General features: G+C 41.5%; 1 protein-coding gene across 1 annotated transcript; it reads right to left on the bottom strand.

The window, feature by feature from the left end:
• Positions 1-33,811: 33,811 nt before the first annotated feature.
• On the bottom strand, positions 33,812-35,344 carry LOC308298260 (uncharacterized protein). Its single transcript, XM_080741820.1, has 5 exons — positions 35,212-35,344; positions 34,947-35,018; positions 34,529-34,615; positions 34,344-34,422; positions 33,812-34,115 (listed from the first exon to the last, which is right to left on the bottom strand). Exons 1-4 carry the CDS (start codon positions 35,318-35,320, stop codon positions 34,388-34,390), a joined length of 303 nt encoding a protein of 100 aa, XP_080597946.1. The 5' UTR covers positions 35,321-35,344; the 3' UTR covers positions 33,812-34,115; positions 34,344-34,387.
• Positions 35,345-72,089: the final 36,745 nt, after the last annotated feature.

Here is a 72,089-nt window from a genome sequence, read left to right as displayed (position 1 = left end):
CTCAACATGCTCTCCCACCACAACGGTGTCAAATAACTCCTCAGATCTTGGACCTGAGTTGCCTCACCAGGCTATCTCAGGTGATAGATTGAGTTGCTCCAGGAGCACTCACTGGCTAAGGAGGATGAAGAAAGAACTGCCCGCATTTTCTCAAATGTTATATTCCCAGTGGCCTACTCGCATCTTGTCTTTGGTTTTGCTATCAGTGGGATCAAACATCTCACAAAGAAGCTTCTCTTTGAACTTATTTGTCACAAATTTGACTGGTGGTGTCATTACTCGTCACAGCCAAGAGTGGCCTTCCAGGTTCACTGGTCTTTAGTAATGCTACTCCACCTGTACATGCTGCATCAGTGAGTGTGTTGTCTGTTGTCCAAATCAAACAATATCACCTTCAAATGTTTGGAATCCATTCTTTCTTCAGCTTCTTGAAACATTTTAGAATGCTTTATTTTTTTAATGGAAACAATTTCAAACAAATCAGCTCTGATGGAGCCCTACATCATATCATACATGTAATAGATGAAGACTTCACAGACTGTACACATGAAGTCTGAGATTGACACATACCATGTTGAGCCTGAGATCCATAATGATTCGATTCTTGTATGAACTACAGTCAACAGCAATTCTACAGAAAAGGGGTGTTAATGCAGCCCAACATCACATTGTATTACCTGAATGAGTAGCCTCCAGTAAGTGTGTCATATTATACAGGGGGATTAAGCTAGAGAGTGTACAGTAGCACACTGTGCAACGGCATCATCATGAGTGGAGTGTGGGTGGAGAGCGGTGGAGGTGACATGCTGTCTTTGCATTTCATGTCACCTCGGGGAATTTCACTGGTGGTGACATGGCCTGAATGTTATGCTGGGTTGATCACGAAAAGCACTCTTTTTTAACCTCCATTTTGCCACTGCTCATACTGTAGGTGTAGGGCAAACGTTAAATATGCAATGTGTCATATACGGTATATCACTAATGTTTCATTTGGCAGTCACACTACAGACCATTTTTATTTTCTTCATGCCGGAATCTAAACTTTGATAACGCCTGCTAGTTAAAGGGGAATACCACTCATTTTCAACATTCAACTATGTTAGGTTTCTTGGAGAGAGCTTGAGGAGAGTTTAGTGCAGCCTGTTGAATTGAGAGATCTTATCTATTCAAACATAACTACACATCAATGCAAAGTTCGCTTTGGACCTATCATTTCTCATTTAGTGGCAGTATGGAGAGCAGCTGAAAAGATGTGTAAGATTGATTGTAAATGGAACTTATTTTCCCCAGTGTTCAATAATCAAAGACTTTTAATCGAGGATCGCCCCATTCGCTTTCCAAGGTGGAGGGCTAAGGGGATTCGTACATTAGGGGACTTATTTGATAGAAATGGTTTACGACCTTTTCGAGATTTGTGTGACATCTTCAATCTGCCTGGAAATACCCTTTTTTTCTACTTCCAACTGAGATTGTCCATGAGGACCTATGGGGTCCCATGGCAAGCTCCCCTTAGATTGCACCCCTTCCATGAGTTTATCTGTGATGGTAACAGAACAAGAGGTTTGGTTTCCACCCTCTATGGTTTTTTATTAGACTGTAGTTATGGGCCCCTATCTGTTGATACTGTTTGGAGGAATGATGTACCAAATTTGGACCCTGACTTTTGTTGGGACACAGTGTGGTCTAACATTAGGCTATCTTCTAGAAATCCAGACCATCAACAAATTCATTTAAATTTTGTTCATCGGACTTATTTAACTCCCCGCAGACTATGTGCTATGAGGATTTTGAATAATCCCAACTGCACTCTCTGCGCCTCAAATAGTATTGGTACCTTCCTTCACATGGTTTGGGAATGCCCAAATGTGTCGTCATTCTGGAATATGGTTGCCTCAAAACTTTCAACTATTTTTAGTATTAATATCATATCTTCTCCTTCTTTATTTTTATTAAATGACGTCTCACAGTTGCAACTAAACAATATACGCAAGCGCATCTTCTTTGCTGGATTAACGGCGGCGAAGAAGATGGTAGCTACGCGGTGGAAACCTCCTCATACGTTAACGTTTCGCCAGTGGGCCTTAACCTTTCTAGATATAGTATATTTAGAGCAGTCGATAGCAAGGTTACACGGAGCAAAAGAAGAAAACATTAATATGTGGTCGGACATTGCAGATAAGCTTAAGGCTATGATTCAAGAAATCACTATATAGTGGTAACAGCCTAGCACAGGCATGCACTATTGTACATTCCGTGTTGGTCCGGGGAAAGGGGGTGGGTGGGTTTTCTTTTCCTTTTCTTGTTTTGCTATTGTTTGTGTTTGTCTGTTAATTGCATTTTTCTTTTGATTAATGTTTTACTTTTTCTTGTTCTATTCATATGTATGTCTCTAATTTTATGTTATGGAAAATAAAAATAATTGATAACAAAAAAAAAACATTCAACTATGTTGTTTATCTACCTTAGAGCTGTTGTGTGGAAATTGCCTAGTTGCCTAGAACTGGAGAATTGATTGTTTGGGTCATGTGATCAGTGACATACTACTCTGACTTATTCACTAGACTGGGGAATCTCACTTGTATCACTGTGACAGTGTGACTTAATAGTTTATAAAGGCCGCTGGCGTCTAACTTTGTCCTCATTAGGGGGAGCACATACTTGGGTGATATCTCGAAAAATCTGGTATTTTTGGTTATAAAGTCGGCTAAAATCAGCATTTTTTTCCTTTCACAATATTATTTCGGGTGACTTTGGGGCTTCACATTGTGATTTTGGGGTTTGTATTGCAAATCACAACGTGATGACATCACACCGTTGTACTTTACAATACAAACCCCCAAATCAATCCTCCAGTTCTAGGCAACACAGAAGAGGGGGAGCTTTTTTTTTATTTCCACACAACTCCTCTAAGGTATATTAATGACATAGTTCAATATTGAAAATGGGTGGTCTTCCCCTTTAAGGACAGTTAGTTAGGAAGTTAGGAACAGGAAAGAGGATGTAAAGACAACCGCCTGAACCGCAAAAGGAAACCGAACAATGGGCCTTCCATACGGCATGTGGAGAGGAAGCCCATCTTCACATTGTTCACTACAAACTCTACATTTCACTCGTTTTATTCTCTGTCACGGCAGCTTTCCTGGAAGCTGGTCCGACGTGAGGGAACAGTTTAGAATCAAACTGCCAGGAGTCGACAGCTCTGGTGTGAGGGGGGAGTGCAGAGGAAGAGAAAGAGAAAGAGAAAGGAGGAGAGAGAGAGAGAGAGAGAGAGAGAGAGAGAGAGAGAGAGAGAGAGAGAGAGAGCTGTGGAGGCACACGACAGGCAGCTCTGTCAAACTCCGGGGGCCTGCCTTGCTGATCCCTGCTTCTCATTAGAACAGAAGGATGACACACACAGCAGAGAGAGAGAGAGAGAGAGAGAGAGAGGAGAGGAGAGATGTAGGCAAAGCGAGCTCACTTTCCACAGGAGCTCGTCCGCTGACAACCCAGGCAAATCGTAGTGTTAATTCGACACTGATGAGCGGTCCATTTGTACTCTCTCAGAGTTAAATTAACACTTAGAATTGTGCTGTGAAGTTGTGTGTATATGGAGCTCTCTTCTGGGCAGTGGTGCTACACTAAAATACATCTTTGTGTGTGTGTGTGTGTGTGTGAGAGAGAGAGAGAGAGAGAAAGGGGCTCGGGGGTGGGGACAAGTAATTGGAAACTGTGCCAGGACTGGCTGGTGAGTGTACTCCAGTCCCACTGACACACCAGTCGAGCTCGCTGGAGCTCCAGTGTGCCAGAGCTCGGAGATGCACTGCACCCACACGCTGAATACAAAGTCACACGGCAGGGGGTGGAGGGAATACAGTGGATTCAAATACACAGATAACGCCCCCTAAGGTGTGCTCAGAGCAATTGCTTTCAATAAATATTTAGAATAGCACTCTGCATCGTGCTTGTTTATGCTACGACTCCAGTTTAAAGGACTATACCACCGTCAATTATACATGTCCTTCTTTTTTCACAGTTTTAGCCAAATGTTGTGTTCCTAAACACTGTTCATTTTCCTGATGATGCCTTTCATTTTAGATTTAGCTTTTTGTTTACATTTTCTTCAAAGTCATTAAAACCCCCTGAATAATTGAGTCAATGTTGGCTAAACATCATTGAGTGTTTAATAAGTCATGGATATTCAATCAATATTTTCTCCAGGGGCTATTTTCTTCTGGACTTTTCAAATCAGTCCACGCTTTAAAATGAACTCTCCCTCCACTGCTGCACTTAAATAAGGCCCACACACACTCGGAGCACATTCTCACTTGAATAGGCCTTTTCATACTTGACAACATAAACATTCTAGATGGGTCCAAGTTTATTTCTTGTGGCAGTGTTTGTGAATATCGGTAGTCTAGAGGACATAAACTTAGGCCCAAGCTGTTCCCTGGCAACACAATTCCACTGACAAGGTCTATTGAGAAGTGCCCTTCTAAGCATTAAAATCGTCTTCTCATTTGGTTTACCTATGGCAGGCTTCATTGATCTACCAATACCTTCCAGACCTGGTTAATTGCTCCTAAGAAAACAGGAGACTAAGTCCGCGCGGACACACAGATTTGTGTGTTTCATTCCATAATTTCATACATCCTTCAAGTCATCATGGGTTCAGTTTAAACTAAGTTAAATGAATAATTGAGTCACTGTTGGCTAAACCTCATTGTTAATCATGGCTGAGCTTTTAAAGCTGCGCTTTAAGATGCATTAAAAAATAACAACATACTGTAACTTTGGCAAATAATAATATTTAGTTGGGTTTCCTATCCTATGTCAAGATGGTTCCAAGGCTCTGCAAGTGAAATGAACGGAAAGCAATGGCTTTATGTCAAAAGCCAAGCAAACTAAGTAATGTCAAGTGTACCATAGGCTTCTTTCGTGTAACGTTCAGAGGTCCAACTCGGTGTCGCGTAGCCATGCCATACCATAGGCTGTAGTCAATTATGGTCTATGCCAGGCCCACATGTTCCCCCGAAACAGTGCAACTAAACATTTACATTTCAATTGGTCGCACAGGTGCACCGGACATTCAGCAGGTCTATGCATGTCTGTTTTGTTGTTATTGACAATTGACTGCAGAACAGCCTCCTCCCTGCAGAATTTCAGCAGTGGCGAAGCAAAGCTGTGAAGATAGATTTAACAAAATTTAAAAAACAAGTTACGGTATGTTGCTGAAATGGGTACAGTTGAGTCTTTTTGGTTTCCATGACCTAACACTGTGGACAGGCTAGCGCTGTGTTAATGTTACATGCTACAGCAATGGGACCATGCTGTGCTTCCGCTGCTGATGCCTGGGGAACTCCATATTTGACAGTATGCACTTGTGGGGGGGTTTTACTGAGAGGTACAGACTCCCAAAATATCTATGCCTATTGAAATACACAAAAAGAAAAAGAAAAATGGTGGCCGGTGCGAAAGCACAGTCATCAGAAGCTGCATGGCACAATGTGCACGGCTGTCAAATGCCAGGTATACTGTACTGTGCCACAGTCCTGTTGTCTGCAACGACAGAATCTTATGCTCTGGTGAACATGCAACGACCGCCATGTCAACCTCCCAGACACAGAGAAACCACAAGGCAGAAAAACAGAGGAACTTGACAGATACCAAGAGGAACAAAATGGCCTCCTGTCAACATGGGTCAGTGGGGAACGGCTGACAAGATATCCATCATTTACTGCAGTGGTTCTCAAACATTTTCTATGTGAAGGACTACCAAATTGATATGTATCTGGCCACGGACCCCTATCTGAAAAGACTGCGTGCCATGCACCTGCTATAAGAGAAGTTTTGCGTTAATACTGTAATTCAAAATTACACCATCATTCCAAAATGTTCAGAATTCACAATTTTCTGAAATCTTCAACAGCAGCACATCTCAGCTGTTTTGCTGTATACTGTATGCCAAAAACAAAACAAAAACAGGAGGGAATTTAATCATGTGAAAACAAACAATTTAACAAACCGCACATGTTCAACATTGTAGTGTTCTACTAGTCTCTTTGCTAAATATTGCTTTCTGAAACACCAGACCTGCGAAGTTTGTCAACTGTAGTGCGAATGCACCGGTTGTTCAATTTAATGTAATTTTAATTTATTTGAGTCTGTAAAATAAGTGAGTTAGTCACGGGCTGTTTGTTTGCTTTACGCAGCGAGGCATTTCCACTCCAAAACCCTGCAAGACAAAAGAACCGTAAAAAGAAAGTATATAAATAATTGAAAGACGTACCAAACAAAAGATCAAAATGCTCTGTCTAGACACAACATTACATTATTTACGCTTGACTCGGTTGATGTTCTTTAGAGCACTTATAAGTATTTGCATAAGTCGTTTTATGCAGAGGGTCACATTTTGATTAAAGTAGTTCTCTATTTCAAATGTTTCTGTTATTTTCAGCTAACGGCTTGAACATGCCACTTTGACCTGGAGATATCACATGTAATGACGACTCTGTTTCACAGTCAGTGATTGTCTGAGTACATGATAGGTGGCCTTCACATACAATGTTCTTCCCCCTGCAACAGGACGAAGAATCACTGATGACAAGTGTAAATGTTACATATCATCAACAGCTTTACGAGCACTGGATAAATATCCCATTTTCCAGAACAACAACATTAATCACCTGTTAGCATGGCAAGTGTCTCAGATGAAAGCACTGTGCAGTGACACCCAGTAAATAAAGTGAATTATATATTAAATCTAAGTATTTCACTGAAGAGCTAATGTTTACAAAGAGAATTATATATGAAATCTATAAGTGAAGAGCTAATAGCTAAGAAACCTCACACATAATGGAATTAAATTAACAACAGAGCTATGTCCATGATAATACATACATATACAGTACTGTTTTTAATCTATATATTCTGTGACTTAATCAATAGTGGACAGTAAAAAAACAAAACAATACATTTACTTGAATACTTAAGTACGTTGTTTGAATTAACCTTTTTTATATTGTACTTTTGATTCCAGTACATTTAAGAGACCCCAGAGACCCAAAATTACCTCATGAATTAACTACTTTAAGCTCTATTATTTTCTTTAAAAAGCTGTAGTGCACAGCATAGGTTCCGTGAACTCGGTACCATATTTCCAGGGTCTTTCACCTTAGAGAAAAACACAACAGATACCAACCGATATGCCCACATTATGTTCTTCCTGCTGTGGATTATAGGAGTAATTTTCAATCTTTTCTGGATCGGCCCACTTGAAAATCATGAAAGTGGCCCACCCCTCCATCTGACCACTTAAAGGACGACTTCACCCATTTTCAACCCATATCTTCACGTCATTGGTCCTCACTAAGGCTCGATATAATATGGTACCATTTTTGTCCACTTGGTCTGTGTCTCAGAAGAGGGCTGTGGACAGTTCAGAAACCCACCTACCAGCGACATCATTGTTAGGCAAGATTTTCCTTTCCTTCTATTTTTTTCTCCCCGATTTGTATTAATCCAAGAACAACGGCTTCCATTAGCCTGCTAACTTTCCAGGAATAATCCCCATCGATGATGTCACTGGTGGTAGGCCCAAAAATGGCACCATATTATAATGAACATTAGTGAGGAGGACCAATGATATAAAGATAGGCTGAGAATTGGTTGAAGGTGTCCTTTAACAGGGCTGCCCTGTTAAGTGGGCCCCGGGCCACAGGTTGATAACCAACCGGATCACGTTAGATCAGACTGTGTAATGGCACATGATGTCACCGGCGGGCCAGTGGCAATATCCACAGCATGTCAGGAACACAATCCCCGCCTCCCCCCGCCGTCACCCCAGAGACGTCTCCATATCACACCACTTCCTGTTGGAGAGGGAGAGAGACATTGCCCAGGGGAAAGGGAAACTGCAGGGGTGTCGCACCAAATTCTGGGCCCTGGGTACTTTAACTATTGAAAAATAGCAGATATACAAGCTCACAGCGCGGCACTTGGTGCCGCGCTGCAAGCTTGTACATCTGCTATTTTTGAAAAATCGTGAACATTTGTGCAAGTCTTTGAATATTTCAAATGCTGTTTCTATGTCAATGGTGGTCAAAATGTTTCATGTGAGGGACCCCCAAAATGATACACATTTGGCCAAGGACCCCCATCTCAAAATATTTAGTTCCAAGGACCCCCCAAAATTTTAGCTACAAATGTTCGCTTAAAAAATACATTTGATAGATTTGCACACATTTTGACCAATTTTCAAAAATAGCAGATCTACAAGCTCGCAGCGTGGCGCTCGCTGCCGCGCTGTGAGCTTGTATATCTGCTATAACCCTAACCCTAACCCTAACCCTAACCCAATAGCTAAAGTATAAAATAATTCCAGGCCCCTCCACCTTGGGCTCTATAACTCAGTCCCACTTCCCCCCCCTTGTGACGCCCTTGGGCGGGGTCGGGGTGGGGAGCTTCCGTAATGACAAGCCATAAAATTTTTAGCACCCCTGCACCCCAACCCCCTCAGTGAGCCACTCAATTATTGATGCACTTATGATGTGGCCAAGATGTTGCAAAAAAAAAAAAAAAGAAGTCAGGCCAGTAGGACAACGGGGTTTTATGGCTAAAACAACAACAATAACAAGGCAAAAAAAAAACACCCAAACCTGCCCAATATTCAAAAGAACAAGGCAGAGGGAGCAAAGTAGCAAAAAACGCACACATTGAAGGATGCAATAACATTTGAATGTCAAAAAAGAATTCTTGCAGTAATATTTTCTAATATCAGAGTTGCTGAAAAGGCCATGGATGGCCACGGGGGGAAAGGAAAATGACTTACTACTCTGTCCGTGACAGTCCATAATTCCATTCCCAATATCTTTCCTTTTAAAAGTTTAAGGTCGCTCTTGATAGCTCTACTTGCCATATCTAATATACGTCTTTTGAAATGTTTTTTTTTTCCTTTTATCTTATTCTCTCCCTTTTCTTTCTTCTTTTCATTCAGTTGGCTTGACATGTGACAGCCAAAGTGAAATCTCCTTCATTATTGCCCGCCATCTTCTGCTCCTGCATAATCTTCCATCGGCGTGTCAGGATGCTCTGATTTATTACAGCTCCTCTCAAAAGGGTATGGTACTTTATGGAGAACGATGAACATGGACTTAAACAACAGGCCTTGCCTCCTGCATTGTGAAGGAGGGGGCAACAGATTTCACAATATTTTCTGGGAGCAGCGTCCCAGATTCTCTGCCACAGAGTTTGAACCCAAATTGACAAGACTCGTTGTCATACACACGGTGAAACAACTTGCAGTCAGAACAGAATGTTGTGCTGTGGCTCCTTTGTAGGTCATGACTGGATACGGTAATTCAACTGAAAGCGGGTACTTATTAGCCCACACCACTGGTTCCCAAACACTGGGTCGGGAGTCGGGACCCATTTGTGGGCCGTGGACACATTTATATGGGTCCCTTGGTTTTTGGTTTCCTATATTTTGTTTAGATTTTTTTATTATTATTTCAAAACATTTAAAAAAAAGCAACAACTTTCATGAATAAAAAGAAAATATGCAATGACTAATTTTGTGAATAAATAAAATACTTTTTTAAGAAATTACATAAATTAGAAAACGAATATTTAAGAAGGAGCGAAAATAGCCGATCTACAGCAGATCTACAAGCTCAGAACGCTTTGTGCTGCCTTGTGAGCTTGTAGATCTGCTGTTTTCACTGGTTTGGGTCCCGGGCAAACGTCTCATTTCTCTTTTGGGTCTTGAGCTAAAAGGTTTAGGAACCACTGCTGTAATTCAACTGAAAGCGGGTACTTATTAGCCTACACTATTTGGTAAAAATTTGATAAGAAGCTAATCCATGCATACATAATTCACAAATCATTTAAAAAGTGCCTCCGAGCTAAGCAGTCATATACAACTTCCACTAGAGAACGCATACTTTTAACTGCTTGTTCCTGTGTGAGTGAGCGAAAAATAAACCCCTCTTGATATTGATGTTGAGATGTATTTAAGTCTCCCTTTCATGTCGTGAATAAGGCTGTGAAATTGCGTGGCACCCGCCAAAAGGCTCCATGTGGAAACCAAACAAAAACCAGTCTAAATATCAGAATTTACAATGTCATGCAATTTTTGCAGCTTTTGATACATGTGATGAATTCTACCTCTGAGGGAAATTTATATTTTTAGGAGGTGCATGTATACCAACACACCACTTTCATAAGATGACAGAGGGAACATAAATGAACAGATACAATAAACACAAGCACTTCTCGCTAACATGGTGCCATGTCACTGCTGGCAATGGCATACTATTGTTGAATTCTAATTGGGAACAGAGGGCTTCCATTTCTGGCTGGCTCCAGTCAGCAGACGTGCCATTTAGAGTTTGTGGTGTCCCGCCCACTTCCTTGAGGTCCATTTTGTGATCCCAGGTTGACTTTATCTTCTAGTTTACTTGGTCTTGCTGGGTGTCTAATAATGCACAGTTGTCACAAGCTCAAGCAAATTGTAGCGCTTCTGTATTTCATAGTTTGGCCAAAGATGAAAGTGTCTGTAGGTTATAGTTTTGCAAAATACAAAGGGTATGTAACAGAAATACAGAATCATTATTTGATATATAGACTATATACGGTATATATATATATATATATATATATATATATATATATATATATATATCCACCTGTTTCCGCGGGAGTTTACTGGAGATTATTTGGACCATACTTCCGGTTTAACAGCAGACATACAAGCTCACGTCGCGTCGCAGATGCAACCCGTTGTGAACTTGTAAATCACACTCGGCTGCGGCGCTGGAAGCTCGGTACAACATCTGCGCAATGCACTAGGGGCGTTGGAAACCCGTGGATATATATATACAGTAAATATATGGGAAGCACACATAGGTCTCCACAGCATAACAACCTGGTAATAGACGATGTGAAAGGAACAGGCATGTGAATGCGAATGCCCTAAAGGCTGGCAATCTCCGATTGGACACTGACAGATTGTAAGCCCAAACCTCACTTGCCATTTTTTTCTTATTATATTAAGAACAATTAATCAGGGCCCCGTGAGTAATCCAGCAAGGTCTTGGGGAGGTGAGGGAAGCCTGCCATAGGCCAACCAGATGAGAGGAAGGTTCGAAAGCTTCGAGGGGCTCTTCTCGACGCAGCTATCTGTGCTCAGACTCAGAGAGTGTGTGGGCTGTATTTAAGTGCAGTAGGAGAGTGAGAGTTCAGCACACTCCACTTCCTCCCTGAGGTCAGACATAATCATCATCATACAGGAAGAAAAAAAAAAGAAAAAAAAAAATACTGATAGATAGTTGGGAGGGTTGTTTTCCAGTCCCGCCGTGATGTTATCACACTGCAGGTTTGACAGACTCCCTATGGCTGTGTGTGGAGGACACGGGGTGGCGGTGCATCTAATTTTGGTACACAGTCAAAACTAGGTTCAGAAGATAACTTTTGGTTCTGCTTGCATAATACATAGGGAATATTTCTAACACTTTTTAATAGGAGGGAACACTTGGTCCTAGACCATCTGGCTTTCTGCTGATGAGTGCAAAAGTGGGATTTCTCTCTCTTCTCTTTCTCTCTCTCTCTGTCTCTCTCCCCCCATGATAACCTTCCCAGGTGTTTGACGTAGTGAAACAGTTACCACTGGCGAAAATGAGCTATGGGGGTGAGACGAGACCACAGCCCGGGAAAGTGTGAAACCGGCCGTAAAGCAGCGGTCTTGAACGACAACGTCTCTAGGCTTTTTACAACATGTCAAATTCCGTTTCAGGGAGCCTCTGACAATCGCAACACCTCATTTTAACAGACATGCCACATCAAATGAAAGCACTGACACAGCGATGCGTGTGTGGGAATGAACACGTCCAAAGACCAACAGTATCAACACTCCCCCCGGAAAGAAAGAAAAAACCCTAACATTTAAACTGTCCATACCCAAGGACTTACACAAGTCGATTGCATTGCAGTCATCAATCACAAACAACTCGTGAAGGCTACATCTGTAAATAGCCCAACTTCAGAGCAATTTCTCCACACATTTCTGCTTAGGACGCAGGGCCATAAAAGCAAATAAAAAAATAAAAAAACAGCTGTGATCTTGGCCCCAGAGGCCTGACAATAAATACAGAGGCAGTAACAATGGTCATGGGACTTGCTTGTGACCCCCTTGTCGCGGGATGATAAATACCTGGCAGCATACATGGTCGCCCAGAGCCAAAGTGTGAGATTGTGGGACATTGGTGGGCCTCTTTGTTTCAGTTTTCACTGCCCACCCACCACTACAAACACACACACACGCACACACACGCACACACATCCCCCTCACCCCCACTCGTCCCCGTTGCCCTCCATTCAACATATTTACTGGCTTTAAACACAGCAGATGGCGAGGTTGCACATGTACAGAACAGGTCATAAAGAGGGGGAGAGGGGGGTGGGGGGGCATAGGGAGCCAAATAACTATTTCACGTCCTGGAGGTGTCATTATGTTTCCCTGCTTGTGGGCAGGAGTGCGAAGGGAAAGGTATACTGCACATAGGTGGCAGGAGTGGGACTCTGTCGCCGTGTACGAGCCTGAACTTATATTCCCCATGTCTGTGGCCCTGTGTTGTGATCATAATGCTCTCTTCAAGGTTGTGACTCCTGTGCTGAGGCACTTAAGTGGCTGGTTCTGTGTCAACATGACAGAGAGAGAGAGAGAGAGAGAGAGAGAGAGAGAGAGAGAGAGAGAGAGAGAGAGAGAGAGATGGACAGACAGACAGACAGACAGACAGACAGACAGACAGACAGACAGACAGACAGACAGACAGACAGACAGACAGAGAGAAAGTGTGAGAGAGAAACGATGTCCATGTTGTTCGCAATTTCCAGATGGCCATCAAAAGAGCACTATGCCCAGTAATTGTTGTTTAATTGTCAGTGAAATGTCGCATTCTGGTTTGACAAGTGGAAAATAGGCACAGGGAGGGGGGCAAAGTCACCCGGTTCACAATATGCAGCCCACGTTGGCTTTTGACAAAGTCAGTTGAATAATTGCGCCTTTATAACTATGAAAACTTTTGATTTATATCAACACACCCCTCAGCAGATTAATGTGTGTGACGAAAAAATCTGACTTACCCTGCGCGTTCACCATCTATCATGGTTAAATGTGACCTTTTTATAATTGCACCTAACGGTACACTGTGAAAACAAAAGGAAATGGATATTTTATGAAAATACAAGCCATTAGCTTTTCAACATGAACTGTGACTGCTGGTGGGGAGAATGTGCTGAGGACAGTGTAAACCACTTTCTCTCCATCTTCTCGGCATAACAATGAGAGAATCCTTTCATACACTCTGCTGCGAAAAGCCTCATTTATACTCAGCTGTACGACGGTGGCGCGCAGCCAAAACAGCCAATCCACAATCTCACGAGGTGTCGCAGTGCCATTTCCGGCATGCAACACCGTCGTACGACAGAGCACCTAAATGAAGCAAAAGTGTTGCTCTTGCATCAGTCTTTCTGCTCAAGGCTATACGGAAATCACTGAGCAGGCATCAACATTGGAATTGGTCATCACACGGCAAGGATCTCTCTCACTCTTTCTTTCCCAGCAGGAAGCTTCAACAACAGCACTGTATCTCTCTCTCTCTCTCTCTCTCTCTCTCTCTGTCTCTCTCTCTTTCTTTCCTTCCATCCCACTCCATCCCTCTTTCCTCTCCTGCTTTATCAAGGCAGTGAGACCCCCCTGGGAGGCTCCGATCTCTAGTGCACATCCTGAAGAATTAATGACTTCTAATGTACCAGTTAATGCAGAAAAGGCAGAACATCCATCATAACTGACAATTTAATGGCGCTTTCATAGATGGGCCACTCACAGCTTTCCTATTCTCCCCACTGCTCCCCTTCAACAGAGAGACGCACGCACGCACGCGCACACACGCACAGATGCGGTGCACTTTCAAAGCACACACAGATGAGTATCATTAGACCCCTCTGTTTCCGACTTTATGGTAAATGTTTCCAGAATGCTCTGGGAGGTTCGTTTAGTAGGGAAAGCACATGATAACATTAAATAGAATCAGACATGCTGCATCCTTTTCGCTCAAGATAAATGTCATCCAACTCATGGGGCTTATTTTACAGCACATATAGTACATGCATGAGTCTGATATGTCAATAATGTTCATGTCTGCCAACTGCGACTGGGAAGTGACTCCCCGTGATGGAATTTCTAATATGCCAGGATCCCCTGTACGCCTGGCTTACAGACTATAAAGCCCGATTCATACTTCGAAAATAGCAGACTTACAAGCTCGCAGCACGTTGCATCCCTGTCACGCTGTGAGCTTGCAGGTCTGCAATTTTTTGGCGCGCGACACGGTTGTGCGAAGGAGCATAAATTAGGCTTAAAGGCTGCGCTTTGAGGACTGGATACAGGCACACTAAACAAGCTCTCATTATATCTTCTCTTGGCAGGCCTGCACAGACAGAGGAAATCAATTGGGTGATGCAACATGCATTTCTGCACATTGAATGTATCTTTGGCAGCTGTGCTGTAGTCAAAACACAGTCAGATGGATATTCAGCTATCTAATCAATTTTGCTGGCGTAAATCCATAATATGCACTCAGTGATGCACAATATAGTAGCACCTTTTTCCCATGGCAATCATTACGATACATAATAACAATAAACAACTTTATTTGTATACTGTAGCACCTTTTATGATATATAATGCTCGGGGAGGTTCAAAAGTCAAACTAAAAATGTAAAAAGTAAAATAGTGAGACTTTCTGAAATGTCTGAAACCACTGATATTTCTGGTATTTCACAAAGCTGTCAAATCACATCAATTATAATTAGTACTTATCACATCTTCAAGAGACACGTGTGCACAAAAACCAAAGCAACCACAGAGCCCATAAATACCGCTTGCAGCCCACCACCCCTGACTGGAATAGATAGCGTCTGGCCGCTCAGCCTATCCTGGAGTACAGTTGATCTAGAGGGCCAATATTCCCCTCAACAAGTCACGTGGTCAGAGCTAATGTCCCTTTTAACTGAGCTCAAATGATGCCCAGAGGACTGTCTGATCGATAGAACAGAGACTGGACACCACCTGGCAGCCCAAAACCGGCATTTCATAACGGTCGGCTAAACTGATTGCCAGATCAGAATTAGTCTTTGTAAAGCCTCGGTTGAAAGGCGCACAGCCACAACAAGGACCAGAGGTGGAAAAAAGTACTCACATTTTTTACTCAAGTAAAAGTATCAATACTGTAATATGTAAACACAAGTAGAAGTCCGGAATTCAAAATGTACTTGCGTAAAAGTACAAAAGTATTGGAATCAAAATGTACCTAAAGTACCAAAAGTAAAAGTACTCTTAGGCAGAGTGTCCTATTTCAAGTTTTCAAATGTGTAAAAATCTTTTGAAAATAGCAGATCTACAAGCTCACTATTTTAGCTCGGCTATTTTAAAAAAATTTTGAAATGTCTAGGGCCGAAGTGGTTAATGTATGTTTTGTGATAATAATTGAGCCGATATGTAGTGGTATTGGAATTTGGAAATACTCAAGTAACGTACAAATACACCTCAGAATTGTACTACTTAGGGTACAGTACTTGAGTAAATGTACTTATTTAGGGTACAGTACTTGAGTAAATGTACTTAGTTACTTTACACCACTGAACAAGGGCAGGGTTTGGCCCGCGGCGGCCCACCCTGACATCCTCGGCCTCACACCTGCATGCATGGCGCGCTGATGTGTGAAGACATAGCCTGGCACGGGTGTGCATTGTGCTGGCACGCGATGGAGGCGCGCACATTTGTGCAAAATGCATGCCGCTGCACATTGAGACGTATGTCTTGTATGTCCAAAACCGTTCACTTTGGATTTATCATTTTAAAAAGTATTTAAACTGGTGAAAACAGATGATCTACAGGCACACAGATCTGTTTTCACTACTTTTGTGCGACGGCCTTGTATGATGAAGCAGGGCTTTGCTTTGCTAAAAAAACATACACATTTTATACTTGGAGATACAAGGTTTCTGCCTGACAGTGACGATATCTCATACTAGCACACATAACAGAAGCACCGGCGCTCAAGGACACATGCCTGTACCGTGCATGCACAAATGCACACGCGCATACACGTGCGTGTGCACATACACACAAACACACACTCACAAATGAGTATAAAAATATACAACGGTGTGCTCACGCAGGCATGTGCGCGCGCACACACGCGCATGTGCGTGCACACGCATGCATGCGCATCTTTTGGAATGGAATTCAAATTGATTTTCTGTCTGAGCAGGTCTCACACGTATAGAGCCGGGGCGCAACAGGGAGATTTGACAGGTGTCATTCTATCGCCGGGAGCAAATATCAGTGACCTATAAGGTCAAAATATCCCGACCATGACCCTGTGCTTGATATGACACTACTTTAAGCGCAGGGACAAATGAAGAGGGGGCGAGATAAAGTGGTGTGTGTGTGTGTGTGTTGTGTGTGTGTGTGTGTGTGTGTGTGTGTGTGTGTGTGTGTGTGTGTGTGTGTGTGTGTGTGTGTGTGTGTGCGTGCGTGCGCGTGCGCGCAATGGTGTTTGTTAGGAGAGCGGGTGTGTAAATTATATCCGTTAATCGGTAAAGTCGCCGGAAAGAAACTTGCTGAGATTTTTATTCTTGTGTTTGTTTTACTGAGAATAAGGTTAGAAATAACTTAAGGAGGAATAGGGTTAGGTTTTGGCACCATTTTACTGAGGTTAAGGTTAGGAATAAGGTTAGGTTTAACCGTTTAGGCATAGTTTACAGAGGTCTATAAGGATATTAAGGATCTCAATGGAAAATAACAAAATAAGCCTTACCTTACCCGAGTTTCCTTTTAGTTAACATTGTATCAGTGAACTGTACTGTCATGAAACTGTACCTTTTCCTATCCAAAACTTCTAATAAATACCTCAATCAATCAAGCAAAAGGCATAAGGCTTGATTTCATTTTTCAATATTTCCCACTATGTGTGCAACATTTTCAATATTTCCACAATGTGCGCAACATGCTTTCATGCATTTAGAGTGATGCAGTGCAGCTTGTGTCCTCTACAGTGCATGCATTTTCACGCATACGTGTTGTATGTTTTTGTCGATGCTGAATTTTGCACGCTCACATTCAGGAGCCAAAGCTTTGCATCGTCTCCAGGCAGCCCTATTAATTTCTATTGATCTTGGGGAGGGTGTTTTGAAAGAATTTCTGATTCATTTCAGTCAGTCCCCCCCTTTTATTTTTATTTTTTTCATTTCTCTTACAGGCGTGTAATGAGTTCACCACCCATATATCAGCCCAGGCGAGTTTCTTTCCGGCGACTCCTCTGGTATTCTTATGTCCTAATTCAGCCAAATGTGACAGGGACAACTCGTGTATCTCCTGCTGCTTTGCTGACCAAAAATATTTTGTAAGCTGATGGCCATTCAATGTCATTGAGGCAGATGTCAATTTCAATACACTGGGCTCTGACCTCCCGGAGCTGACGGACCAGATTTCACTATTGGCATTTCCAACTTACACCCTTAGAGGATTTGCTGGAGGGAGTTTGTACGGGGAAAGTGAGCCTGCGACAGATGCCCGTTCTCCTCGGGACATGGCTGTACGCAAGCTGCGGCGATCCAAAGTGCAAGAAAAGCATGTTAGTATCGAGCAGGCAGATGGTGAGGGGGAAAAAAAATCTTTGCCATTGACCCACAACACAGACCATCAGATAGCCAAATATAGTGTCACAGTGGAGGCTGATCAGATTACATTCTACTGTACGATAAGGCCTGTATACCTCGGCCGTGCGTTAAATGGAAAACGCTGCTGTTACTGTTTAAGCAATTAGAGTTTTCTAATCTTTTGGGATCGATTTTAAGGCCTAACGTCTTGGTGGCACAGGGGTACCCCCCCCCCCCCCTCCCTCCCACCTTGACCCGGGGTTCATTTCATCCCCGGTACCTCGGGCTTGGCTGGGCTGGGCTTTTCAATGAACACGATTGGCCACAGAATTAGCGAGTGGGAAGCTAATTCTGGGGCAGGTGATCTCTTTCTCCAACAGGTTGGTCGGGGCAACTGTTATGCAAAGAGTGGAATTGTAGGGATACGTTCCTCTGCATGCAGTACACACCCTATAAAGAAAGAAAAGGATTATATCATCGTTGTCGGGTGGAAACCTTGTATGTGAAAACAGCTGATCTACAAGCACACAACGCCTCGCACCGCGAGGCATTGTGTGCTTGTAGATTGGCTATTTTCACTAGTCTTGTGCAACAGTCTTGTGTGATGAAGCAGGGCTTTGCTTTACGAAAAAACTTTCAAATTTGGGAGATACGAGGTTTCTCCCCTGACAGTGCCGTTATACAGGTACAGTATACAGTCACACGCATGCATGCACACGCGCACGCACACACACACACACACACACACACACACACAAAAATGCACACTTTCCATTCCTTCCTTGGAGACCATTTCAAATCAATCTTCTATGTAGATATGTGCTTCTTCCTACGCGTGCATAAATGAAGTGGCAAAGGTTCAGCATGTCTACACGCTGCCTTCCCTCACTAAGTAAACTAAGTACTTACAAACCTATCCATGCTACTTGTGAACCTCGTTTTGAACTGTTTGTACGTGACAAGAACAAGATGCCAAGGGTAGGACCCCTGTGATTTTGGGTATAATAATATGAAGGTGAACAAAGCTTGGCAATCTTATTTTTTCATTTCGTTTTTTTTTTTTTTTTTTTTTTTTTTCAATTCCACTGATCAATCTGAAGTCAAATGGCCACTGGATGATGTTCAGCCCTAGCTCATCTAATTCCTTTATTATTTCTCGGCAAGCTCTATGCTTCAGAAATCACAGGAAATTGATTCCATTATCTGTATCACTTTCCTCAGTGCATACAGTAGCACCTGCATATGAAATGCAACCCACCCACCATCTTACCATCTCTGCCATTGAAGTGACATTATGATTGCCATGGCAACAAACCCCCATCTCCATACAAAAGGTGTACGACTCGGAATCTTCAGGGCTTGGTTTTGTATGCAGGTACAGGAGGCTACCTCGTTTTAGGGTCACGTGCGTGCGCACATCATGCACGATTCATGCAGTGTTGAGGGTAACTACAGTAGTTACAAAACGCTGCTGTCGGGCAGAAACCTCTTATCTCCATATTCGAACCCTTTTCTTTTCGTGAATTAACCCCTACTTGATCATACAGCGTCACACAAAAGTATCAAAAGTAGCAGATCCAGCATTTTGAGCATTTCCAGCAAGGACCCCAAGATTGATATGCAATAGGCCATGGACCCCCATATCATATGATTCTTATCTCTGGAATGTTAGCCTCGGCTACAATGCAAAATCCTCAAGTGTAAATTTAACTCTGAGGGTGTACAAATGGAACCAAATGGGCCCTTACGTGTCCATCTGTTTCCGTACACTCTTGAAGTTACAGACTCGTTAAGTGTCCATTTGGTTCCTATAACTATCAATCATTTAGCTGGGGACCACCTGGAACCTTTTCAAAGACCCCTGGTGGTCAGTGGTGTACAGTATATGCATGACTTTCCTCAAAATACATGGAAAAGAGGCTTTCCCCAGACCAATAAAGGGAGACAAATACACTTAAATGTCTACTATGGACAGAATGGACCCATTTTTGCACCCTATGGCTCATTGATTGTGGCAACCGTGTTCAACAACAGCAGATGTTCATTTAAACTTGGCACAGTACAGAGGAATTTGAACATATTCTCCGTCAAATCTCCCTCTAGCCACATTAGACGTAGGAATTGTGGTTAAAAAAATACATTTCTCTGTGACAATTGCTGCTGCAGTGGTCTTATTAACAGCACTGATTTATTCAAGGGTCTTAATGTCAATGTAATACTGGTTGAGATCATTCCTATTCTGGAGCTGGAAAGTCATTACATTAACAAAATGTAGTGGTATTGAAAAGGACCCTCGGAGTGAAGATTTGCAGTTCATTGCAGATTTTTGTCTGTGTTCGTCAGAGGACAAAGTGTGCGAGAGGCGGGAGGAATATGGAGGGGGAAAAAAAGTAGCTTTTGATAGGCCTATAGTCAAGGACATCAACACAGCACCTTGCACAATCTAATTTCCAAAGTGTGAAATTTCCTCATTCTCTCCCCTGATAGCTTCATTTCATAGTGAAAGCTAATTATGGGCACTATAATTTCTTTTAGCAGTCAAGTCATCACCTTCTCAAATGCAGAGAGGCTTGCCAAATTACACCATATAATGACACTATATAATTCCAGTGGTAAAAACAAACCCTGTTTATATATAGACACTGGTCATTATGCGTGGGGCATTGCTACATGTCGGTCTATGTTGTGTGGTACTATGTGTATGTGTGCACACACATAACTATGCATGCATGAACAGTGGTTCACCACCACACTGTAGAAACAGAGGTCATCAAGGGCAATGTCTAGTTCTTACTTTCTATAAGTTTTCTATTTTCAATGTCTCGTTCCAAAGTTTTCTATTTTCACTAAAAGTAAGGGGAGAGGGAGGGATCCAGAGCAACAATTTACAAGCAAAACAAACACCCCCGCGACATTGTGTTGTAAAAAAAGAAAAAGGTGGAGGAAAAAAAAGGTCCTGGCCAGATTTAAGATTCACTGGGCTGCAATCTGCATGCTAAGGCCCATCAATTTTTCATGGCTCTCACACTATGAGCACTCACAGCCAGAAGGGGGTAATGCAAAATTGATTTGTGTATTAAAACTGCTTAGCCAAGCAGGCATCACTGGGAAATGTAGTGATTACCCCCTTGGGACTTGAAAAGGCCATGTATAGCCAAAGTGATGGAAAGAGGACTGTGCAGCTCTGTTCAGACACAAAACCATGTTCAGGTAGTGCATTAAAACAACTAAAAACCTTTATGTTTCTATTTATACTACAACATAAATACCTGATCATTCCAAATCTTCGTTTTTCTTTTGTCGTTTCATCTGAAGCCAAGTATAAATCAGAGCTTGTTTAGACTGACCCAAAAGTGTTGGAACAACAACTTATAGGATTAATGGGAATTTAAAAGCTGGTAACAGATAAATGCTTTGAAAGGTAAAAGACATTCATTCATTGTCTCTGTGTCCATGTGTCCTTCATTCATTCATTTCTTTTCATTCACTAATTTGTGGCCAGTGCCATCTCAGACTCCCAGCCAGGATTTAAATTAAAATTCTTACATTTGTTTGAGCTACCGGCAAGCTGTGTAGCACAATGCACCTTTCCTGGGTCATTATTTACAAATAGAACAGTTTTAATTGGTACATGTCTATGATTTTTCATATTGCCATATTGTAACCGTTTTAAGCAATAAGCCACGGAGGCTTGTGGTTACCTGTATTTTACACCGACTGAGAGGGCTGGAGTCGAGACACTCGGCTATGCCTCGTGTCTCCCTACGCCTCTCAGCCGGAGTAAAATACCAGGTAACCACTCGCCTCTTGTGGCTTATTGCTTCAATAAACATGCCAAGTCCAACTTAAGTTTATCATGCATTATCACATAACAACCCAATACCATAAATGTATATGCATTCTCTTCATATATACTATGCTGATTTCATCTCTGACTTTTAGGTGAATGATAGATAAGTATTTGACGATTCAGAATGTGTTGGTCATCTTTGACTGAAAGGACTGAAAGCCCAGACAGGGATGCTACTGTGCAGTAGGTTGAAAGCGGCTTATAAGGTGCTATAGTGAAGCCAAGCCATAGCTGAATAGAGAGGCCGTTTGGAAATAAGAAAGTCCCCGGTTAACCTCCAGCCGTGGCCCCTAGTCAATGTGTCAAAGTGTTTCTGAACAAGACACATACCCCCTAACTGCTCCTCAGGTGCTGTATTAATGGCATTAATCCTAATAGATTGGTTAAAGGCAGAGGACAAATTTCACGTGTGTGCAAATGTACTGTGACAAAAACATAGCACAAAGTAGAGGGTACCATTAATATAATGCTCCTTCGCTTGTGTTTGCTGCCCCACCCCCTGGTGTGACACAGAGGAAGTCCAAGGTGCCGTGGGTCACACACTTTATTCCGAGCGGTAAGATGTGACTTTACTATCACATGCAAGCACACGTCCCAGCGTCCTGCCACATTTACGAATGCTCAACCTTGTAAAGTAACCTCGCCCAGTTGCTGCACACCACTGAACTGACATATACATATTTATTGAAGCACATTGGTAGGGGTAAGGGTATATCATTAGACACATTGTCACACGCACGAGCACGCACACACACACACGCGCGTGCACGCACACACACACACACACACACACACACACACACACACACACACACACACACACACACACACACACACACACACACACACACACACACACACACACACACACACACACACACACACACACACACACACACACACACACACACACACACACACACACATGGTTTCACCTGTCTTGTGTGTTTTCTTCTACGTAATGTGTCCTTGAATGTGGAGAGATTGATGTGATTACCGGACTACTTCACCATGCTGTGGCCTGGCAGCTGTAACAGTTATCAAGTGCATGGGATCTGTGATATGGAGAAAAGATGAAAAAGCCAAGGTTATAAACTTTGGATTACAAATATTTTCTCATCCCCACATGAATCTTTTTCCCCCACCTAACAAAACAAGAACGTGGCCATTAGTTTAGAGACTCCAATGTCAAGTAACAGCAAATCCACGATGAACCCACAAGACTAAGACTCTTCATTCTATTGTTAACAGCTCTTCAGCTCTGGAAAGCACTTTCAGGTAATTATTTTATGCTGAGACATGAGTATCTCATCCCAGCAAAAAACCCTCAGCAATTAGTGTCAAAAGAGTGGGTTCACACCATAGTACACACAACACTGGTGATGGCCATTAAATCACTCAATGGTTTACTTTAGGGCCAAAGCACATCTCTGACTTGCTACGTTATGAACTCTTGAGAAGTCTGAGATTGTCCAGGACTAGTCTGCTCGGTACTCGCTGTTCCCAGAGGTAAAACAAAACATGGCGGGCACAGCTGTTTAGTTATGCACAGTAGTTGGAACAAACTTCCAAAGGATCTGAGAATTACACCAAGTACTGTATACTAAACTCTCTTAAATCCAAACACAGTAAACTCCAGAGTTTTAATTTAACTCGGAGGGCCAGCTTCACGTGCATCAAGGCAAATTGCCAAATTGCCTTCAGTGCAATTTGCACTCATAAGGTGCAAGGAATTAACGTCTTATTTACTAAGGCAACAGCTAATTACGCAATCACCTACTGTAATGGGACCACCCGGAACACTGAAATATCTGCAATGCAATGCAACTCCAACTGAGTGAAATTCAATTTGGGCGACTATTGCTCATAAAATAAATACTCTAGGAGTCACAAAACAAACTCCTCTCTTCCCACCACTTCCAGCTCACTGCAGACAAGACTGGGCTTCTTCCTTGGAAAGTCATGCCCCCAGCAGGATCCTTTTCCATCGATAACACCTTGGTGACTGCCGAGAACCTGGGACAGAGCGGAGTACAATGGAAGTCCAAAAACGCTGTACTAACTCCATGGGGGAAAGTTGGTTTGTTTTCCCCCACGCTAAAACCGTTTGTTTCGCATCCATCTGAACACCGTGTAGACTGTAACACAGCATTAATGGTGATAAAAAAAAAAAAAAACAGAGACCATTACTCACGGTATAGACCTTATTCACACCGTGGCCATCTTGTATCACATGACTTCCTGGGATGGCAGCCTGCATCACAAACCATTGTGAACAATGGAGCGATGGTCCCAAAATATGAGTTTGTTCAACCAATTTCTTTTGACCAAATCGATAAATGGGCAGATGACAACATCAACATCCCCAAAAGGATTAAATAGAAGGGTACATCCACAATATTCATGGTAGTTAGGTTGCAGTGTTACTCTCTACAAAGACTTGCTACAGTATCTGTGCAGACTAGTGCTTGCTCTGCCCATCATATATAGCTAATATTACTGTATCGTGATTTTTGCATATTAATCAGGAACAATCTAACAACAAATAATTAATATGATGGTGGAGCAAGCACTGCACAGATAGCAAGTCTTTGTACACAGTAAGGTTGCAACCTAACTTACCTTGAATATCATTACCATGTATGTAATCAATCCTGTTACTGTAGCCCTTCTATTTAATAATTTTGGGGATGTTGATGTTGTCATCTGCCCATTTGTCCATTTGGTCAAAAGAAATTGTTTGAACAGAACTCATATTTTGGGACCATCGCTCCATTGTTCACAATGGTTTGTAATGCAGGCTGCCATCCCAGGAAGTCATGTGATCCAAGATGGCCGCGGTGTGAATATGGTCTATTCCTTTAATACAGCAGCATCATTAAAACAATCAAAAACGTTGTGACTATCCATTCCAATCGCAAATGATGGTACAGTCGGCTGCTCAGCTACACCATGCACCGGTCGTGGGAAAATACATAAATACATAAATAAATAAATAGACCAATCAAAGACCATGTGTGTGTGTGTGTGTGTGTAAATAGTGGAGAGACATTCCCAACCACATTATCCCCGCTCCGCCGCCTGCATTGAATAAACCACTACGAGGGGGGGCTAGTGCTTGTTTTCAACTCCTTTGCAGCGGCGAGTGCACCATCCAATAGAAACGAACATGTGATGTGAGCCTATAGCTCCGCGAGGCCGAGGACTTGCATCTGCATTTTCTAGCACTTCCTGATGACGTCACTTCAGCACAGTTCTCGGCAAAGGCTGGGTGGCTTTCACCACACCCAGCTATAAATGCGACTGTGCTAATAGTGTTTGCTGCTAACTTCTGGGAACTATACTGAGAGCCTCTATTGTTCACCATTGCCAGTGGCCTTGAGCAATTTGGCAGAGGTGGAAAAAGTACTCACAGTTTGTACTTAAGTAAAAGTATCAATACTGCACTGTAGATATACTCCGTTAGGGTGCCCTCACACCAAAATACCTATGAGAGTGGAATCCACGTTCCGCCAATGCATTTCAATGATAAGGGAGCGTTTTTTGCAGAAATCCTCTGCTGACATGAAACCGCTTCACTCTCATTGAAATGCATTGGCAGAACGCGGATTCCACTCTCATAGGAATTTTGGTGTGAGGGAAATGTACTTGAACAAAAGTACAAAAGTATTGTCATCAAAATGTACTTAGAGTACCAAAAGTAAAGTACAAAATGTTTGAAAATAGCAGATCTACAAGCTCACAACGCGTCGCATCGCAAAGCGTTGTGAGCTTGTAGATCGGCTATTTTCAAATAGCCTAGGTATAAAATAGGGCTGAAATGGATCAATGTATGTTTAATAATATTATCATGTATATCTGCAAAGTAACTAGTAACTAAAGTTTTCAAATAATGGTAGTGGAGTAAAAGAACAATATTTGCCTCTGAGATGTAGTGGAGTAAAAGTAGTGAAAACTGGAAATACTCAAGTGAAGTACAAATAAATGTACTTAGTTACTTTACACCACTGCAATTTGGTAACCCGGGCAGGATTTCATCTGGGGATTTATTTTGTTCTAAATATCCACAGGTTAACAAACCAGACGTAGTTCATGTTCTGGACACTTTTATATTGTGAAAATATATTGTAACATACAGCTCCACACGTTTGTTTACAAACATTCTGATCTGGTCTATACCCACAAATGATGTATTTAAGATGACATGTTTCGACACACAAGATTTGAATGTTAACTGATGATGATGTTACTTTTCAGCACTTTTATTTTATTTGCATTTCATTTGATAAATAGGGTTCATGCCATCATATTTGTACTTACATTGTTCTGGATAAGAGCGAAGTCCTGCTAAATGCCACAATTGTACACAAAACAGATGGCAGTTCAAGGGTTTGGCGCCTTAAATTAAATTTGACTTGAACATTCATTTCTTTTTTTTTCGCTTTCTGTTTCTGCAAAAATGTGTTTAGTGTTGAATGTTTGTTGTAGTGTTTGTGAACCGTTGCAGCGCTCACCTGGGAGAGGCATGATGAAGTGAAGTGGGCTGTGATATTCCAGGTGCAGCGCTATTCTATTCATCCATTATACCAGATACCAGATAGTGTAGGCTAGAGTTTCAAGGAGCTTGATTATTGCCAGATGGGAACGTTGTGTGGGAGGTTCAAGGTCTAATCTATAGGCTACATTATGCAGACCTATCGGCAATCTGTGTCTCTTTGCTGCATTTATTTACAGTCGTCCTCCGCCAGAAAGCTTCTTTTAACCCATTTAGGCCTAGAATTATTGGATGCTTTAACTATTAAAAAAAAGTCGTGAAAATGTGTGCAAATCTTTGAATATATGTATTTTCAAAGCGAATGTTTGTAACTCAAATTTTGCTTCTGGGGGGCCCTGGAACTAAATATTTTGAGATGGGGGTCCGTGGCCAAATACATATCATTTTGGGGGTCCTTCACATGAAAAGGTTTGAGAACCACTGACATAGTGGTCTCTCAAGAATAGACTAACTGAGCTCCAGTTAAGTGAAAAGGACCTTTTCTTTGACGATGGCCAGCCAGATTGCTGACATAGAAACTTAGGTTTTTAAAAAAATCTTAGAAGGATTCAAAAGACACTTATAGAATCGGGTCGAAATTATAATTTTCAAGATTTTTCAAAAATAGCAGATCTACAAGCTCGCAGCGCGGCACTCGGTGCCGCGCTGTGAGCTTGTATATCTGCTGTTTTTCAATAGTTAAAGCATAAAATAATGATACACTATAATGTGTACCCATTCTGAATGGGTTTTAATATAACCTGCCTGTGCTAATTTGCACCTGGTTTTCAGCGGCGGCGGCGGAATGCCATGCATGTTATGCATGAGCATGTGTAAATCCGGGCGGAATGCATACTCGACCACACTTATCATATATCTGCCTGTTATTTGCACGATCCTCCCTTAAATGCATTATGCATAAAGGAGAGGAGCACACCTTGCGATGCCAATGACACGTGCAATGTGGGTTTAAAATGATAGTGTGCTCTTTTGATGAATTACACATTATGTTTCTAGCTGCAGAATGATTCTGAAATGAGGCGCCAACGGTTAGTAAATCAGGCCCTCAGTTAACTGATTATAAACTGGCATGTTTAACCACTTAAACCCTATATACTTTGTTGGCCGGGATCCCACAGGGGTTTGTACTGGTCCCTGTACACCACATCTCGTCATAGAAAATATCTGATCCCACTGGATGAGAGATATTCTTTACTTTCTTAAATTGGAGAAAATATGGAGTCGAAAATATGGAGTCCTTTCTTCCTATATTTACATAGGATACGCTTCCCTTTCATTCCAGATTAAAGCACTGTGCGAGGTCTGGTGATGTGTAAACTCTGAAAAATGTGTGTTAGGTCGGGAGCTTTGTCGGGTATACTGTACAATAATCCTACCTGTATGGTTAAGCGGACTGAGGTGTCTATTTTGTATGTTCATTTTATTTTATTATTATTATTATTGTTGTTATTCCCTTTTTGTCTTATTGTTCTTGTAAGTTTTTTTTTCTTTTTCTCTTGTTTGGGGGGGAAAAATGATATATAATTAAGATGTTTTTTGTGATAATGGGGATATACGAAGCATTGTTAAAACATTTTCTTGATTCATACAATGAATTACAACATGCCCAGAACAGGGAAAGCTATATATAGGGTTCATGCAGATCTCTACTCTTCAGATTTTGTGGTAAATGATAGTCTGTGGTTCCAGTCAATGGTCAGCTCAACAAGTAGCGTCTAAAACAAAAAGCCATTTCTTGATTAACATTGGTTACTTTACTTTTCTGCCGACCTTCATGTCAAAGGCAGTGGTCTAAACCTTTACTCAAGTACTGAACCATAGGTTCAATTTTGAGGTGTTTTTACTTTACTGGAGTATTTCTTTACTTCTCTGAGGCGAATATTGTAGGCTAGCCTACTTTTACTCCACTACAATGATTTGAAAACTAGTCACTATCTATAGTTACTTTGTAGATTATGATTATTATTACAAAACATACAGTAACCACTTTAGCCCTATATACATTTCGGCCATCCGATCTACAAGCTCACAATGCGTTGCGATGTGAGCTGGTAGATCTGCTATTTTCAAAAGATTCTTTTATACAATTTATGCATTTGAAAACTTGTGAAATGGGACATTCTATGAGTCCTTTCTACTTTTGGCACTTTAAAGGAGTAGTTCACCCCCAAAATGACTTTTTTTCTATTGATTAGTCACGCCATGGAGACTAGAGTTCAATAATATTTTCGGAATCAATGGGGGTAAATTTTCTCGAATCAAAATTTTGTCTTAGGAATGTGACAAAAAAACAAAAAATATTATTGAACTCTACTCTCCATGGCATGAGTAATCAATAGAAAAAAAAGTCATTTTGGGGTGAACTACTCCTTTAAGTACATTTTCATACCAATACTTTTGTAATATTACTCAAGACATTTTGAATTCCAGACATTTCCACCACTGTTGGCTAGCCACACACTAGAAGGAAGAGGAAAGCACTTCCTGGGGCCGTCTCGTGTCGTGTCATCTCTCTCTTTTCTTGACTATATAGAAGAGAAAAATAACCAATCCTCAGTCAGAGAAAAAGAAAAGGGCCCATAATTATAAAGTCATGCATATGCCAGTGAAAAATGGCAGCAATGCTTTTTATCCATGTCTGAGTAGCAGGCTTCTGACCTTTCCAGCTAAGACCTCAAACGTGTTTTGCTGCTATACAGTATGCTTGTGTTTAGGCCTTTGCAGTCAGTGGGCTTTGTAATGATTATGCGAATACTATATTTGTAACTCACTCAGACTGGAGAAAGCTCATGGGAAAATTTTACCAGCTCTATGGTTCCCAAACCTTTTAGCCTGTGACCCAAAAGAGAGATTAGACGTTTGCCCTGGATCCAAATTAGTAAAAACAGCAGATCTGCAAGCTCACAACGCGTCACTCCAGCATCAAGCCATCCATGCGTGTGACTTCACGGTTACCCCTCTTAACCATTTGAACACCAGCATCCATGTTCTGCTCAGAATGCCATGCTCAGAATGCAACAACAAGTTGTGAGCTTGTAGATCAGCTATAGTTTTGGTGGAGAGATTTGGCCTGTAGGGGGAAAAAATGGTCAAAGTACAGAGCCAATGCAGATCCAATTTACTAAGTCTAGACGGTTCAAGTGGTTATGGTCCGTTGATAAGATTTGATATTTCACATCAAACTATTCATTTGGTAATGCCTTATTCATATGGGTTTATTCTTTTATTTGCATGTTCTTGTTTCCTAAAATAATTACTGTGCTTTATCACCACGTAATATTATGGTAACTGGCCCTGGAACAGTGGGCCCCTGAGAACACTGGGTAATTTATTATTTTATATTTGATTTTATCTACATTTATTTTACAAACGAGGGACCAAACACATTCCTAAAGGGTAGGAACATGAAACAACAACAACAACAACAACAACAAAATAGGTTCAACATGTTTTGAAAAGTCTCGCAAATCTCGCGATGTGACATTTTAAGACCTGTTGTGGTCTAAGAGTTTAGCTTGGCTGTTCAGCTGAACTTTATCTCTGTGGGCAAGCAGCGAGCTTGGAGAACGAGATGACAGCAGTCGGTCACAACAAGTTCTTAAGTTTATCAAGCACATACAGAGACTATATAGGTCTCTGGAAAAGATGTAGGATATAGCGGCTAGTATGGGGTTATATTTAGGACATAATTAATTCGTATTCGTACTTTGCCTTTTTTTTACTCGTAAACATTTTTACCAAAAAAACTACACGTAAACAAATTAATTGGAAAAAGATATCCGTAAAAAAAAAAAAAGTATGAATGTTTTTGGGGAAGCTGCAGTGATTATAATGCAAAAACAAAAAAACAAGCCAAAATACGAATATTTTCTTACTGATTTACGAGTTGTTTTGTTGGTTTACTTCATCACGAATGCTTTCATCATCTCACGCACACGAATGAAACGCTCACGCACACGAATGAACCGGCCAATAATCACGTGATCGGCAGAGAGCCAATGGGGGTGCGGCCTTTCCACTAGCCAATCATAATTCTCCATTCTTGGCAGCAGTTGCCATGTCTGGTAAAAGTGAGTAATCTGTTGTTTGTTCCTCACATAATATACCTATATCCACACGATATTTGTTTTTAAACTATTGACTAAATTGACTAATCAATCATTTTTATACATTAAATAAAATAGAAATGCATATATTATTAATACACACGATAAAAGCACTGATAAAGGTCACTTACAGATGCTGCAAATCAAAACTAGACAATTAACCTTGATCCGGCCCTGACCTTTTTACTGTAAATACAATATTTATTGTTTCTTATTTTTTTCTTATGATTGATGATACAATGGGCACAATAGCCTAATGTATTTTATTATTCTGTCATTTAATGTACATAGCATCCATGAAATGTGAAATGGATGATTACAAAAACAGACCCTTTGGCCAAAACAAACTAGTTACTATGATGAACAGTGTTTCATAACAGATTACAGTACAACTTTGACTGTACAACCTGGATTAATGAACATTTTGCTAATAAAGAATGCAATCAATTCCTAATGTAATTTATTTACTTACCAGCAGACCCTCTGATGTTATAACCAAGCTAAATAAGTGTTCATGTACAATAGGTTATTTCACATTGATGTTAGCAGACAGTGATGACCAAGATCAACTTTAGGCTGGAAGGAAAACATGCTACAATAGTCAAATACAACTGCACAGAATTATATTTTATTAGACAGTGGCTCCACAGTGTTTGGCAACCAAGTTAATCAAACAGATTTTCCTGCTGAGTCCCCGTTTCAATGATGTGTTCAATTGCTGAATCTTATTTGTTAGCTTCTTTCTACATGAAAACTAATTATAATAGAACTTGCAGAATTAATTGTACAAAATTATCGATGTGATTGTTTAGAGATGTAAAGGATGTTTGGAGGAGGGTTTCAGTATTTCTAATGTAGGTGTTGTAACAGTAATACAGTGCCTGGAAAGGGCATTACATAGAACTGAAAATGGAAGGACCATAGGTTAAGTGTCTGTTCAGCTCTACAACGCTCTTCAACCTACTAAGGCTAGACTCATTGGCTAAGTTGACTCCTAGACAATGTCAAATCTCACAGACCTCAACAATGAAGATAGATGTCCCTACTGTGGTGTAAAATTTCAACATCTCAAAAGTGCATTCCGCTGTAATTATATTAGAAATGGGCAAATAAATAAGAATACAAATAAGCAAATACATAAACATTGCACTGCCCTAAACTATTTTTAAACAGTAACAGAGCACACATGAAACACATTAACCACTGTGTGCTGGATTCCAGGTAGTGAAGACTGTATGAGGGAGAAGGACACTTTGAGCAGAACACTTGTCGACTTAACACCTGTCCAGGCAGGGAGGAACATGAACCCAGTGGGAATTAGGAACTTTGGTAACGATGCCACCCCAGAGCAAGAATATCATACAAGGTTTCATAATTTTAGATTGTAATTAGGGAAAAGCAAAGATGGGAGAGTTAAATGTTTTCATTTAGTTCTATTGTTTTAGCGATTTTAAATACTTTATTTCAGTGCATGTGTGCAAGTGCCTAAATGTGTCCTTTTAGACACAATAAGCTGGCAATTTATTTTATTACAATTTACAGTGACACTACTAGCCCCCATAAGTAACATCTGCCCATGAAAGATTGTGGTGCCTCTTTTTGAATGGACTTATTGTATCTAAAAATACATATTTAGCCATTGTACACATGTCCCCAAGCACTGAAAGCAATGTAATCAAAATCGCTAAAATTATAGAAGAAAATTAACACATTTTAACACTCATCTTGTCTTTTCTCTAATTACAATCTAAATATGAAATCTTGTAAAGGTGTCCATTCAGTCAAGTTTGCGATTCTATGTGGTGATGTCAGACGGAGAGAGAGAAAAACAGAGAAACCATCACTCCTCGTGCTCATAGCGGAGGGCGTTGTAGAAGCCATGGAAATCACTGGGCAACACCTGCTTCATTTCTTGCAGATGTTTGAAGTTCATCGCTTTAATGGTGCGGCGGCAAGTGTAGAGTGGGGACACTGTGGTGATGTTGCTCTTCCTCCTCAGTGATGGGGACTCGTAGGGCTTCCAGGCGTCTGAGTGGTCGATCTTGTACTCCATACTGCCATCAACGTTGTACAGGGGAGAAAAGTCAGGTTTTAATAATCATTAAATAATGTTTGTTTTGGTTTCCGCAGCTATGTCATTATTATGTATTCAAATACCCGATTGCTCGGAGGTCATGCACGGTGGGATCCCCAGTGACCTTTCCCGGGCGGATGGCTTTGCAGAGGTTCACCTGGCTGAAGTTTTTGAAGAAAGTGTGGTCTACATACTTCACTTGGTATGGCCTGGGATTGGTACGGGCTTCCCGGATGGCAACGACATACTCAGCTGGAATGCAGATGTCTCTGTTCCTCAGTCTTCTCTCAATCACACTGTGCACAGGATGTACTCATCATAAGAGGGATGTTCTTCGAGGAAGTGCACGATGCACAAAGCAAACTCGTTGGCAGAGAGACCAGCTTCACCCTCGTGCCATAAGTAATTTGATGCATCATGTGAAGTCATGTCATACATGGTAAAGTTATGGACACAGAGCTTGGTCTTGAAATAGAGGGATGAGGCCTGTAGCTTGGGGCAGAGCAGGAGCCCCTGAAGATCCATGCATGTCACCAAGGTCTTCTCACCTGCCTCGTCTTTGTCCTTCTGCTTCATGGCTCGTGCAGTGTCCTTTTTGTTGCAGTGCTCCTTCCATGTGGCAGCCTCAATGTTCCCAGCCTTGAACGCACAGCAGGTATCGCACTGGTCTTTCTTCGGGTGAAAAAGAGAGTAATTCAAGTCCTTAAACATTCTGGTGAACACTTGCCTTGACAGCGCCTGGATGCCATGGTCTGCACTGGAACGGATATACTCTGCATGGAGGTGATTGATGGACTTGAACACAGGCTCCAGGTATCTTAGTAGCCTGATCTCAGACTCAGCTCACGCTTTAGTCTGAAACTGTGCTCTATTCTAAGCAATTTACAGGGAGGGACTTTTTTGCGAGCGTGCGCGCGCGAGTGATCGCGATGCACGGTGATCGAGACGCACGGTGGACGCGACGCACGGTCGCGGACTGTGTGTGTGTGATTGTGTGTGTGTCTCTCTGTCTGTGCCAGTGACAGAACTGCAACCAGAAACATGTAATCAACATAAACAGCTTGGTGAACTCAGCGTGTGTGTGTGTGTGCCTTCCTCAGCCTGCCTGTGTGTGAACTTCGTTTGAATCGTTTCAACTGCTGCGCGCATTGGATATTCGTTAGACCCACCCCCCACCCCCCGCGCTCATTGGAGCAGCCGAAAATAAAAAGTGATTCCTGTACTCAGCTCCAGACCAGAGAAAGAGTCCAATCTGAGAGTGGGCGGGGTCTCTGGTCTGGAAGCAGGCTAACATCTTAGAGGACGAGGACCGGCAGTAGTGCTTATCTTCCTCAGTAGGGCTTTTCCCTCTTCTTCCTACCCACTTCAAAAAAGACCACTGCTTCAAGCCTAGGGTTGACAGGAACATGCGTTGGCACACTCTGAGTCTCCTGCCATCTACGACAAGGTGACAGAAAATGGATGCCGACCTCCTGGATTTCTCTGCTCCTGTCCTCCGTAGCTTTACACTGCTCACCTCTACCAATGATGCAACATAAATCTTCCTCTCACGCCAGTCTAATTTCTCCCAGAAGTACTTGAAGATCTCTTCTCGCTTCGACTCTTCCACTTCTCTGCAGTGCAGTTTACTGGACCTGTGGCAGGCTGCAGACTGACATGACACACCCATTTTTCTTCCCTCCTTTAACACTGACTCTCGATTCTTCCTCCCGAGATATGACTGGCCTATCATTCTACGCCTCTTCTGGATGTTGTTCTTCCAGCCCTCTGGATTTTTCCTCTTCCTACAGAGACCAGCATCAACACCTGAGGAGTCTTCTTCCACCTCAAGTCCTATATTGTGTCACAAAAAGAGAGAAAATTTGTCATTCAGACCATTAGTGTGCGAGTCTCTCTGTGTGTATCTGTGCAGCCCCTTGCGTGCACATCTGTGTGGGTATGTACATGTGTACTGTATGGATGTGTAGTTGAAAGAAAAGAGTTAAATAGCAAACATGCACCATGCAAGATACTACATTACACACATGTGCATCAATGTGTCCATATTAATAATGACAACACCTTCATTTCCAGATTCCGATTCACCAGGAGAATCACCATGTTGGTCACGTGTCAGGTGTCCAGTTTCGATCAAGCGGATCTGGGAAAGAAGAGGAACAAACAGAATGCACACGTTGACATAATTCAGTGTTGCTAGGACTTTGCATTCTTTGCTCTGGCTGACTTAAGCCTGGTTGTACACAAACCTTCTTCGTCCCCACTTGTGTCGTCATCCTCAACTCCTTCAGAATCTTCATCCTCCACATTTGAGTCCGGCTCAACTCTGTCTGCACCTAAAGAACAGAAAAGAAATATGAGATGTTCTCACATTAAGTGTGAGGCGCTTTCTGGTCATGTACAGTATGATTCTGATTCTGGCACTGTTACAGATGTTGTCCAAAAATCATGCAGATCGGTACACAGTATCTCTGTAGCCGTTAAATGGAACGGGTATTTCTTACATTGATGCTCCTACATATTAGCATGCAAGCACCAGTTAAAGTTACTTTCCATCCCTCATATACACATATGCACATCCCATAACCCACACACTGCACATCATTTCGGAGCTCATATCTTTGAACGGGTAAGGGCTAGTAATTCATAACACACCACACCACATACCTTCACTCCCAGATTGAATCAAAACAGCTGACCCAGCACTGGCAGCATCAACTTGGTCACAATCATGTGCATCTTGGAAAGTCAAAGATACAGATTATCATTAGAACACTGAATACAGCAGCTAATTATTGTAATTCATGATTAAAACACTTTGATTTCCAAATTAAACACACAAGTTGCACCACAGCCAGAATCACTACACACATCATTAAACTGAGCTGACTTATTCCTATTTTTCTTTCTATTTTTTTTTTATCCCACAAACCTTCTTCGCTGCTTTCACTGCTCTCTAGTACAGTCTCTGCCTCGTCATGTCTGCCCCTGACATACTTGACGCTAACCAAAGCACACAGCTCCTCCATAGAATACATCATCCTGAAATGTTATACTGGAAATAAAAGGAGAATACAGGGTTAAAATCAAGGGTAACACAATGGTGTAAAGCAATTAAGTACATTTTCTTAAGTACTGTACTTGAGTACAATATTGAGGTATTTGTACTTGACTAGAGTATTATCAATTTCCAATACTTTTAATCCACTATATCTCAGATCCAAATATTTTACTTTTACTCCACTACAAGCTGAATTATTTCCAATTTCCAATACTTGTACTCCTCTATATCACAGATCAAAATTATTGTACTTTAATACACAACAAGCTGAGTGCCTTTGGAGTACTTTTACTCCAATGCAAGCTCACAGTGCGACACATTGTGAGCATGTAGATCTGCCATTTTCAAAATATTTGAAATGGGACATTCTGCATAGAGTACTTTTACTTTTGGCACTTTAAGTACATTTTGATGCCAACACTTTAGCCATTTTATCAAGTACATTTTGAATTCCAGACTTTTACTTGTAACAGAGTATTTCTACATTACATTATTGATATTTGTACTTAAAGTAAAAACATTTGAGTACTTTTACCACACGTAACGGTACGTTTTTGTCCAGATGGAACCAAATGGACCCTTTATGGACCCGTTAAGGGTCCATTTGGTTCCATGGACACTCCATAGAAATTGTTGTGCTGGCAGCTTAATGTAATGGTACGTTTGTGTCCAGATGGAACCAAATGGACCGTAAAGGGTCCATTTGGTTCCATGGACACTCCATAGAAGTTGTTGTGCTGGCAGCTTAATGTAAGGTATAAGGTAAAGGTAAATGGAAAACCACATGGCAAATTATTTGATCGATAACGCCAGTTGCGGTGGGTTGACGGAGGCGAACCATGTTTGAAGCAAAATCAGTGTACGACGCTGCTTGTTCAGAGAACAAACAGACAACACAAACATCAGAGAACAATACTTTCCTTGAATAATAACAATTCACACGACGCCAAGCACAATCGTGAACATAAGAATTGACTTGTATTATCCCACATTCCCACTGACCCCCATTTAGGCCAGTGACCCCATAAGAGAACATTTTTACGGCTCTAGCAGTGATTCCCAACCATTTTAATTTCAAGGACCCCCAGTTTGACATCCATTAGGCTACTGACCCCCATTTAATACCATTTGTATCTCTGAGACCCCAACTTATATTGTAAAGTCATACGTTAGCATAACTCAGAGTGTACACATGGAACCAAATGATTTGTACAGTTACATACCCCTAAGGGTCCATTTGGTTCCTAACTATAATTTAGCTGGGGACCCCCTGGAACTCCCTGGGGGTCCCCGGACCCCACTTAGAGAACCGTAGCCTATTATAGACGGAGCTAAGATGCTAATGAGGCTAGCGTTAATATTAAACTTTCTTCTTTACATCAAATAAAGACCCCGGCCCAAACACTAAAAGACACTACTGCTAAGCACAATTAACAAACGTTTTATTAGATAGATTGCTGTATTTTATGATAATAATAGCGTTTATCTTACCTCTCTCTGTCTGCTCTGCTGTGTGAAGACTGTAGCATACATATCTTGTTTCCCTTTATAAATAAAAACCGATGACAACACTAACAAAAAAAATGAACGGTAAAAAGATGAAGCATCCAAATAAAACGTATTTTGAGAAGTGATAAAAGTAGAAAAAGGTGAAAAGAAAGCATTTTTATCTAACGGAGAAAATTAACAGCACGACGCAGTCTGTGGATGAACCGGAAGTACCGAGACCGCACATCCGCGCCCGCCCCTCCCCCCTCTCTAACTATTGGGCAATCAAGATCTATACTAAAAGTATTAAAAAGAAAAGTACAAGACAGCTACAGTTCAGTGATACAAGGTCAACTAAAAAGAGAAATAAAAAAGATTTTGGGGTGTTTTTTTACACTGGGGTAGCCTATCTATCAATTCCTACAACATTAAATGACAGAATAATAAAAAACATTAGGCTATTGTGCACATTGTATCATCAATCATAAGAAAAAAATAAGAAACAATAAATATTGTATTTACAGTAAAAAGGTCAGGGCCGGAGGTAAGGTTAATTGTCTAGTTTTGATTTGCAGCATCTGTAAGTGACCTTTATCAGTGCTTTTATCGTGTGTATTAATAATATATGCATTTCTATTTTATTTAATGTATAAAAATGATTGATTAGTCAATTTAGTCAATAGTTTAAAAACAAATATCGTGTGGATATAGGTTTTATATAGGGCATATTATGTTAGGAACATAAACAACAGATTACTCACTTTTACCAGACATGGCAACCGCTGCCAACAATGGAGAATTATGATTGGCTAGTGGAAAGGCCGCACCCCCATTGGCTCTCTGCCGATCACGTGATTATTGGCCGTTTCGCATTCGTGTGCGCGTGATACAGATTCGTGTGCGTGAGATGATGAAAGCATTCGTGATGAAGTAACCAACAAAACAACTCGTAAATCAGTAAGAAAATATTCGTATTTTGTCTTGTTTTTTTGTTTTGGCATTATAATCACTGCAGCTTCCCCAAAAACATTCATACTTTTTTTTTTTTTACGGATATTTTTTTCCAATTAATTTGTTTACGTATAGTTTTTTTGGTAAAAATGTTTACGAGTAAAAAAAAGGCAAAGTACGAATACGAATTTGTTTTGTCCTAAAAATAACCCCATAGGCTAGCCTATATGAGTGTGAGTCATGACTGACAGAGCTAAGTTAAGCAGGACATGAACAGACTGTATATGCTGGCATACAGTCATTTGATGAAGAGAAAGATACATGCAAGGACAATGATCCATATGATTATACAGATTACGAATAGTTATACAATTATGTCACAGCAGGTCAGGATGTACTTCAACAGGTCTCCGGATAAAGCAGGCCATGTGCAGCTTTATTACATCATCACTGTCGGGCAGGGGTGTCGCACCAAATTCTGGGCCCTGGGTACAAGGATTCACTGTGGGGCCCCTGTGCTTTAACTATTGAAAAATAGCAGATATACAAGCTCACAGCGCGGCACCGAGTGCCGCGCTGTGAGCTTGTAGATCTGCTATTTTTGAAAAATCATGAAAATCTTTGAATATTTCAAATCCTTCTAAGGTTTTTTTTTTTTGAAAAACCTTTGTTTCTATGTCAGTGGAGCTCAAACCTTTTCATGTGCAGGACCCCCAAAATGGTATGTATTCGGCCACGGACCCCCATCTCAAAATATTTAGTTCCAGGGACCCCCCAGAAGCAAAATTTGAGTTACAAATGTTCGCTTAAAAAATACATATATTCAAAGATTTGCACACATTTTCACGACTTTTCAAAAATAGCAGATCTACAAGCTCGCAGCGCGGCACTCGGTGCCGCGCTGTGAGCTTGTATATCTGCTATTTTTCAATAGCTAAAGTATAAAATAATTAAGGCCCCTCCAACACCTTGGGCCCTAGTAACTCAGTCCCACTTTCCTACCCCTTGTGATGCCCCTTGCTGTCGGGCAGAAACCATCACGGAGTTTCAAAATAGTATGTTCCTTCGTAAATGAAAGCCCTATAATTCATCATACAAGAGTGTTGCACAGAAGTAGTGAAAATAGCAGTTCTACAAGCACACATGCTGAACATTTGAGTACTTTTCTCTCCACTGCTCAGTACAGATACTGGGGTACAGGTCAAACTGCCAATATATTAAAACAAATTAGAGTGGGGAATTTCTGATCTTAGGCTATCCTTAAAAAACGTTTTTTTTTAGGATACAGAAAACATAAGGTAGCAGATAATGTACAGATAACCGTACTTATTGTATTGTAATGAAACATAAGGTAACATATTGTACTGTACCATAATGTAGGCCTACTTTGTACCATACTGTACATACCTACTTACATAATAATAGAACGTTAAATACAGTGTACACAACAATATTCTCAACATATTTTGTTACATAAATATATTTTTTTCTAAGACCAGTCAAATCTAGCCATTAAGTATTGTAATGACCGGTGGGTTTCTTCTCCGGAGGAGTAGCCATGACAACAACTTTTTATAGCAACACCGTTTTTGTGACACTATCCAATTGTGATCCAACTCAATTATGGGTGATACAGGTGCACAATGAACACCGGTGCACAGAACATAGATGATCTACAAGCTCTCAACAGGTCTTAGTGCGAGTCTGTAGATCGGTGACATGTACTGTGTCGAGCTTTACTCAAACCAGTAAGACTCCCTAATCGGGAGATAAGCGACCGTTAGGTCGCATGTAAAAATGAAATGGGACAGATATCCATGTTGATGACATGACTGTAGACATACTGTGTACCGCTTTGCATGATTTTAGGGCAAAATCGGTAGGAGCAGTGTCCAAAAATGTGTTTGAAAAAATCGGCCTCATGGTGGCGCTACATGAGGGCCATGTGAGAAATGATTTGGCAGCCAAGGAGTGTGTGTGCAAAGTTTGGCAAGGATAGGGGCAACGGTGGCGGAGATATGAGTAGGGCAAAAGTGTGACGATACGTGACAGACATATGGACTGACAGGCGGATGGACGGACTGACGGACTGACTGACTGACAGCCGGTGGAGGTTTTAATAGTAACTGCGACCTGACGGTCACAATCAGAGCACAGACAGGAAGGGGATTGCATTCATGCATTCATGTTCCTAAATGTTTATAATTTAATACTTAGCCTTAAAGATGTAGAGTGAAAAAGTTCCAAACACTGGATTTGAACCAACAACCTTGATTTTATGAAACAGTGATTCTGCACCACAGATATTTGCGACAACTAAATACATAGCTCCATAGTATTTGTATAAATATTAAATCACAACGCATTTTGCGAGCTTGTAGATCTGCTATTCTTTATATATGAATCCTAATTTATTAGACTGTGCGATGATTTAATGTGTGTGTCAGGCATGTACCTTTCCACTTTACCACTGTGGTTTACACTTAATCAGTTCTTATGCACGCTCTTCAGTTAAAGATGGGATGCCGTGATATTTTCCCCCCTACAACATAATCATCAGGTATTATGATTATACTTGGAGGAAGATTTTTTTTTTTTTCAAAAAAAAAAAGTGTACAGAAAGTGTTAAAATTATGTTTTAACTCTTTGAGCGCCAGCGCCCTCTAGGGGCCAAAGAATGCCAGCGCATCACTCATAGGCGAGCGATTTAGCTTCCAGGACTTCAGCTTCCAGGACCTGACGTGCTCACGTTCTTGCACGGCATGGAAATGTCCCGGATGAAGATGCTAACAGAATGGCTATTCCCATTTTGTCATCTAAAAGATCATTTTTGGGCGATTTCGCCGTAAATAAACCTCGCGCCGCTTTCCTAAAACACAAAAAAGAGATATAAGCCTTTAAAGATGCGGTCATTCATTGGATTAGGCGGAGATTGGCGATTGCGTTCGCAAATTACGGCCGGCCGGGACGTTGTTAGCTTTCGGCTAGTAGCTACAAAAATCAAGCCAGGCTTCAGAAGGCCTCTTATCATTTTATTCATTTAATTAAATAAAGCCGAACTACTTCGGGATCGGCACACTCGTGTACTCATCGGAAGCGGCGCCGAACATCGGGTGAACATTGGGGAGCTCAAAAATGTATTTTAAACCATTTTTAATGGAATATATCGTCGGACAGAGTAGAACGGCTAGCTGGCTAGCGGCTAGCGAGCCAGGACCACCCACGACTCTACAAGCAGCTCGGGGTAAGTGAATTAATAAAAAAAAGATTGTATTGGATTGAAATAAAGCCGAACTAGTTCGGGATCGGCACCAGATGAGTTAAGTGGCCACACCCACCTGCTCATTAGTATGCCTGGTTGTCAGCTGAAGTTAGCCACACCCACAGTGTTGTTGAATGGTAAAAAGGGAAGGACATGATATTATGATATCATTACATCAGTGTATTTCAATTGGGCCTTTTGACTCAGATAAAGAGGCTTTCTAGCCTATAGTTCCAGACCCTGAATCGCTAGCCACACCCCTTTAAATTTTTGTTTTGGCGATTCAGGGAGTGAAACGAAATGTCAATTCAGGCTGAGTGTCAGGCTAGAGGCTTTCAGCTTTCAGGAAGAAACCAGAAATAGACAGGGGAGACATATTTGCATATAACCACACCTGGGGGTCTATTAGAGTAATTTTAACTCCATTTAATCTCATCACATAAAACCACTCATCTATTCTAAAACATTAATGCTGCTGGAACAATGCTATTACTCCTTTGTTTACAGGTGGTTTATGCATAATGCACTCCTCAGATTATGTTGTCTCTCTTATTAGGGTTAGGGCTAGCCTACATCGCAGAATCCCTGGAGTTTTCCGTTCTTTCGCAAGTCCTTGGCTCAGATCCTCTACTGCAGGCTTGCTAGACATGCATAACCCTACCCAAAAGAAGATTTCTTAAATTATGCTCCCAAACGATTTTACCTGAAGAGATTAGAGAGGCAGGCTCTGTTGAAATCTTTAAAGAGATGTTTAAGTCATTTTATTTTCCATTTAACTTAGTTATCGTGGATTGTGCTTTAAGAATTTTAGCTCTTTTCTTTTTAGTTTGTTCTTGTTTTCTTCTTTTAAGAAAAGGACCTTTGTTTTACTTATTTTTAAATGTTTTAATTCTTTAATGTAAGGAACTTTGAACTGCATGTATTCTATGAAAGGTGTAGTACATAATATGTACTACACCTTTATATTTATTTACCTTTACCTTAAAACTTTATATTATAAAGTTTTAGTTAATTATTATTATTATTATTATCATCATTGTTTATTTCTACTGAGGTCATCATTTTTTCTCCTCTCCTTTTACAGAAACACTACATTATTACGACCATACAGTCATTGTAAATGCTTATTTCAACAGGAAATAAAGTATTTTACAATGTTAGTGTGTGAACAGGTTAACCTTTAATAAAGGACATTCTTAGAGGACGTTCAATTGGCCTACAGTAACCTTTGTGTCAAGGCTTTCACATAAACAGTATACCATTTTGCTAATAGCTACTTTTATATACTGGTCAGTCAGACTCATACCAGTGGTGTAACAGAATAACGAACTACAAAAGGGCTCTCCTCAGAGCGCAAGTCTTCACCAGGTTAGGTGGCCTACCCAGCAGTGCTGCATCAGCCGGCAAGAAGCGAGGAAAAGACAGGGAGAAGTGGAGTTTGTATGACAGATGGTAAAACTTTTAACGTTTGTGGCGCCCCCTATGGACTGAAGTGAAAGATAGACATTATGGCAGGGCTTTTATGTAAGACATCTCTACCTTTTCTACATTTCTTTTTTCAGGCAATTACAGGCAAACAGTCTGTTCGATGCTCATCGACACATGACTCATTCATTGTGTGAGTCTAATCTGACAGCACAGAGCACAGATTAATGGGCCCTACAACTCCATATACACTGCTACAGCTGGAAGTACAGCTCACATGGAAAAGAGAAAATACTCGCTCCCTCTCCCTCTCTCTATGCTGCATGTATCGTCATTGTCAGGCAGAAACCTTGTATCTCTAAGTTTCAAAAGTGTATTTTTTTGTCTAAATTAAAGCCCTACATCATACAAGCAGTGGCGTAGCTAGGGGTAGGAAAGTTAGACTGAGGTAAGGGGGCCCAAGGTGCCAGAGGCCCTCGAAAAGTCTGGATTAAAACTCTTTTTCCCCCAATAATAATAATTATTATTATGATGTTTATCATTTGTGTCTAAAAACTTAAAATTACTGCTGGAATAAAACCAATGAGCGATACAATTTAAATAATTGAGGGTCCCTATATTATATACTCACCCCTTACAAAGCTAAAATGGTTTCTCCTGCTTTCACCTTGTTTTGAGACCTATAGTAGCTTTGCGGTTTGTGCGTCCGCTTGCATCATGTTATGGTTGTGAAACTTAGGTGTGCTCTACAGGATAATTATGATCATCTGAAGTAAATGGAAAAGTCTTTTCATTGGCCCTGCAAACATAAGATCAACTCTCACGTTCTGTTCGCCCCACCCTCCCCCGGTCCTGACTGTAAAGCAGCTTCTTCAGCACACAACAGCATGCATTGAACAGAGACAGGGAGAGGGAAAAAAAAAAAAAAAGACTGCAAACATAAGATCAACTTTCAGGTTCTGTTCGCTCCACCCTCCCCCGGCTTCTTCCACACACAACGCGCATTGAACAGAGACAGGGAGAGAGAGAAAAAAAGACGTAATGTGACATAGAGCAGCATGTTTCATTACTGTAAACTGAGAGGAGAGCTTGACTGTTTACACTCAAGGAAGCAGCTGATGTCTGTGGGTAAGCATGCAACAGAAAATCTTCTCCCCTCTTCCTTCTTCCTTCTTTATCCAACACCATTAAGCAATAAGCATGGATAACGTTTTAAGCACAAACGCAAGTGTTTCGAACGAAACACCTGTTTGCTAAGTTCTGGAAGGAAGCACTCCCAAACTAGTGACATGATCAGTTGATCACAATCGCATCATGTTATGAATGTATGTAGGTTCCCAAATCAAAGTGAAAAATGGTTTGGTTTGTTGCAACAATGACTAGTTATCTAAAGTATGGTAATAGTGTCAAGTAGTGTGAGGATTAATGTCAGAGTGTTTGTGTTTGAGCGCCTCAGTGCGGCCGCTGCAGAGTTCATGTGCAACCTCTTCCAGAGAGATAGATGGAGACACTAGAAACTCTGCTGGAGAAACAAGACAAACTGCTGGATGTCCCTAGTAATAACAATAATTGTATAATATCCCATCATCTATCTAGTAGTCATATGATTGTCATACAAAAATAACAATCTAGGCATCACAATATTTTTGTTTCAGTCAGTCACAGTAGGCTATTATTGTTTTGTGAACTCCCAAAATGTTCACAGGATCTTGCTGTAGATTAAACACACTGACTGACTTTGCTGTTAAAACAATGTATGTGCACAGACACAGTACACACAAGAATGTCCTGTTATGCCATTCTCATATAGCCTTATATGATATAGCCTGTTATACAGTAGATGTATTCTCAGATCATTATATCCAACCCTTGTTTTCCATAGTTTAGCTAACTAGCCAAAGTTCTGATTGCATGCAGACTCATTTTTGCATGTAGGCTAATCATGTTCACACCCAATCTGAATAGTCCTATACTGCTTATTTTTTCTCCTATTCTACTTCCTATGTATAGCCTATATGCTTCACTCCTCATGTGCATTTGCTTGAGCACTGCTGCTATTGATTAGTGATTGTATATTCTGCACAACACCTGCACATATTTAAGCTGCTACTAAAAATACAATGTAGTGTTTTATTGTTATACTGTTTTATATTGGCTTGCATGGGAGGCTGGGCTCAAGTCAGAGTTCTGGTGTCTCATTCACTTGCTGGTGATGATGGTGGTCTGCACTTTTTATTTCATGGGACTGTTATGGATTATACTGTATTAATAATACAGTAGCTGTATCTGAGTGTGCATGTAATGGATGATTATGTGTAGTGATCATGGTTAGATCAAGTTAAAATTCCTGGACTTTGTTTCAAGAGCTAGCATTGTCAAATTGTTACACCAGACACTACATGTTTGTTTATATCCTGCTTAGGCTACAAGAGTAAAACTAAAAGTAGACACAAATGGTAAATGGTGTTACAATTTGACAAATAAGGTGAACATGATTGCTGAGGCGATCACGGCTACCGTATCATTGTGAGACATGTCATTCAAACAGTAACAAAGTGTTCCCGGTTGGCCGGTTCTCCGCTTGCATGGGGGGGCCCATACAGATTTCTGGCCTAGGGGCCCAGAATTGCTAGTGACGCCCCTGCATACAAGAGTGTTGCACAAAAATGTATGATGTACAAACACAACAATGTGCTTGTAGATCGGCTATTTCACTATTCTTTTTTAATAATAGAGGAACGATTTCGGACCAGGTTTCCACCCGACAACAACGATCTATATACACATTCAAAATATGAGCCATTCGATTTGTATTCTTCCTTCTCTTTTTTTTTTACCGTTCACGTTCAGAGCTCTAAAGGGAGATCTGTCAAAGGGAAGTATACACTATCTCCAATGCACGGGAGGATCTTATCTAACCTTTCCTGCCTCATGAAACATTCAGCATCCTGGCCACCAATCTCCGCCGTTCCAGGACGTGTGTGTGTGTGTGTGTGTGTGTGTGTGTGTGTGTGTGTGTGTGTGTGTGTGTGTGTGTGCGTGTGTGTGTGTGTGTGTGTGTGTGTGTGGGTCTGATACAGAGAGCAGGGGCGGCAGCCGGAGGAAATTGCTTTGGACTCCAACACTGTATGATCAGTATTATCACAGCAATGGACCTCATTCACCCACACGTTCCACTGTGCCCTTTAATGCAGGGATTGGAATCAAGGGGAAATTTCATTCCAACTGTGAAGTTCTGTGTGCGTGCGTGCGTGCGTGCGTGCGTGCGTGCGTGCGTGCATGAATGCATGCATACTTGTAATAGGCCTACTATTTGCATTGTGGGTTTGTAGGTTTAGGGATGGGGTGTTAGTGGTTATGACTGATTAACGGTTTGTAGAAAAAGCAGATCTGCAATGGTGTGCGAAACCCACACACAGCAACGTATAACCCAGGCTTTAGGGTAAGAGTAACAAAATGTCAAGAGGGTAGAATTGCCCTTTCTGAAATGTACTAAACGTTGATGTCCGCACAAGTATAGTAATACCAACACGACTGTGTGTGTGTTTGTGTGTGTGTGTGTGTGTGTGTGTGTGTGTGTGCGTGCGTGCGTGCGTGCGTGCGTGTGTGTGTGTAAGCCTCAGGTTTGTGATGGGCCCTTGCGATAAGGGGAGGCAGCTTACATAACGTGGTGAGCATGGTGGCGCGGCACGGCGGGGTTGAGCGGCAAACCGTGCGGCGTGACAGCTCGCGCAATGGCAGTGGGAAGGTCTAAATGCGGCCGAGTGATGGAGATGTCCAGATAAAGCTTCCTGTCAATCTCTGCCAAGCATGGCGCCCTGAGGGCCCCATGCAGCATGCAGACAGGGCAGAGGGAGGACTGAATATCTGCTGGCTTTTCACTGTAGCCTAAGAAAGAAATAAGCAACCAGATCGACGAAAACGAGCACAAAAGAAGCGACTAACACATGAGCACTTTAAACCTGTACACATCGGCCATTTGAAAATAATGTTTTAGTCAGTAACACTCACGTCAAAGTAGATTTAACCATTTACTGCAACAAATGGAATAGAGGAACTTAGCGATAACTTAGAATTTTGTCCAAGCTGCTTGCTAGGCAAAATCAGGGAATGTTAAGCAAAACCCCCATAGGGATACAATAGCAGTACAATAGCAATACATTGACATTATTAGCTTGAATCAGCAGACATGAATCACAAGTATTTGAGCCTATATGCCAGACTCTGATCAAAAGGTTGAGGCTGGGGTGGAAAGAGGCAGCTAAGCGGCAGCGGATACGAAACTTGGTATACGTGGCCCTACATTAATTTGGGGGTCTTTGACATGAAAATGTTTGGGAACCACTGCTTAAACAACATTAGGAAGCAAGCCCAAATAAGAAACTTGGACACTAGCCTCGGAAACCCAGGCTTATTTTGGCGATCGGAAGAAAAATAAGCCTTGGCAAACCCGGGTCCGCATCAATATGCCGACGGGCTGGTATGCCGACACTAAAACTAACCCTAACCCTAAACCTAACCTCAGTAACCGTGACGAGTAACTAACCTGCCGACACTAGTCGGAACAGCGGCCCATCGGCATATTGAGAGGACCCCGGCAAACCCCCCTATACTGTAACTGTGCTGGCTCATGACATTTTAATTGTATAAAATAAATGTAGCCGTTCAGATATCTTATTTTACATCAGTATTGTTCATGTGAACTGGTTTGTTTAAACTTTAGGCTTATCCATTATAATGATAAAATCGCTATGATTTTCCACCGCGCGCAGATCACTTCCTCATTTACTCAAAGCGGACAGTAGCAGGAGTCATGTCCCCCTCCGCGTCATTTCGAGACGCCGGAGCACCCGGCGAGATCCGCCGGGCAACAAATAATGTCCGCGTTAGCTCAGAGTACTTGGACACAAGCCCCCCAAAACGCAACACACAACTACCAATATTTGCAAGCCCAAAGAGAATAGAATACTAGGTGCTTATTCGGTGCCAGGCCACAGCCAAACAAAGCTGCTTTCTAAAGAAGGAAAGCTGAGGATCTTGCCAAGACTGCTTTTCAATTCTATTCACACCCCCATGCCCTAAATCAGGCTCCATTATTTATTCAGCATTTGATCCACGGACCACCATTTGAGGAGATTTAGCCTCTCAGACCCAAAAAGTTGAATATCTTGTTATCGTTGGATAGGATTTTGTCCACAATTCCATGCTGTATTGATGTGGTACCATAGGAGAGATGACAGGCAAATATTGACCAAAATGTTAAACAAATCTAATTGTGTAGACTTCTTGCAAATTAAGTAATGCAGATGTTTAACAATAATCAAAATCTTGAGATGTACATTTTTACACTCAAGAGATCTATAAGCGTCTATTACTCTCCATCATTTAGCTGGGGACCACCTGGGACCCCCTCAAGGACCACTGGTGGTCCCTGGACCACTGGTTGAAAACCACTGCCCTAAACCATTTATTTAAGAGACATCAAACCAGTAGTGAATCTTTTATGACAGATCTGATTTTTTAGAATTAGAACAGAGATGGCAATGTGACAAACAAGTCGATTTGAACTGTGTTACCTTTGTTTATTAACGGCCGTTTGTAAAATAAAACACTGAATTAAAAAGAAAAATCAAGTTGGTTATTCTTTAGCCTGCGCTGAGCTTGAGTCTGACATTGTCCCATTGACAAGAGATTTTAAAGGGGAGGGGATTTGAAATTTGAAATTCGTGTTTGACTTGCGTGTACACAAAAACATTCCCCCCTCCCCCTCCCCTCTATCACAGGCATCAAACAGGTCGTTGTCTTCTTTGATGCTAACGAGGTGTGCAAAACCCCCTTTGAAGTTCAAAGGGAGCAATTAAGAGCTTTGGCTGAGCTCTCCCTCCCTCCACTGTTTCTGTTGATTTTCAAAAGTTAGACCCACCCCCTCCTCCGAGGCTCCGACTCTCATTGGCCTGGCCTTTCCTCAGACCAGAGCAGGTAGAGGTTCATTATGCAACACCAGACCAAGAGAAGCAGTCCACTCAGAGAGTGGGCGTGTCTATTGGCTGGAGCCAGGCAAGTTATTCTTACCACTGGGCATTTGCCTGCAACATGACATTTTCAATAAGGTTACATCAAGACTAAATGGTTCAAATTCAAGCCTGAGGTGTAAATCACCCACATATCTCTGCCAAGACACCTACTTCATGTTTACTGTTCTCTGCACAGCACACAAGGGTGAAAAACACCATCATTTGCATTCGCCAATCTCATTGTAATGCCAGAGCCAATTGAGCAGAGATGCCCCACTGTTTCTCTTTCTGCACTTACCTCTGCCTGGCAGAAAGCAGTGGTTTACCTAAGTAAAAGTAGCAGTACCACTATATAAGCATACTCTGTTAGTAAAGTAAAAGCCCTGTATTCAACATTTGACTTGAGTAAAAGTACAAAGGTATTGGCCACAAAATATACTTACAGTACCAATGTAATCAAAAGTACTCAAATGTTTCAAAAAGTGTTAAACCTTTTGTTGTTGTTTAAAGTAACAGGTGTACAAGTTTGTAGATCTGCTATTTCTGAATAGCCAAAGTATAAAAAAAGAATCGCATTCCTAAACCGATAATTTGATGACCAGAGGTCGGAGGAGTCACCGCTAGGAGACTTGCAGAGTCTCTTACCGAGTCTCCTATTGACTGATGATCCGTTCATCAAATTATTGGCTCAAGAATGTGACAGTAATGTTTGGGGTGAACTAATACATTATGACTTTTAATTTTGGGGGGGGAAATGTAATACAGCAATGCATTGATATTAAAGAGAAAAGGTGTAATTCTGAATACTTAAGTATTTACTTACAGTATATATACAGTATAGGTCTACTTGTTGCTCCACCAGTGGCAGCAGGGGTGCTTGGCCTGGCTGTGGTAGCCTTCTTTGTTTGGAAGTCCCCCGCCGTGGTCTCCACTAACTCTGGAGGACTCTCAGCAGGGAGTGGATAAAGAGAGCGGCCGCTTCTCTGCACGAGAGTCTTGGGACTATATACACCAGAATTACAAAAAAGGAATACAATTCCCTATGGATATTAAAGAGATACGAAATAATGGTACTGGTAGCTACAATACAGTACACATTTAAAAATGGAAGTTGTGCTTAGGTTGAGATCCTTGGCTGTGATCACTTAAAGTGTTTTACAGAGAGTTTAACCACTTAAAACTTGCTGAACGGGGTCCCCCATGGGGCCCCCTCCTGTTTTTGCTCTATATTATCTTAGTTTAAAATAGCCAATCTAACTGCTTGTGTTGCGACGGCTTGTTGTGAGTACAGTATGTAGATCTATCTATCTATAGAGCTATTTTCACCCAGAATATGATGATAGGATTCATAGCAGTTAATTGTAGAAATAAAGCATGTACAGTATGTAAGGGAGACAATACTCAGCCCCACTCTCGCTCTACTCAGCTTCTACAATATACGAAATCTTACTTCTGTGAGGAAACAGACCCTGTGTGTTTCAAGGGAAGATTCAAGATGAATCATTGTTACATCCCATTATACAAGTATAAAAAGGTAGAATTCTCTGGGTTTTGACTCTTGACGTTGCAGTAACACCCCGCAAAAAATAACAACAATAGAAATGGGGGAAATAGCAATTATATAACATACAGTATGTGCCTTTGTTAGGTGCTGTATGTATTGGCCATACATCTGTGTGTGTGTGTGTGTGTGTGTGTGTGTGTGTGTGTGTGTGTGTGTGTGTGTGTGTGTGTGTGTGTGTGTGTGTGTGTGTGTGTGTGTGTGTGTGTGTGACTGCATGTGCAGTTATAAATATAAAGTGTTGGGTGCCTGTGTGTGGGATGTGTTTAAATAATATAAATAAGTCACAGTATGCGTGTAAGGTGCTGTGTGTTGTGCGTATGTGTGTGTGTGTGTAGGGCCTGCCTTCATAAATGTGCATAATATATACCGGTACAGTTAACAGTTGATACCTCCACACGCTATTGCAATCAACAACACCAGCAATAAAGCTGTCCAAACTGTTTTGAATCCATGGCACGTTGTGACAACAATGACTCAGATCCCACAGAGGTGAGCTCGATTCAAATCAAGTTGACTGCTCATGGTCACATCATGTACCACATCATGATAAAAACTAAACAAAAAAAACTGATCAGATGGTTTGACCGACGACAGCTCATTGCTACTCTAAGAAGTAGCAATGAGGAAAAAAAGAAAAGAAATCACACCCAGTGTGAAGTGAGCGGTGTTGCATTAAGCGTCCCGCAAAGCTTGGCCAATGTGAGCCTCACCATATAAACAGACACCAACTGACTAATGACTGTCCAGACAGACATGGGAAAAACAGACAAAGCCAGATGTAGGAGCGGTTAGCACCGGTCAATAATGACCATGCACCTTTGGGAATTCCCACAGGTGTACAGTACATTTTGTGTGTCAGTCAACGTATGTTGCCATGGTTTCTTATGCCTTTGTATGCTGCAACTCGTGGTCCACATCCAAGGTTTTGTTTTTCCATGTGAAGTAAAGAAAACCGAGACAGCCTATCTTCAAAGTCTATTCACAGAACTGCAAAATACAGAATTTCTTAAGTCAACCTGTTTCTGTTAAAGACATTTCTACCTTGTCATTCTGAGTGCTACCCTTCGCTTGCCATTGTTTGTTATAGTTTGTTTAACTCTGAAAGTCAAGATTTTGTCAAACCCATTTTTCACCTCATTTGGGATGCATTCTGCAGCTATGTTATTTACCAGAGGCAGACATGGCCCCTGGGGAGGTTCTCGGATCGATCCCTTGCTCCTCCTGTCTTCATGTCATGGTGTGCTTGAGCAAGACAAAGAACTGCTCCTGATGTGGGTGGATTCTTCCATGGTTGCCTCTACTGTCTGTGTTTATGAATGGCTTGATGCAACACACTTTGGATAAAGGCACTATAGAAATGAGTACTGTAAAGGTTGACAGAGGGCCAAGGCTCCAAAAAGTTGGCAAAGTCCCAGATCCAAAGTTTGGGGTTTTATTTTACCCAAAACAACTTCCTACATCAGTTTCAGTGCAACATAAGTGAAGGCCTTTAACAAATCAAATACAAAAATACAGAAAATGAAAATACTTGACAGCTAAAGAAACTAAAGATAACAAACTAGGAACTTCAGAAACTGTTTTAAACAGCAACACCCTTACACAAGGGCCCTGGCTGGCAGCTCTCCCCTAGATGCTTTCTAGTCAATGCTCCAAGTCCAACTCTCCAGCCTCCCTTTTATACTAGGCAAGACTATACCAAGAAAATAGTTCTGTAATTGGTAACTCACCCTACGACTAACAACGGCCCATGAGCTGGCTTACACAATTACCTGGTGTTACTAAACTCATTTCAAATACAATATAAAATGTGGGCACTGTATGAGAATATAACATAAAACAAAATAAGAGCTCTTAAACATAGGCCAAGCATCCCTCTCCTCTAAAGCACTTGGTACCTTCCCCCAAAGAAAGAACCATGTGAGGTGACCACACCCATGATTACCACCATGCACCCAATGATTCAATAAACAGATAATGATTAAATGCATTGCCATGTCTATATTCAGGTATCCATTCAGATAGAAATATGAAACCCACAACACTCCCAACAGTCACTTCCAAGCTGGCCAGTGATGATTAATTAGAAGCAGTTAGTTGTTTATGTGCATTGTCTCTTTTAGTCTCACGGGCTGCCCTTCACGACCACTTGCAAATTGTATTAACCATTTATTCATCAAACAGGCGCAATGACCTGAAAATGCGATTCATACCGTGAATTTGTAATCGTAATCGCTAATCACACCTGTGTAATCGTATTGTGTGCCTCTTTGCTGTATAGTTTATATAGTACATATGGATCGTGCAAATGACAGGTGACACTATAGTGGCGTTTCCATAAAGTTATTCGAATTAGGGAAGCGAATTATCAGAAATACGCATTAAGACAAAGCGAATTTAGCATGTTTCCATTTGCGGGTGTCATTCGAATTAGCGACGTTCGCAAGAGTTGATCGGGCTGATTTTTTTCAGACCGAACCTGAGCACTGCACCGTCTGCACGTCTGACTGCTGTGACTCGGTCGCTGTCTAGTAGTGGGAAGAAGGGATTATCAGTCATCATCATGGCCCCAAATAACTTTTAAATATATTACAATTGGCGACGAGTCTCTAACGAAATTGGCAAGAGTTCCTCTCAATACATAAAGCTACCGGTTCACCGGGAAAACCGCGGTTGTGTCGCTGCACAGTGCAAGTTTCAGTGTCCTCTGGAAGGTCAGGTGGCCGATCTGCAAGTTCACAACGCGGCACGGAGACGTGGATGTGAGCTGCTGTGCCTGTGAGCTTGTAGATTGGGCACTTCAGGCACGCAACACTGTGGGATGAGGAAGGGTTTGCTTGCCACCGATGGCTTGAGGTGAAAACGGGAGGAATTTACACATGGTCCGTGTCACTCCGTGTGTAACAAACAACAGGTTTGTTTTGTGGGCTAACGCTATAGCATGGACAAAGCGGCAGGGGAAATGGACCTAGAACGTCGTAATCTATTTGCATTTATTGTCTGACCCGTTTCCATTCACTTAAGCGCATTTAGTTTATTCGATAAAGGCTCAAAATCCTCCTCCTCCAAGCGGATAACTTTTTTTGCGGATAATGAAAGTTTATTCGCATTTTGAAGTGTTTCCATAAAAACATTTTGCGAATAAGCCGTTAATGCGCAAAAAGTGGCTTTATGGAAACGCCACTTATGATAAGTGTTGTTGATTGCATATTCTGCTGTTTACTAAGTTGTACACCTCTAAAAAGCAAGTGCAAATTACCACAGGCAGGCTATGCAAGGATTAGGAAGCTTGTGGTGGAGATGATGCAGCAATAAGGAGACACAGATTGTCATGGTCTCGAAAACATGCAGAGAGAATCAAGAAGTAATCAAAACAAAGCCTATAGATTAAGCAGTCACGCAATAATTAGGCCTACTCTGAGAAATCAAAGATGTCCTTGAACCTCGCACACCTTTCACACCTTTTATATGGATAAACAGAAGTGCTATCTAATGCTATGTGACAGCCCACATGTGTGTGCATGTCACATGTGAAAATGTTGTTACAGTGCACAAATACATACAGTGTGGATTCCTCATGCACTAAACAGGTGCTGAAGGGGCCACGTCTGTATCTATCTCTGTATGTCTGACTGTATCTCTGTGTGTCTGAATGTATCTCTGCATGCCTGTATCTATCTCTGTATGCCTGTATCTGTATGTCTGTATACCTCATGCCTGTCTCTATCTCTGTGTGACTGTACAGTATCTCTGTTTCTATCTCTGCATGCCTGTATCCAGGGACATGCTGGGCCCCTGATTCAGCCCGGGAAAAAGAGTTGGAGAGGCCCTCATTGCTCGCTATAGAGAGAGAACTCTCTCTATAGCGCTGCTGCTACTCAAAGATTTGTGACAAAGTGACAAGCCAGTGGGGCCAATTACATGAGTTATATTTTGTTGTTGTCGGATGGAAACAGTTTGTTTTGTATTTATCATTTTAAAAATGATTTAAACTAGTGAAAACAGCCAATCTACTTGTAGATCTGCTGTTTTCACTACTTTTGTGCGATGGCCTTGTATGATGAAGCAGGGCTTTGCTTTGCGAAAAACTGTACAAATTTGAAACTTGGAGATACGAGGTTTCTGCCGGACAATGACGATTTACTTTGTTGGCCGCCCAGCCCCCAAAACGGAACAAACAAACGACATTTTATTTAATTTTTTTCCCTAATGGCCGGCCTGGACCGGCCGGGAATGAACCGTCCGCTCGGGAGTTGTCCCGCTTTTCCCAATGGCCAGCACGTCCCTGCCTGTATCTATGCCTGTATCTAACCAGTGTCTGGGTCCAACAGGAACAAATTATTCAGTATAGGTTTTGAGCACACTTCATAGTTATGTGTTTCCATTCTACCCACAACATCTCTAATTCACAAATAAAAAAAGATTTTTGTTTAATTATATTGAAAAATTTATAAATCAGACATAATTTCTCTCTTCCACAGATTTTTGCACGTGTCTAATAAAAATAAATTTAAAAAAATGTATGACAATTACGATTCACATCAATACCTGCAGGCACTATACACCATAAAATAATGTCCTTGCAATGAGCCACACAGATAGATAAATTATCCACAGGAAATCAAAATAATGACTTTCATTTACTCAATAAGCCGATATTAATTATCTATCTTGCAGATTAGGGAGTCAGTCGTATTGAGAGCCTTGATATAAATGGGTTTCTGATCAAGACATAACGAAGAGGACCTTTTAATGTCCTCTAACGAAGGACTTTGCATATTCATTCTTATTCTTGATGTGGCTTAGTGGCTATTATTGAATAATTCATTACTCTAGCATCAAAACCAAACATGCTACCACAACCACCACCACGGCTTGCATTTGTTTTTGTCTGGAAATGTGATCTTATCATGGACGTGGCACCTCTGCCTGGCCCCCCCACACGGGAAAGTAATGACATGATGAATTTGTGAAACTACCGCAGGCTGACTATGATGAATTTTGTGGTATCTCTCAGACTAATGGTTCTGTCAACAAGAACAACTCTCTATAGACAAGCACAAATAGCCAAAGCAATCATGGTATTTGTGGTTTAATGCCCAAAACACGAGCTGTGCTAGCTTAATGCTAGACTGCAAATATCCCTCTGATAAGCGAGGTTAATCCTGCATTGATTACCAGGGAACATAGTATTTTCTTTTCTTTTTTTTCCACCCTTTTTTTTTGGCAAACATTGAAATGCAGCCTCCATTCTCAACTCTCTTCGCAAAGGAGTATTTATTCGCCAATATTGTGGCAAGCCATCATGCATCTGGCCGACATCCAATCGTTTAACCCTGCAGATAGTAGCGAGAGCACGGGGAGGCTCCTGAGAGCTAGTCCTGCCCCGCAGGCTAGCCGAGGCCATGGTGGGGAGCAAACTGGCTAACAGCACGGCGAGGGAAAGAAATGGGCGTCTTCTGCACCATCCATTAACTGCCAAGACATTCCTCAACTCGGCAAAGTCTTGGCCGACGCGCTGCTCGAAAGCAGCCCTCCCGCCTGCTGGGAGAGGCACACCGGGGGATTCTTCTGAAGCAGAAAATACAGCTCAGGTCACTGACATGATGATGATGTTTAAGCTTGGGCGGAGGGTAAGTGTTCTATTACCAAGTACAGTGGGTGGATGGGGGAACCTTCTCAACTAGTGTTGGCAGTTAGATCTATGCAAACAGTCAGTTTCTATGACAGGCAGTAGGGAGGCACACAGGAAAAAAAGTTTTCTATGGTTTACTCATTGCCAATTCCATTTGTCTACTGTAGGCACTGTGCTGCCAACCAGACCAGTGCTTTATCAAACTTGTTCAAGTCCTAAGGAAAATGCAATGATTCTCAAAGTGGGTCCGAGGGTCCTTGCACTGAGAATTTTCAGATGGGGGTCCATTGTCATATCATTGTGGGGGTCCTTGACATGAAAATGTTCGAGAACCACTGGACACACACACACACACACACACACACACACACACACACACACACACACACACACACACGCGCGCGCACGCACACACACACACACACACACACACACACACACACACACACACACACACACACACACACACACACCCACACGTGCGCAGGAATGTGGTGAGAAAGAGCAGCAACAAGAAAATATGTTTAATATGTTTTCCCCAGTTAATTAATTTGACATTACAGCAGCATCAACATGCCCTGGAGAGCCACATCGCTGTGTGTTGTGTGCACACGTGCATGCGCGATTGTGCGTGCATGCCTGTGCACACATGCATCTGTATTTGTGCGCATATTGTCTGCCCAGTTACCATGGCACTACCTCGGCAGGCCGAGTGCCTGAATACATACCAATCAGTTGCCTAGGTAATGGGTATAATTGATCAGAGCCTCATTCAGATTCTGCAGAATAGAGCATGTAAATTGTCCTTGCCAAGCCATAATGAGGGCTGTCTTTAATGACACAATCAGAAATTTGTTGCTAACTGAAGCTAGCAAGCCAGCACTGATTGCGCCACAGGGCACCGGCTTCAGTGCTATGCAAATGGAGATTTTATCTCCACTGCCTAGGGTGAATATGTCACATGCACCGTATATAACCCAGTTGCGGCGGGCCCGAATTCTCCCAGCGCTCATAATCCATATCTCACTCGGCAGAGCTTGGTGTTTTTCAACACGTCATTGATCGGCACTGTCGCCGCGGCTACTGCAGAAGTTATTGTTGGCTCCATTGAGGGCTACAAATGGCTGAGGCCCCCCATCACCAATATGCTTGCTACAGTATGCCAATATTGTGAGCGGTTGATCCGACATGCAATATGCAGAAGGAAATATTCCCACTAGAGTGCATGGGCTGATACTGTAACACGTAATTTCGATAGCAAACCCGAATTAGTCATTCATACCGAGCGACTGGTACGCTTTATATTTTTGGTGTTTGCATTTAGAATGGAATTTGCTCGATAGCTTTTTCATTGGCAGAAAGTGGCAGTTTCCTTTTAGTAATTAAACAAGGACTGTCCTTGGCAAAGTTTTGCTAAGTGAGCATCACAGCATTTTTTTTAGCAGTGCTGACATTCTCCAGGACTATAATAAATGAATTAACAAATTAAAGAGGATTTGCTTGTCTGGGGCTCTCCCGACGAGGAAGGTTAATTTCCATTCAATATGCTAAACTGCTTAGAACCCAGGACCTTGTCCAAGCGATGGCCATTTCACAGCAAAGCGGACGGCCCCTGCGACCCTTTGGCCCTCCTTTAATCCTCCAGGATCCCATGGTCAATACCTTAAGATTGATTCACCTCTCGAGTCAAATAAACTATTAAATCCATTAGTGGGACAGCTCAGACTTACTTTACATTTTGATTACAATCAATTACTCTAACCCCCAACCTCGGATGTGAATTCTACCCCTTCACCAAAATTATGCTGGGCAGAGGTGCACTCCCTCCCTGCAAACTGAAACGGGACCGTCATCACAAAGTTAATAATTTGGGGGTCTTTTAAACTCCATGCATTCATGCCTCGCCGCGGCTACTGCGAGGCCCTGATCGTTATCTCGTTGGAATGGGAAGCAGCAAATGAAATCCAGAGGCTTCTAATGACAAGGATTTATAGGTGGGTGTTGCACCATATTTATCATTGGTTATTTACGGGGAGATCCTCGGTGATGAGTCTGGGTGATGTGTAGGGAGTGGAGACGTGGCACATGAATCAGTCCAGCCGATACAGGCAGGGTCCTCCACCAAGGACAAAAAGAGCATATGGCAAAATATAGGCATGACAAGTGCTGCAAATCAGCAAGTCAGGCAAAGGCCGCTCATATACTTACTGTAGGATGAGCAGATTTTCAAACCAAACCAAACCAAAACCTTTCTAGCGATTACTCACCCTACGGACACTTGAATTCATCGATATTTTTAGTTTTTGTCGCATTCCTAAGCCAATAATTTGGTGCAGTGGTTCCATATGGAGACACAAATCACCACCTTTGAGACACAAAGAGCTATATGTGTCCCAATTTGGCTGGGAGCCAGTCATTGGATTTTTATTCATTTTCTTTTCTTCATTTCATTTGAAAGCTGGGGATCATAGCTACAAAATGATATATTGGTTGTGGAGATTGACCCAACAGTTTTGAAGATATGGCTTATAGAATGATGCCATGCTGAAATACTACTTTTGAGATATTCAAGTTCTAAATAAATTTCTAACCTGCAAATGACCTGACGATCTCTCACATTAATTAAAAAAAGTCTTATTTACATGCAGAGTTAAGCTCTGGCGTTTAAGTGAAATGTAGCCTGAAATTTATGAAATGCTTTAGTGGCTTTATCACATTTTAGTGAGAAAAAAAAAAAGGTATTTTCAGTCCCTGTCTAAAGCTGTACTTTCCGAGATGACTGGCTCTCAGTGATTGAGATTGGGACACATATTTTTGCCCATGCCTTACCCCTTATCCCTGAACTTCTTTGATTTTTTTTTATTTATTTTTTTACTATTTTGATAAATATTTTTGAAATATTTATAGACCATCTACATCGATACGTTGTGAGCTTGTAGTAGATGACCTATTTGAAGTATTTCAAATAGTGAAAAATGGCAAAAGAGTTTAGGGATAAGGGGTAAAGCATGGACGAAAATAGGGCCCAAAGAGTCTCCTCAAATTATTGGCTTAGGAATGCGACAAAAACGAAAAACTCTCCATGAATTCAAGTCTGCATGGGGTGAGTAATCGATAGAGGAATAAAAAGTTATTTTGGGGGTGAACTATCCCTTCAAGTCCTTTAAGACCTTTAGGACATGTAAGACCTAAGCCGTGACATTTGAATGTTTTACCGATATTTGTCGGAAAGCTTGAAACCAGGCCTGTCACAGACAAATCGAGACAAGTCTGGTCACCCTAACCACTTAAACCCTGTACTTAATACTTAGTTGACCCGGCTGACTCTGTAAGTGATCCGTGCTTCTTTCCCTCAAATCTCTTTGCTATAGACAATCTGCAAGCTTGATCTACTGTACAAGCACAAGCTTGTAGATCTGCTATTATGGCGAACATTCCCTAGGGTTTGAGCGGCTAACGTACTGGCACTGGAGTAGGAAAGAAACTTCAGTAAAACTTCAAAGTAGACAGTATTGCCCTTGTAGATAATTGCATGCTTAATTTACTTTGATTGAAGTGTACACAAATTACAAATGATGAAGTCAGTCACAATTTATTTTTCTCCACTACTGGTGGGTGTCCATGGAATGTCAATCAGGCATCCATCCTCCAACATCCCCCAACAGCCATGGACCCAAACTCCAATGATTGTGGTGGGCTTGCCAAGGACATTGACTGGTAAACATAACCGCAGTCATCCATAAAGACTGTGATTCTTTAAATTAGTTGTGTTTGAATTTAGAATGGAGGTTGCTCCATAGCGTCTCATTAGTTGGGTTTGCACAAAAATCTTTTTATGGAAACACTTCAAAATTCGAATAAACTTTAATTATCCGCAAAAACTTTTATCCGCTTGGAGGAGGTGGATTTTGAGGCTTTATCGAATAAACTAAATGCGCATTAGTGAATGGAAACGGGTCAGCCAATAAATGCGAATAAATTATGACGTTCTGGTCGATTGTATTATTAGCCCACAAAACAAACCGTCTGAACTCTGTGTAAATTCCTCCCGTTTTCACAACGTGTCAGCTCAGCTGTAGCTCTTTACCGACAAAACTTAAAACGAAGATTTGTTCAAGCTAAACTTATAACAAACTGTCTCAGTATCACGTTCAGTCTCTGTTTATGTTTTGTTTGTGTCGCTCTTCTGCGACCTGACGTTTCCCAAGGACCCTAAACACAACGGTGGGGGCAAGGAGGTAGGGAGCCCTACACTAATTCGAATGACACCCGCAAATGCATGGAAACAGGCTAAATTCGCTTTGTCTAATGCATATTTCTGATAATTCGCTTCCTATTTTAGAATGAGTTTATGGAAACGCAACTATTGGCATCAAGTTGCAAACAGTTATTCTTTCAGTGATTAAGGGTTCATTAAGGACTGTCCATAACAAAGTTTTGCTTTCTGGAGGAATAACCCTACTGATTGGGTGACCCCATGGCCTTTCCTCTAGTGCCACCCTTGGGCCAAATTTTCCACTTTCACACAAGGTATTTCAAAATTGAATCGACAGACTGTCACAAGACTTCTTCGGTGCATTGATGCTCCCTGAAGTAATAGGCCTACTTCCACTTGCACACAATATATCTCAACATCGAGTAGGTGCCATTAAACCTGTAGCAACATGACCTTTAGGCCGCTAGCAGGGTTTTTAGACTCGTAGGCTACTTTCAAAACATGTTATGTTACAGTAATAGCCTGGGCTTATTTGAACGGTCTAAATCAGTGGTTCTCAAACTTGGGTTCGGGACCCCAAGTGGGGGGGTCCCCACATTATTTTGTGGGTTCCCCTGATGATTAGCTTAATGTAAAAAGAAAAATGTCTCACTCAACAGTAAACAATCCAACAAACTGTAAGTGTATACAGGGTATCTGCACATTTATAAAGTGACAATTTAATGATTTTCAAGACCGTTTTAATACCAAACTGGCCAAACTGACAAATATTAAGTAAGCAAGAGGCGAACATTGTGAAAATAGCAGATCTACATGCTTGTGAGCATGTAGATCTGCTATTTTCACAATATTTATCTCTGGAACCGAGTATCATTAATGTAATACCTACAATTTCAACTGCCTGTCAGGGTGGGAGTCCCCAGTTCATATATGTTTATTTTGGGGGTCAAGGCCTAAAAAGGTTTGAGAACCCCTGGTCTAAATGATATAGTAAGAATAGGCATATAACTTGAATCTCAAATATACAAGATTTATAGTGTGTTTCCTCCTCAGTACAGTATGTATGCCTACTTCTTAAAACCACTTGAATGACTTGATGCTGTTTAGTCTGACTCCAGACACTTTACACTTTAACACAGTTAACATGGATGGACACAGAGTAATGTTTAGTTCATAATGGTGATGAAAGAGAAGAGATCAATCACAGAGACCAAGCTAAAAATAGAACACTGTGAATGATCGGAGAGAGCACAAGTCAATAGTTAATTGTTACCTATTGCTTTTTGGGATTATGTGGCATGTAGCACATTTAAGATACTACTCCCTGCTCATGTTTTACAGTACTAATAAATCAATAGAAAGCACTTAAAGGAACTTGTATGCACAGAACATCGCCACTAAGGGCAGAGGGCGTACAATCATTGTGCTCAGCGAGCGGCCGGCTAAATTATCTTAGCCCGTGGCGGCGGTGATGGCAAAGACAAATGGCTGACGGTGATTATGGAGGTGGTGGTGGCAGAGGTGATTGTTAAGATTGATTGGACGTGCATGTTTAATCACAATGATTGACCGGCTGCTTTTGTGCCGTTCTCTTAAAATATGTAGCTAATTTAGCGAATCGATTTTCTTGGGTAAGTATATGTTGTGGTCGACTGAATGCAGATCTTTGACACGTACGACATTATGCATAACATGTATGCCCAGTAAGTCTCAAATTACAATTTTAATGAATGAATGAATGAATAAATACATGCATACATAAATACACAAATAAATAAATCGCCCCCTAATCTTTCTTTGATTATGTAAGTCTGTCTCTTGCATGTTTTGGGTGGTATAAATTCTGGAAATCCTTCAGGATTAAAATCACTCCCTATGATGACTCTAGAAGTGGGTAAAAACTCTTATCAAAGGGACACACATAAAGCTTTTATTCTGCCAATAGAGCAATAGAGCGACGGAGAGAGTGGGCTGGGGAAAGAGACCCAAATCAAAGAGTGTGGGAATAAAACAGTAACAGAGAGATAGAGGGAGAGAGACAACCATGGAATATGAGAGAGAGAGAGAGAGATAGAGAGAGAGAGAGATAGAGAGAGAGAGAGAGAGAGAGAGAGAGAGAGAGAGCTTTAATGCTGATGTCCCTTTTAGACACGCTTTTAATTCCAGCGCAAGGAATATCAGCAATATTTAACTGGAAATGTCACTGAATGTCAAGTTGGAAAATGTCACTGGGGAGGGACTGGAGGATGAGACCAAACCTCCCCTTTAAGATGAAATAAATATGCCTCTGTGGCATTGTAAAGAGGGGATTCTTTCAGGGCACGATTCCTCCATTTTTACAGGGCTATTCGTTTTCACAGCAAAAAAGCGGTGCGTACACCAGGGAGAGATAAATGAAGCCATCAATCGTGGATAGCGGGGACGCTGTCATTTTGAGGCAGCCATTGGGCGAACCGTTAGCTCGCGCCATCGCCACTCTGTGTCGACGCCAGCCCCGCTCTCCTGTGTGATTAGTCCTGTGAATACCAACACGAGTGGTTAACGTTGCTTAAGTGATCTACTCCTATTTGCATATCACCACTGTCGGGCAGAAACCTTGTATCTCCATATCCCATCTTGTTATGTTATTAATGCCCTAAAAATTCATGACCTATTTTATAGTTCAATGTATGAACTACACAATAGTTCATATGTGTTATGCATAATATTTAAATAGAGATGTTACCGATCAATCGGCAATCGGATCGGGCCGATCAAAGCGGGATCGGCGATAATCGGTGGTTTAGATCAAAAGGTAAATTCACCGATCCGATCCGATCGGTGCATCCGATCAACCAGCCGTTCAGTATGCCCACTTGAGGCCATTTTGGGGTATTGATTTCTGCTGATAATTAGTTACTGCTATGATAATAAATACATAGTAATGCTGGTAAATAACTATAAGGCAAATATATAAATGAATTCATGAGTGAATTAATTAATTAAAGTTAAAACATTAACATTTAGAAAATATAAATAATATATAAATAATAACTTGATCGGATCGGTGATTGATCGGTATCGGGTGATCAAACTTTTGTGATCGGTGCTCGGTGATCGGTTCCAAAAAACCTGATCGGACCATCCCTATATTTAACCAATGAAAAGTATTAACAAGACCTTTTTACAATGACTACATCTGGATATTTGGGTCCATTTTCTGACAGTGTCTGTTGTCCCTGAGTCACAAGTCGCTATGATGTTACGAGAGTGGTGAGACCGTGAGAGGAGTAACTTGGCAAACATATTACTTGTGTTGACCTTCTTATACAGTACCAGTAGGGCCTAAACCGTAATTAGTTCCTTTTTCATGTGGGATTTTCGCTAAATATTCTTGTGGCCTGGATATTGGTTGGTCAGTTCTAACATGCAGTGTTTTTGGGGGGAATTGGGCGGGTGTTGTGTCAAGATGACAGGCAGAAATGTCGCACCTATATCCTTATCCTGACCTTAAACACACCAAGTACCCTTGGACAACGTCTACGCTTCTTGAGCCATGTGGTCCACAATCTGGCTAACCATCATCAAAGAAAAGGGAAAAATAGCGCCCTCGCTGTTTTGTTCTTAAGAGACTATGTGGCCCATAATAGGCCAGGGGCCTATCTCAGGTTCCTATGGCGTAAGGTGGCTTGATGTACATGTATCCCCGAGTAAGATGCAACATACAAGCGTCATGTCAAAGGGGTGTATTTTATACACCCCATTGACATGACGCTTGTATGTCACAGGGACTTCCCCCTAATTCCATCCCTTGATGCGGACACTACATGGCCACTGAGCTAACCACACCAAACCATTACGTAAATATAACCATCTCTAACCTAACGCCTAAAGCTAATGCCTAGAGGCAAAATCACTCTCTATCCTACGGTTAGTTTGTAATGCTTAAATATTTTTGTTGTTGTTGTTGTTGTAACCTAATGTCTAAACACAATCATTTGAACCTTATACTGTACCTAAACGTACCATCGCTGACCTCAGGTACTGTATGTCTAAACAACCATTTAAACCTCATACCTCAATTTAACCATCTCAATCCTAATCAATGCATCTAATCATTACTTGCGCCAACAGAGCGCGCAAGCAAGTACTACTGTCGGTTTCCAGCCGACAGTACAAAGGCAGGGCCTTTAGCCAATGAGGAAGCAGCATTCTTGGTGACGTCACCACCAACAAGTGTGACCTGACATAACAAGGCGTAAGTTGGCACCTCGACAGAGTGCAAACTTGCCAACCCACATAGATACAGACAGCACCAAACAGCACCGAAAGTAGTGCTTGTGTGCTCTGCTGGCGCACAAGTAGCTCATATCCTGTATGTGCCACGAGTGCACAAGGAGCAAGTTGGCACCTCGACAGAGAGCAGTCTAGCTTGAACTACTGTAGTGTATACAGAAGATTCATGGAAACATTCACGAAACACATCTTGATGGGGGAACACATCTGCACGACACTAGATTGAGGGATTGGACCGGCTCAGTAAACATTGTGACAAGTAGAGCTTCTTGCAGCCCTCCCATCAGAAGGCAGATGACACACACACGCGCGCACACGTTGTGGGCATTTGTATCGATATCTCTGAACCAGTAGGACTTAAAGTTACTGAAATGACTAAAAACAGCCCCTGGGCTTGATGACAAAACTTGGCAGCATCATTAGGCATCTAAATGTAGCGAGGCTGGATACAGGGAAACATGAACCACTTCTAATCCAAAATCAATATGGCTGGAGACAGAGAGGCATATTGAAGGTACAATATATATATATATATATATATATATATATATATATATATATATATAGTAAAAGAACAGCGGGGCACAGCCTGGCACATAGGCTCAGAGGCTTTCTCTGCCTTTTACTTTTAGCTGCACCGACGTAACATTTTCCAAGGGCAGAAATGATCCACTTACACCCTGTCAAGACATTAGCCAGGAGTGCTAGGTGTCAGATTAGATACGCATTCTCTTTGGTGCAGTGCATCAAGAACATCTCTCTCCCTTTCTCTCCCTCAGACCAAAGGGACATCAACGCTACTGTATAGCCTATCTCTCCTTTGGATATCTTCCTCCGTGCTTTTAACATTAAGGAAATCAATGTTAACAAGATTGAGTCCATTCGCCGCTTTAGTTTTATAGTTTGCAATAATGGACTTAATGTAGATCATTACCAAAGGGGGCAATTAAGTTATGTTCTGTCTTGGCATGGACTTGGCTAGAAAACACTGTACATATTCATCAAAATGACCCCGTCAAAGGGAAGGCATGACTTACATAAAGCTTGGCAAAGAGCAAGCTTACGTTTCAGAGGACTTCATTATTGTTGAGGATGAGCTATACAGACGGTTGTTTACCTGCAAATACTTCCCCCATACGTACAGTACACTAGTATTAGGTTCAACCAAAACACTGTGTTTTGTACTACTACTCTGCAAGCACAGCCGAACAGTATCACAGAGCATTTTGGGGAGGTTTGATTAGATTAAACAAACGTCATATCACTGTGTAATCTCCATAACCATCAAAGTTTCTCTAAGACCTATCCACCTGTTTCCGCGGGAGTTTACTGGAGATTATTTGGACATGTTTGCACCACACTTCCGTTTTAACAGCAGACATACAAGCTCACGTCGCGTCGCAGATGCAGCCTGTTGTGAGCTTGTAAATCACACTCGGCTGCGGCGCCGGAAGCTCGGTACAGCGTCTGCACAATGCACTATGGGGCGTTGGAAACTCGTGGATAGAAACCACGTGAACTCTATTCTGCTGAAAACATTTGGTGAAAATAGCAGATCATAGTTTAGATTTTCGAGGAAGCCATTGCATTCCATCAGTTACAATTATATACATTACCTAAACCGAAGAAATATCCATGACTTAATAACCACACAATGATTTTAAACTAGAAAGATGCAATTCTGGGAAAGACACGAGTCACACTTGCAAATGAATTCAATGGGGAAAATGCCAACCCCGAGTTTCCCGAGTTTGTATTGGTACTAGTGCTGTGCCAACCCCGAGTTTCCCGAGTTTGGGCCGCTTTTTTTCAAAAAAAAAAAAATTTTTCAATTTTTTTTTTTGGACCTCCATGAAATGTATTAGGCATGATCGCGATCGCGAAATTGCATGTTTAACCCCCATACCAACCCATTCTTTCAAACATGGCAGCCATGTTTGTTTACATCTGAAGAAAACATAATGGCCCATAAATCATGAATGCCTGAACGGATTTCCAAGCGGATTCTTTTGTTTGAAAGCTGTGAACAGCATCTACACACGTGGTGCATCATCTAGGCATGGGCGTGCACTTTTTACACACTTGCACAATTACATGGAAGTCTATGGTAACCATGGCAACGCGGGACATTGGCCGGAAAAAATCATTGCAACATAAGTGTTTTTTAATTCACAAATAAATTAATGCCCATATATGGAGATCACTGATGTCATCAATATTAATCCCATATTGCCCATATGGGAATACTGTGTCAGTCTCATGCTGTCTGTGACGTCAGACATCTATGATGTCAGTCATCTCCATATTTGGGAAAAGTTTAATTTTTACATTTTCCCATTCAAGTCAATGGAGAAAATGTATTCTATATACCTGTATAGCGTATCTCTTAGCAAAATGCAAGCAGACGATATGAAGCCGGTCAATTTGACATATGGCCAAAGTGCGTGCGTGTGCCAGCAAAACTGTGGGAGCATATACTAACTAACTAACTAACTAACTAACTAACTATCTCTCTCAGTCCCAGGGTAACAGGATGAAGATGGGTTCTAATAACGGCGTGGCTTCCAAGTGGATCTCTTCGTATTGCCAGTCCATGCCGTTATGATATGCTGTCAGTAGTACTATGAGTAATTTAACAGTTCCTTGTTCTTTTTCAGCACATTTCGACTGCCATTGACTTCCACTATAAAATTTAAGTTTTATAATGTTAAATATTTCAATATAAAATATAAGCATATGTGATTTTTGGGGGGTATTTACTTCTGTGGCATACTGGCTAGAAAGACATTAGCACTGACGAAACCATGCATAGGCAGTCAAAGATTATATTGCGCAATTACCGGTTCAAATACTACAGACGAGGCTTATCCTGCAGTGCTTATTTACCATCCTAGAACGTCTTCCATTTGATATCTCAGTGTCAAGGGGTTGAGAATAAAAAGGCTGCAAGCTAAATCAGCTTTGCCTAGTTGCAACAGCCAACCACTTCCACTTTATCAAATAATAAAGGCTGATTAAAACCTCCTCTCCTGGATTAAAATTGACTTTACTTTACCTAAGGTTACCAGTTCAAAAAGAAAATCAAGTTTAAGCAGAGAAAAGCTTTTATGGCAGCACAAATTCTAAACGGCAGACCAGGGGTCAAGAGAGATACGGTGTGACACTCAAAAGACGGATTTTTTGTGCCTTTTTTCCCCGCGTGATACACTATGGTTCGGATGCAGCCGACGGTAAATTTGATTAAAGGTGCATTATTTCAAGGTCTCAGTCCTTTAAATGTGATAAGAGTAATCTGCTGTCTGTAGGAACTGGCAGCATCTGTCCTTTTCCGAGGTCACCCTCTTCACATACCTTTGTCCAAAAGTTCCCACGTTTATCCTAAAGGCAAATTTAAGCTTTGGTGTGAAGAACATTTTGCTCGACACCTTTTTGCCTAAGCATTGACGAGGCTTATGTTAATTGTCTCCGCCAGGCCAAAGACAATTTTTTGGCCCCTGTCTGTCCGTATGTGTACAGCTAATCTGCAGCACCATTGGACTGGTCGGCGTGGCCAGAGCAGAACCTCTCACATCGGCTTGTTAATAGTGTCACCAGGGGGCAGATCTTTGCATATTTTTTTTTGCTATTACTCCTACAGATTTTGTCTAAACATCACACAATTCGGTACACATTATCTCAAGACTGTTTGATTTTTCATATTCCATCTTGATTGGCTAAGATTTCCTTCCAAAGTTTGCAGCAGAGGTCCGTTTTGAACAAAATGCCTCACATCATGAACGCAGCGTCCAATTGCTGTGACATTTAACATCTGCCTGTTCGCAATACACAATATTCATGTCACCCAGACACATTTTTCATATTTCATCCTGATTGGCAAAGATTGACTTCTACTTTACTGGCCTGGTGGAGACCTTTGCTCCGAGGAGCACATTTTTCTAGTTTACGCTCCGTTGTACGACGGTGGCACGCAACACTAACCACGGCTCGTGAGCTGTGAGTAGTTGGTGTAATATGGGTAATTAAGCGCCAAGGTATGAAATGTGGAATGCCGTCAACACCACAGTGTGTGACAGGCTGACTAACTACAGACCAATTACCTGCTGTAGCGTGTATGCTACATACGATTCCTCATTCCTCATTAGAAACCAACATTCCCAAAGCATTTACCAACAAGTAGACCTGTCTACATGGTCTCCAGTTGCCACTGGGAAAGCGTGGGAAGTGGTGCTTTATATAATCTGCAAACAAAAATGTTGTTGCAAAGCTCCTTTTAATGAAGTTATTGTCGACACAAAGGCGTGCAGCAGCTGAAACCTTGAACTCGAGAGACAGAGTTAACCGTTGTATTTTGATACCTGTTGTGTATACAGTAGCTCCGCTGAATATTCACAGTCGTCTCTTGGATTGCCACCCACATCAAGTGGTCATAACCTGTGGAAGCAGCAACACACTAACAGTCACTCACATGCCAACATCAATTACCTCAACTTCTCCAGGAATGCAACTGGAAGTGTAGCTGTTGCCTTGGTAACTAATGTACTAATGGGGAAACAAATAAACAACAACAAAAACAATAAGCAGGTTTCAGATTTTTAAAAAAAGAGAAAGAAAATACTATCCAAGGTGCAACGTGTTCCTCAGAACCAATGTTTACTATTTTTACTATCCCTGTTTTCTAGGATTTCCATCCATTTAAGCTGGTTAAATAAAGTCGCACATTATCTGGACTGAAGTGCTTTTATTGCATTAACAATTTTAACACTGGTGCCCCAAATTTGGGCTTGTAAAATAAAATAAAAAAGCCTCATGTTGTGAGCACATAGATCAGCTTTTTTTCCCCTTTTTTTTACAATTTAGAATTGTTTGTTGGTGGTTAAATGTGACTGGGATCTGTCTACACCTGATCCGTCTTCTCCAGGCTGAGTAATGTCAGGGCACAGTTACATCATTTCCAGGAGGAGAGTGAAATGCCAGAGATGTTCCAGACCACGTGAACCCCATCCCGGTTGTGCCTTCCATCAGCCCTTTTGTCCCCAGGCTCCGGTGCTCCTACATGGGCTGTGAGAAGAGGCATTAACCTTTGAGGATAGGCCTTTTTTAATACATCTGTTTTCAAGAGGAAGGGAAAATAGGGCATCTGCCACTATTGATTTTTCTTATGTATGCTCATATGGCCGAATCCGAGGTCAAGTGTTCAAAGTGTCAAATTTTCTTCCTTCCCTCCATTTATTTTTATATTTCTTTATTTTTAATGCCTCTGGGAGTTATTAAAGACATCGCTTTTGAGAAATCACAAATTGTACATTTTACGTTCTCATTGCTGCATATCTCATCCCCTCCTCTTTGCGGTCATAAAAGGCGAATACAACAAACGATAAAACAGACTGACAGAGTTTGATTTAAGCTTTCTGCATGTCAAATTTTGCTGCATTTTTTTTTTGCCGTGGCACTAAAACCTAATCCGTTGTTATCATGCACAGCGTTCCTGTGATCCACAGACCAGTAATGTCCTCTTTAATGACGACATTGTCCTCACTTCTCTTCATGGACGTTAACTTTTATTGCATAATAGCTTGGCTTTGACGCTACACCAAGTTTGACTTTATGGTTGTTCATAAACACTGACCACAATTGCACATTATACCCGACATTTTTAAAGTGTAAAGTAAAACAAAGTCCTTGAAATTGCCCATACGGAGATCCATGGCCGTAATAAGGGTGAGTGGATGCAGACCAGACGCCGCAGAGACACGGAACTCACTGTAATTCCTCAGAATGGTTGTACTTATTAAGGCCCTGAGATTCATCAGTGAGGCGGCGGTCATTTACTGCCTTACAGATAAGGAAACTTTTAGTTGCTTTCCTGCAACTAAAATTGGAACTACTGTACCAAAAATGAATCAGTATATTTCGATCAGGGAAGAAACTTATTAGTAAGGGGAACATAAGAAAATCTGCAAAGTAAATCGTTACCAAGAAATTTCTTCATCAATGTGTTCCTAAAGGTGTGTAATAATATGCACTAAAAGGTTGAAATTCAACTCCCGGGGGAAACCTCATAAAAAAAAATATTTGTGTTTGTGTCCCATTAATTTTACTATACAGGAAAACAATACAAAAAATAAATATGCTTTAAGTAGCATGTGAGGGGTCAAACTAGGGGTTTTTCATGATGCTGAATCCATTGCAAGCATTTGTTTTGCACGAAAAACATTCCGTGGGCTACAAATGGTCCCTACAAAACGGAGAAAAGGTGATGATTCATCACTAAACCATCATTTTGTGGGTCTGTTTTTATGCAAAATAAATGCTTGCAATGGATTCAGCATCATGAAGAACCCCTAGTTTGACCCCTCACATGCTACTTAAAGCATATTGTATTTTTTTCCTGTATAGTAAATTAATGGGACACAAACACAAATCATTTTTATGAGGTTTCCCCCAGGAGTTGAATTTCAACCTTTTAGTACATATTATTACACACCTTTAGAAACACATTGGTGAAGAAATGTCTTGGTAACAATTTACTTCGCAGATTGGTCAAATATCTTATAAAATCCCTTACTATATGCAGTATACAGTATGTACATACAGAATACTCTAATGCACTGTGTGTGTGTGTGTGTGTGTGTGTGTGTGTGTGTGTGTGTGTGTGTGTGTGTGTGTGTGTGTGTGTGTGTGTGTGTGTGTGTGTGTGTGTGTGTGTGTGCGCGCGCGTGCGCGTGTGTGAGCATTCTGCTCTCAGGCCGGTGCACAACCTATATTCAATTTAAATAGAACTACTGGGGAGGAGTAATCAGTTCTGTCAAAGCCAAATACGTATCATTTTGTTGGTACTTGACATGAAAAAGGTTTTGAGCACCACCAGAAAAAAAAAGATCACTCCATCACATTTGGATCTATGCAAAAAGACACATGGTCCTACTAGCCTTTGTTGTCATCGTGTGCAAAGATGGCTGCCTTCACGCTGTTTGTTGCCACTGCATGCCGTGGTTCGTTCCGTGTGAAGTCTGCCATGGCTCCAGATCCAGAAGCTCATCCTCAGTCCAATCTGCAATTCAAATGGTAAGAATATGCAGAATAGGCCAGATGGTCCACCCCAGCCTGCTATTCCCCAGCCCATCAACGAGCCATTCCTGGGTCTATTCTTCTGTATCCCCTTTAAAAGAATAATTCCAAAACATTTACGTTAAGTCACAAGCTGTCTCGAATAAACCGTGTGTGCACGTTCACCGAATTAAAACATTATTATTCAATCATTAAGGTGAACTCCTAATTATGTGGCGGGGTGATGATGCGACTTGATAACAAAGATAATGGTGTGACACGATGTTCCGAAGCATATCACTGTCAGTTGCACTCGGTATCACAGGAGTCAAAACAAAACAAAAAGGAAAGCTCGTCTACCAGCAGACACGGTGCACGACTCCAAACATGTTGCCATTGCCCTCGTCTGTTTGTTTGCATGTATTGTGCCAAATCTGTCATAAAAAGCTGTCAGTCACGCATACTTAACCCATTTAGAACGGGTACACGTTATTGTGTATCATTATTTTAAGCTTTAACTATTGAAAAATAGCAGATATACAAGCTCACAGCGCGGCACCGAGTGCCGCGCTGTGAGCTTGTATATCTGCTATTTTTTTTAAATCGTGAAAATTTGAATTTTGACTCGATTCTATAAGTGTCTTTTGAATCCTTCTAAGAGTTTTTGAAAAACCTATGTTTCTATGTCAGCAATCTGGCTAGCCAACGTAAAAAAAAGGTCCTTTTCACTTAAATGGAGCTCAGTTAGTCTGTTCTTGAGAGACTACTATGTCAGTGGTTCTCAAACCTTTTCATGTGAAGGACCCCCAAAATGATATTTATTTGGCCACGGACCCGCATCTCAAAATATTTAGTTCCAGGGACCACCCAGAAGC

This window comes from Nannobrachium achirus (assembly GCF_963921795.1).
Source record: "Nannobrachium achirus genome assembly, chromosome: 14".
Classification (NCBI taxonomy): Eukaryota; Metazoa; Chordata; class Actinopteri; order Myctophiformes; family Myctophidae; genus Nannobrachium; species Nannobrachium achirus.
This window is presented reverse-complemented; position numbering and strand designations above follow the sequence as displayed.

Excerpts from the sequence above, each read along its gene's own strand:
- LOC308298260 (XM_080741820.1), bottom strand. The coding sequence starts at position 35,320 with ATGATGTATTCTATGGAGGAGCTGTGTGCTTTGGTTAGCGTCAAGTAT. Across the intron at positions 35,019-35,211 it reads CAGTGAAAGCAGCGAAGAAG|ATGCACATGATTGTGACCAA; the intron begins GTTTGTGGGATA and ends TGACTTTCCAAG. Across the intron at positions 34,423-34,528 it reads CACAAGTGGGGACGAAGAAG|ATCCGCTTGATCGAAACTGG; the intron begins GTTTGTGTACAA and ends CTTCTTTCCCAG.